Source organism: Adiantum capillus-veneris, chromosome 7, assembly GCF_014529385.1.
Source record: "Adiantum capillus-veneris isolate H3 chromosome 7, ASM1452938v2, whole genome shotgun sequence".
NCBI lineage: Eukaryota > Viridiplantae > Streptophyta > Polypodiopsida > Polypodiales > Pteridaceae > Adiantum > Adiantum capillus-veneris.
The window spans coordinates 40,380,418-40,452,506 of NC_140937.1; the positions used below are offsets into that span (position 1 = coordinate 40,380,418).

Consider the following 72,089-nt stretch of genomic DNA (forward strand, 5'->3'; position numbering starts at 1 on the left):
TATAGTGGTAGTGTTGTTGACTACGTAGCTGCTGGATTCAATTCAATCATGCTGATCCACATTTCATGTTGAAAAGTGGATGGTAAAACTGCTCTTCTAAGGGAGGGGAGGGGGTCTTGCTAAACTTTTTGTGGGTCCAGAGAAGTGCAGTTTCCTTTTGTGCCAATGGACACACTCCATGGTGGAGACACGCTCCTTTTTTTAAGTCTTTCGTCGACTCTCGTGATCACGATCATAATCGCGAATGGTTTATACACATTATCATTTATTTTTTTAAGTAAAATGAACAAAACAAGATAAAATAAAATGATACATTAAAAAAATAAAACAAAAGAATAAAATAATGTCTTCATAAAAAAGATACATTTAATAAGCATAGAGAAAATAAACAACTTAACAATTTAATGAAATGAATCTTTGTGAAGTCCTTAAATAAAAGGACTCTTCACATGAGAATATTAACAAGTGAAAGGGTCACGACAACTTTCAAAAACAATAAAAAGTGATAAAATTGTTTAAACTGGTATCAATGTTTGGGAAAGGATTGCATCAGCTTAGTCTTGAGCCGATTGAAAATTGTACTAGCTAGCTGCAAACCATGGTAAATAAAAGAAAAACGGATGAAATATGTGAGAAAGTCATCCAAACATTTTGCAAATCTCAAAATTTCTGCTAGTATTTCCGATTTTTTTCTTTATGAGAAGAAAACTCGATCGATCAACAACCGCTTAATAAAAGAGACTTTCTTGAATGTTAACACTAATTGGAATCAAGCTATAAAATGCAAGAAATGTAAAGCCATGTGAAGTTGTGAAATGAAAGGTGAAATAAAAGAACTAATTAATATATGTGTGTGTGTAAAATTTATTAGAATTATACAAGGTGAAGCTTCACTTTAGCATTCTAAAACAATAGAATGGAAAAAAAACATATGCACGTGTGTATGTGTGTGTAAAATTTACTAAAATGATGTAAGGTGAAATTTCACTTTAGCATTCTAAAACTTAGAATGCAAAAAGAGCAAAGAGACAAGATCTGAAATGAAAGGTAAGTCTCCATCATACACTCAAACCTATGAAGTCCCCCTATCCCAGCCCAACACTAAAGGTTTCTTTTAGAAAGCCAAAAAGTATTGAATGAATACTTTACATCATGGATCAAACTCCTATAAATGCTCTTTAACATTTTCTTCTCTAAAGGCCTTTCTAGCATGCAAAAAACAAAGTGAAGACTTCACGATGGTACATTTTTGGTATGTAGAAGACCATAGTGAGGTGGGTGGATTTTGGATGCAAATTGTAAACCGTGGATGTAAGTCGATCGGATGGAGGACACGTATACAATTGCTTGTTTTTTAATATTTTTTTAGGTTTTTGTGAAAGGTGATGACATTTGTGTATCTCTTTCTTTAAAGAGGACCATTGAAAAGGTCACACAAAGTCTTTTTCATCCTCTTCCACTTTTCTTTTTTCTTTTTTTTTGTAAAACAAGGTAAAGATTTACGGCGGCCTATAGAACAAAAAAAGAGAGAGAGAGAGAGAGAGAGAGAGAGAGAGAGCTACCTCGACTCCAACAAAGTGAGAGAGTGGGGGGACACTCCCATATGCACACATTAAAATTCAAAAACGTTCAAATACCACATGGAGAACATCCAACAATTCAATTCAATGGTAAAGGAATTGCACCGGAAATCTTCGTTTTTCCTTATGCCCTTATGTATGAGTGTTATATTAATTGACCTCATGAAAACATAAAGCATATAAAATATTCGTGAGAGTTTAGGGATTGATCTAATTCTTGTATAAATATATCAATAAAACAAATTACACAATAAAATGATGCATGCTATCAAATGAAATAAATACATCATATCTTTCAGATTAGAAATGAATATTAAAAATGTTTAAACATATTCCTTAGGTAATAATACATGCACTAAAGTAACAAGGTGACATTTACATATCAAAACAAAAAGTTGAAAAAAAAATCTTAATTGTTGTGAAATTTTTTTAAAGCTAATCCTTAATAATAATACATGCATTAAAGTAATAAGGTGACATTTGCATATTAAAACCAAAAGTCAAAAAAAAAATTAGTAGTGAACAAATTCTTTCATGTAAGGACAATTTATAAATTTTTAGTTAGAAATTGTATGTAAATGAAAAGAAAATTTACAAGGAAAATGTATGTTTTAAATCAAAAAGCTGACAAGCAAGTAATTAGATCCTTTAATGAAGAGACCTATTTATAAACTAAACAAAGATTAAAAAACGTCAAGTGAACATTAAATAAAGGGACCAAATTACAATGATGAAAAGAGACACTTACATTATAAAAGGAAAATATAACCTTTATAAAACTTATAAACTAAACAAAGATTTAAAAAACAAAAAAAGTCAAGTGAACATTAAATAAAGGGACCAAATTACAATGATGAAAGGATCCATTTACATTAAAAAATATATATATAACCTTTATTAAATAAAGAAGTCAATTGAGCATTAAAAGAAGGGACCAGGTTGAAATGATGGAAAGACCCATATACATTATAAAACAAGCTCACCTAACATGTGTCGCCAATCCGTGATTCTTAATCAACGGTCCATAAATTGCACCAATTATCCACCCACTCTCCTATGGCCTTCTGAAGGCCCAAAAAAATCGTATAAGAGCATAGGCTCCATTTCTTTAAAAATTTTATTTTATCTTAATTAATTTAGACTGCTTTAGAAAACCTTAAAGAACAAAGCATTAGTAGTACATTCATAGAATTTTGATCCTATGATGTGAAATAATATAATATTTTGATTTGTAAAAAAATCTTTTCATTTAAGACCTCTTAAAAGGACATGATGTGAAATACTGTAATATTTTGATTTGTAAAAGAGTCTTTTCATTTAAGGCCTCCTAAAAGAACATCTCATGAAAATATTTTTTATTTTTTATTCTTATTGAACCTACTTTTTCTTAAGAATTTGTTTGATTATTATCTATGCTTATTAGATCTACTTTTTAGTTTGTAATGGTTTGTTGTTTTTTTTTTCTCTTTATTTTATCTTAAAATGTCAATGTGATCTTTTCACCTCATTTAAGTAGATCCATCGTAACAGACAAAACATCTCTACTACTTTATAAAGTTTGGAAAAAATAAGTGTCATCTTAAATATGATTCAATTTTTTTCATTTTGAAGGCCATAAAAAAACTCCCCTTTTCTTTCAACATTTACACAAATTTTAACCTCACTTTTTGTTGACCATTTCACTTCTATGTAGATGTGTGTGCATTTGTATGAGGAAGTTGGGGACAAAGGGAAAGTGCATTTCCCATATCCATAGTCCGTTGTCGAAGGCAGTGATGAGGGCCATACCGATCGATAGGCTAGTTTGGAACCACTAGATTCTAACGCCTGTGTCACATTGGGACATGCAGACAACGTTTTATTCTCTTCCCAACCAATCAACAGATGTGCCGACGGACTTACCTGTCACACTAGGATGCTGTCCATGTTTCCCCAACTTAACTAGTCATCTAGCTTAGCGACGCACTTTTTCCAGAACTGTATCGACCTCCCATGCCCGCCCAACTTCAACCCCAACACTAATCATGTCGTTTGATTAGACGGATAGCAACTTTTCTAATTTCTCACACGCGCTCAATGTGACATCATTTGTGCTAGCTATTATAATTCGAACTCTTCTCATGCAAGGGCATGCTGATCATGGTCATCGAGTTCATGATGGACTTGCGGCCCAGTGGTGACAAATGCCTTGAAATGTCAAAAATTGAAGTTAATGTGATGATGGTGAAAGTTTTGCGTGTTTTCTATGACTCTCTTCCATGGCCTTCTTGGCCAAAAATGAAAGAAGCTTCGAAAATAGTATTTGATAAAACATCAGTTCTTTCTCTTCAGTTTTTAAAGGACACATGTCAAGCAACTAAAATTGAATGACCTTCACCCACCCACATGGATGCTAAGTTAATGTGATGATGGTGAAAGTTTTACGCGTTTTCTATGACTCTCTTCCATGGCCTTCTTGACCAAAAATGAAAGAAGCTTCGAAAATAGTATTTGATAAAACATCAATTCTTTCTCTTCAGTTTTTAAAGGACACATGTCAAGCAACTAAAATTGAATGACCTTCACCCACCCACATGGATGCTAAGGGCTTTAGCATGCCAATAAATGCATTCAAGAGTTGTACGCATTTCTCTCTTTTCCTCTAGCCTATGTTTTAACGTGCCAAATCTATTTAAAGTTAGTTTCCATGGTAGTTGAGCCTTCATTGATATGCAGTACTTAATCTTTAACAACTTTATGATTTGCTTCCAAGCAAAAGGGTCATTGATGCTAAGTAGGTTTCCAAGTTGAATCACAAGCTAGACTAGACTGTTGATGGCTAGAAAAGCTTGAGTTTTCTTGTTCTGTTGAGTTATGAAACTGCGTCCTTACGCACCCATGAATCCACCATAGCCCACCACTTAAAATCCCGTTGGCTTTAAAGCTAGAGTTCTTGCAAAGGACAATGACCATAAGAAGGTCTCTGATCGTATGGCCTAGTATCATTTGCTCTTTGATTGATTGAGAGATTGAAATAGCAAGAAACCAACGAATGGATCTAGTAAAGATTTCAATCAAAATCGAAGGTTTAATGTAGCAATACCATTAACTTCTTGAAGAGCTCAGTGGACAAGTCCATTGCCTACATTCCAAGGGGACCCTTGCCCAGTTCTTAGTCAGCAAGGAACCCACAACTTCACATCATCAATAATTGCCATGCATGAGCTTCAAAGAATGGAAAGCTGAAGCGATGACCTCCACTGTAGACCATGTGAAGGCAATACAGATTGGAAAAGTTAAAATAGGTTTGTTGAGAGGGTAGCACTTTAGCTGAGATGGCACCACTTTATAGGTGGAGAGAGTTACAGCTCTAACTGGAAAAGGTGGAAAGACACTGGGGGGCTTCTTCAGTAGAGAGAGGCCGGATCAATGCAAGGTTGAAGTACATAGCTTCTTCACATACTCTTTATAAACTAAGATGGGTAAAGAGCTTACAAATCTAGGCAAAGTTCATAGCTGACAAATCACTGATCTTCACCTTTGAGCTTACAAATCACTGATCTTCACCTTTGAGATTTCCTTTCTTTTCGGGGGGTTACTACACATGCAGCATTCAAAGGAATTTACCAAATCGCTCTCTCAAACATCTGTCTACACTAAATGCAAACATTTCGGGTTATTATAACACTTGTGTTAATTATGGATTCATGGACAATGGTAAAGAGATGACGACAAATAGCAAGGCATCGCTGTAAATGACACCAATACTCCATAACTTAGGTTGCTTGGGTTGGAAGTTTGAGATTAATGGAACAAGATTTCAAGCTGCGTCTTGATCAGGTGCTAATAAGAGTTATGAATCTTGGAAGAGAGATCATTGCAAGGGCAGAGAGATTGCTGCCTGTGTGGCCAAGACTTTGTAAGAGGTAAAGGCCGAGCAAGTCCTCAGCAAAGCAGAAGGCCAGCTGCAGCCCTTGTGATTGCATTCCAAACCCGCTACTTCAACATTCCAATGGATCGAAAAATCGAAATGAATTCTCATGTGGGCCTCAAATTCCACTTATTCTCTTTGGGCAACTGATTAATCTTCGGCCTCTGACACAGATATGCTAAGTTTTTCAGTGTTTCTCATCTATACTCTCAACATTAAATGGAAAGACAAAATGACATATATAAGCTAAGTAGAATTTGTATGTCAACTTATGCAGCATTCTCGACTTTGCAATATGGAGCTCCGATTCCAATTCAAAGATGAGATGCGCTTTGAAAAGTAATTACCTCATTTTCCAGAGACTCTTCATGGAGTTGTGGACTCGCACACGTCAAGATGGACTTGATTGGCTCTAGACTGGCGAACCGAGATGAGGAAGATCTTAATTCCTTCACAGCATCAGCACACCTAGCCTGAAGCAACATTTGTTCCCTGTCGGCGAAGTTGTCCAGCTCTCGCAATGTGTGTACAATATCGTTATCTACAAGAAGCCTTCTCCCTGATCGCTTTCCACTCTGTAAGCAAAGGTTTGGCACGTATTTAGGATCCAACTCTGCTTTTCACATATAGCTTATAGTCAACGAGCAACATTAATCATTCTTGAAGTAAGAGTGCGGGAAATGATAGCTTATCGTATACAGTATCCTACCCCTTTTAGCATGTGTTCTACAGACAGCACTGCACTGAATCCCCTTCTATGCTTGGTATTCCCCAGCATTTCAGAACTCCGTTCGATGCTAGTGACACTTGAGCAGCTGCTGCTTGCAGTCTCACAAACTCGAATCTGCAAAACAAGTTATATGAGACCATATCCATTGCATGTGCAAAAACATGGAATTCACAAGATCTCAAGCAAAACTAAGATTTGTTAACCGGCATTGGTCCTTGCTCTTGGCAAGCTGTTGGAATGTTTCGTCCTCTTCTGCTGTGTCTTAAATGCTCCAAGAATCCATTGGTCACTGGTGAGGGTTCCATTGACAAACAACTGCTACTGCTGTGTGAAGCTTCCCTATCATGAAACTGTTCAGTTCCTTAATAGCAGACCAAAATCATGTCAAAAAATCCATCAAGACATAGCAAAATTTATTGGAAGAAGAGTTTGAGAAGCATGGTAACATTAGCAGTTCAAATTACATGGGAAGAGACTTTCTCTGATGATGCCTCTTTTAGCGCCTTCATCTACAGCCAGTCAAACATAAGTTCTTTAGCAAGGGTGTACAACTTGGAACTCTACACTGAAGTAGACAATCAAAAAGCCACAATAGCTTTGCTTGGATGAGTCCATATTGAACCCCTTACCTGTGTAAGTTCTTCAGTCAAAGAGCTCAACTGCTCACTCAGGGAGGTGATTTGTGCTTGCAACGCCGGAAGTGCCACCCGTGAATATGCCAGCTCCTTCTCTTGCTTTAGACAAGCCTCTCGGAGATCGGCCACCTCTCTCAATGTTGCTGGAAATGCAGCCTTGAGTGTCTTGATCTCATCATCTTGCTTCACACAAAGCTCTTTCAGCATCAATCCTGCTGTTTGAAGCCTTTCAACCTGATACCCCCACCCCCAGAAACAAAGAGAAGCTCAATATCTACAGAAAGCTAGAGACAATCGAAAATAATGCTCTGGTTCAAATTATTTACACACTTCATGGGTTTGGGATTCTACACACTCTTAAAGAAGAAGCCAGTAAGAATGTTTAGGTTGATGTGAGAAACCATGGTAGCTCAAGTGTTCAGGAAAGGTTTGCCTCAGCTTAGCCTTGAGCCGGTTGAAAATCATGATTAGCTAGTTGCAAACCAAGGTAAAGGGAAGAAAAACCGGTTTAAGTACACAAGAAAAAATCCTACAAATTTAGAAAACTGTACTAGTGTTTCCGGTTTGCATCTTGGCAAGGAGGAAACCCAGGTCTAAGAAAGACACTCCTGAACATTGGGTAGCTCTTTAGAAAAGTTTTATTAAAAAAATTGTCACGGGTAGATGCGGTGTTGTAAGTCTCTGGGACTTGGCCACTATGCAGCCAATAGACAATGATTCAAATATAAATGCAGAAGCAGGGACCCAGAGAATCAATGTGTAAATGTGATTAGACAAGTCCTCAAACACACAGCTAGTAATTTAATCTTTGCAAGAAACCATTGCAACAATCAACCTTTCCATTCATGCATACATCAAAGATTATGCAGCCATGTGAAGAAATCTCTCTCTCTCTCTCTCTCTCTCTCTCTCTCTCTCTCTCTCTCTCTCTCTCTCTCTCGTGTGAGGCCATGGCCCATAAGAATCTGTATGCTAACTTAAAGCACTTGTAAATTTCCCTCATTTGAAATCTGCCGAAGGCCACAATAACTAGGAGTTTTAGTATCTGTTGCCTACACCATGAGTTGCAACGCCACATAAATCCGGTCCTCAACTGTTGTCATATTCTCTACACTCTCTCTCTCTTGTAAAAGTATTGTTCATGCTTAGTTAATTAAGTGTTATGATAGAGTTGCTACTACCAATTAAGTTCACCCTCTATGCTCTCAAAATTTCTCACTCTAATTCTCTTAGTTCCGCTATTCTCTAAGTTCATAGGCCATTCCCATTACAGGCACTATTGTCGGCTGTACTTTCTCTCTGTAATCATATTCGTTGTAATCTTAATCTGTAATCCCAATCATGGCATGTATTTCAGTTATACTTACTTCTCGTCCAGTCTTCTGAATCTAGTTTCTAGTAGGATTTTTCCTTATGCACGCAACATCCAGCAATTGAGACATGAAGAACAAGCACCCAGAGGGGCTTTGGGAGGCAAGACCTAGTAAAAGTTCTTTTTGTTTGATAAAGCAAACGACACAGCACCGATGAGTCCAGCTGCGTGACCCCATACATAATCGTTTTGACACCATGCTGTATGAATATACAGGTAATCCTGAAAGAACAAAGTGGTTGTACCTCATCGTCTTTGTGATTAAGAAGAGCCTCTAGTTGCTGCCATTCCAGCGTGGTCCGATTCTTGCAATCACTGGACAGAGCTTCCAAAGCGTGGCGCGTCTGCCTGTGTACTGTCTCGTTGCTTTCCAAGCGCAATGTTTGGTATAACCCTATCTCTGTGAGGTTTTCTATTGCAGAGCTGGAAGTCTTGCCTCCATCAATAGCATTTTGTAGGTGGCGAGGGGCAAGGGCAGAAGGAGGAGATCTCATAATTGTAGTCTTCTGGTCACCTTCCGTTGATTGAAGGCGCCTCTTGTTGACATGCATGCTCGGTAAAGACACAGGGGTCGCATGCAAGAGTCTCTTTGACAATCCAATGGCAGGAGCACGTTGCCTATGGGACGCAGCCACCATTGAAGCAAGAGAGTCCTTTCTGGATGCAGGTTGCATTACCGGTCTGCAGGACACAGAAAAAGCTGGCTTCAATGGCATCGAGAGTGAGTCCTTTCTTGATGCAGATTGCATAACAGGCCTGCACGACACAGAAAGAGAGGGCTTTAACGGCAGCAAACTGGTGGCTGCAGTTGTTTTCATTGTCTTGAGAGATGGGGTTCTGCTCTGGCAAGAGGTCTTTTTTTTGCATGTGAGAGGGGACGTGACCGCAGCATAGCTGTCACTTAGGCTTCGAACAAGCTTCTTCACAGAGCGGCCCCTAGTTTTCTTTGCCTCCAATTCGGGCTCCTTCTTGGTGCGCCTGCTACCATAGCCTGCAGGCGAATGCACATTCCTCAGCACGTGTCGGTTGGGCATCTGAACAAATGTGCGTTCAATTGCGGATTTGCAGTAAATTCATGAGGCTACTTATATTTTGATGCATACGGATGCAAAATCTGCACAGCAGAACGAGCGATGGAAGCAAGAAGCTGTGCATTCAGCTTGCAGGGAGTTGGGAAAGGAGAGCTATGGATGCAGGAAGTGAGCTCAAGCAGAAAAAGAGAAGGAGAATGGAGAGGATCCGCAAGAGCTGTGGCGAATGCAGGAGATGCAAGTGTGTGTGTGTGTGTGTGTGTGTGTGTGTGTGTGTGTGATGATGATGATGGAGAAGGTAGTAGCGGCTTCTGTACAGCCTTGTCTTGCCTTTTGTCTCGCTCACGCACCTCTCGAAAAGCTTTTGAATCTTCCGCGAGCAGCACTTGTACAACTTGAAAAGGGACCCGTAAAATTTTGCTGATTAGAAAAGCAATTTCAAATTAGGGGCAGGCGGGAAGGGGAAGGCCTTGCAATTACTTTATAATTTCTGTATCCAACAGAGAACATTTAAAGGTTTTGAATTTTTACAATTGCCTGCAACTTGTGCCTTCCAGGTTCTTTCAAAGCTGGAGAATTTAATCATAGCATACAAGAGGACGTACCCTTAGGGGAACCCTACAAGGCCACCCTCCACACTAAATCACACCGGCAGCTTCAAAAGGGCTCTATGGCTCGGGGGATCTGGCCCCGTGCACATTTGTGTTGTAAATTCGGAACGAAAAATAAACTCGGATTAGTCCACACCACGTGGCTTAAACCCACAACCTTCCCGTAGCAAATCATGTGCTCTAACCACTACGCCTCATGCTTTCATTGAAATATATAGAGGAATTGAGTGTGTCATATCGTAAAACTAGTACGATCAGCGGTCTCTCTCTCTCTCTCTCTCTCTCTCTCTCTCTCTCTCTCTCTCTCTCTCTCTCAAAGGCTCCCCCTTCCTCCATATTATGTTAGTTTAGAAGCATTGAGGTTTGTAGATTCAGGGCGTGTGAATTCGAGCCACCTCTGCACCGCCAAAATCCTACGGTTCATGATCGATGCACCTCGCCTTTTTCCCCCACCATTGATCCCATTTCAAGCTGCCCATGTGATATAGTGATCACGCATGCCCTCGCCATGATTTGGCATGAGAGGATATGGTCCGACTTACAAAACTTTCGCATGGAGGGCACAGCAAAGCTTCTCTACGCCCATCAGTTTTCTCTCATCCGACTCTCACTGACCTAAAAAACCTGCACACTCTTCTCTTCCTCTCAAAAAATCTATACTACTAGCTCGCGCGCCCCGCCTACCGGCGGGCCTCGCTCGCTCTTACCACCTCACTCTGTATGTGTTTGTGTGTGTGTGCATCTTTATACATTTCTCCATGACACACACACGATTTCTGTCTTTGGCCCCTTTAAACTACTCCTGGTAAATTTAACCCCTTTTGCAGAGAGAGAGAGAGAGAGAGAGAGAGAGAGAGAGAGAGAGATAGATAGATTACATAAAAGCACATGACTAAAGAGACATATTTTTATTTTTTTTTAAACAGTTTATATTATTGCCAAAAAGGCTTAGGAATATATCTGCATAGCACTCTAAGTCGTGCTATTTCAACAGGATCAAGATATTGCGTTGGAGCTCTACAAACTTCTCTTAAATCTATTTTTTGAACCCAGCTCAAGTAAATCTTGTAATGATGAATCAACCCAAGCTCTTGCTTTAAGAGCATGAGCCTAATGCTGGGAAAGAAATAGGGATCAAGCAACTTGATGTAAATCGTGTCCAACTCTTCATCTACATATGACCCCCAAACAGTGTAGTTTTTCTCAATCACTTCCCATGCCCATTGCCATCCCCGTTCAGTAGGTAACAAATTTTCTTCAAAGGTATCAACAATAAAATTTTTTACACTTGGAAAAATATTCACAATTTCGTGGGCCATTTAATTGGCTGCAAGAAAAGAAGACAACATTAGTACTCAAAGCTTAAAATGAGAGAGAGAGAGAGAGAGAGAGAGAGAGAGAGAGAGAGAGAGAGATGATCAACATGGCCACTTAAACATTTTAAAAAAGTATAAACGCAATACGAACACTTCAATTACTAATTGTCATGCCAAAAAGTGTCAAGAGGTTCATTAGGTCAAAGTCTTTACAACAACCTCAAATTTTTTGTTTACAACGACTCATATTCTACTCTATAATTGGACAGATGAGGATCACTCCAATATACCGCATTGATAAACTTCACAATTAGTTTCAAAATTTTAAACTCTTCATCCGAACTGTAAGATTTGTGATTGTGATATATCTTTAGCAACTGAATATCACAACCACAAACATTGATATAATAAATATCAACCATATGTAGTTCTTGTAGGACTCTCATCAATTTTATTTCGCTCAATATTTGTGACACTTTGCATAGTGTAATGCTTAACCGTCCACAATTTCCATACCACCCATCAGCATATGAATACACCCAATGATGCCACCAAAACCATGTACCATATCCTTGACAAATATACTCTTGCTTAACTTTCAAATATATATTCATCCTTATATGTATTGGGAGAATAGCCAATACATCATGACCCATGTTAACCTACATTAGCAATTCGCGAATCTCTCTCTCTCTCTCTCTCTCTCTCTCTCTCTCTCACACACACACACACACACACACACACACACACACATTAACCTATGTAGTAGATAAAAATCCACTTGATTAAGCCAACGGTAACTAAAAAAATATGGTACTTAGAATGCATAAACAATGGATCAAAGTGTTCGATCATCTAGAGAAGTTGATCCTACGACACACTCTACTTGGAACTCTCAAGATCCAAGGTCCGACACGTCGAACACTGCGACCGAGGCGTCGAGGTGATTTACCCAAAGAATAGATTCTAAACATCCATTCATTCACTTTATAGGGACCGTATGAAAAGTTGCAATTGAAAGGGTGTTGCATACCTAACTCTCGTACAGTGATTTGCATATCATCTATATCAAACTCTATGTGATAATAACCTACAATACTTCTAAAATATCGTGCTTCATATAATGCCAAGACAGTATGTCTGCAATAATATTGAAGCCTGCAACGAAAATAACAACCAACCATTCATACATAAAAAGTAACAATACATTTAACGTCATATGGATTCAAGTTCAAGCTATACGCACCGAAGGATCTCAAAATCCTCAACAATACGAACAATATCCTCAGCATGTGCAGGACCCCTCCACAATGGAGGATCTAGAAAAAAAATGTTACATGTGTAAACATACCAAATAAAGGCCAAAAAGTTCTCATTCATGGTAAAAGTAAGTAACAAAGATAAGATTTTACATTTACATACCTCTAACATAAGTAGGTACATCATTGAGGGTGTACGAAACCATGATGTGTCGTGCCATTCTTTATCTGCTCTAACAACACAGATTTGGAAGTTTAAGAGGAACAAATATGAAATAGAATAAAGAAGACTTTGACGATCATGTCGTAGAGAATCATGTCCTTCTTTCTTTTGTTTTAGTGAAGGATTTGAGAGAGAGAGAGAGAGAGAGAGAGAGAGAGGGGGGGAATGAAAGCAATTCAAAAGACTTTGAAATTTCACAACTTCACAAAGAGACAATACAAAATAGTTATTCAAAGTGTAGCCTTCGAGAGACCACATTAGGGATTCTATAAGTCCAAGGACCTATGTTGTATACATTTTGCAAGATACGGGGTGGTGTCTCAACTTGAGTAAATATCCTCAATCGATATGGTGTAGTGCGGTCTCCAGCAACCCCCACCTGTTGTGCATTGACTGGCCTCTCGTCACTCACAAACCAAATATTAACTTGAATTTGACGATGCTCGTGGTTTGAAGAAAAATCAACATGGTAATATCCAAGAACTTCCATGGACATATCTCTACCTAAGTATAGCATTTCATAAACACCTACGATGATAAAACCTCGATGGAAGTGATCTCTGCAAAGACATCCATGAATTATGTAGAGCAATAAAAGCTTAAAACTACAAATATACCATATATAAAAACTCTTACAATATAATATGAGTTTGATCAAATAAGATCACCAAAAACAAAGCAGAAACTCTTCCCCTCCATTGCGGTGGATCTTCAACAGATTAAGTCAATGTATAAGCCAATCTTCTCAAGAAAATAATAGGTCACGTTAATAAACTAATTTAAAAAAGAAGATAAATACCTCGAATGAATTCAGTGATGTGACCCACTACATAGGAAGCACTGCGTCGAGGGTCCATCTGTGGGAAATACTTTGATCTAAGAGATATGAATAAAATTTAACATCAAGTGTGTCTGACTTTAAGTGAGAACCACAATGTCAATTTGAACTTATTGTTATGAGCTCGCTAGTTGTAATACTTCCTTGAATACAATGTTTGGAGTGTAGTAACACTCCGCTTTAGTGTTTTCAATATTGACAACAATCCTTATAGAAGCTGCACTTCGTACACGTGACATTGCAACATACAACTGTCCATGAGAGAAGATCGATGACTCAAGATATAGACCAAGAATTCCAAGTGTTTGCCCTTGTGCTTTGTTGATAGTCATCCCAAAAGCAAGCCTGATTGGAAATTGACGACGCTTCATTTGAAATGGAAGCCCCTGATGGCTTCCAATAATAAAGTCAATCCTTGGAAGAAAAACTCTCTCTCCAATATTTGATCCTGTAACTATATCTACCTCAATTACCTTATGATGAAATTGCTTGCATATCAATCTAGTTCCGTTGCATAATCCACGTCTTTGATCCAAATTGCGCAGCAACATGATAGGAGCATTTTCTTTCAAGACTAAAGCATGAGGTGGAAAACCACCACCAAGAGTAAGGCTATTGAGATATTCAATTGTGTACAAATGTGTGTTTTCCTCTGACATACAAATTGAATCTGCACTCAAATACTCTTTGCAATCTCCATGCATTCTTTGCAATGCATAGTCATTAATTAAATCCACCTCTTTATTCCGTGGAGCAAGTATTGCTCGATCTCTGAAAAAAGTTGCATGATCTTGCAAATGACACAAATCTCCATATATAAAGCTTAGAAAATCTGCCAAACTATTTCCTGGAAGCATCATGTGACAAGGTATTTTGACTCTGTCTAAGTCTCCTCCATCATCCATAACCCCATTGCCAATACTAAGCACCCAACGGGAAAAACTTTGTTGAAGTGAATTTGAACCGCAATCAACTATACGCATATTTTTGGTAAGCCTCAGTATCTTCGTGTATTTCCATATGTGAGAATGACACAACGAAGAATTTACAATGTCTGTACGACTACCTTTTGGTACAACAGGTAGTATTTGTCGAAAGTCACCTCCAAGCAAAATGACTTTTCCACCAAACAAAGTATCTCGCTGCATAATGTCTCTTAAAGTTCTATCCACTGCTTCAAACGCATAGCGATGTGTCATGGGAGCTTCATCCCATATAAGTAAAACTGCGTTCCTTAGAAGTTCTGCAAGTTGACTATTTACCTTTATATTGCAAGTTGATTCAGAGTGAAGCTCCAAAGGTATCTTAAACCTAGAATGAGCAGTTCTTCCATTACTCAAAAGCAAAGCTGCAATACCCGAGGATGCACATGCAAGAGCAACTCTACAACTTCCTCGCACTCGTGAAAGAAGTGCATTATATAAGTAAGTTTTTCATGAGCCACCAGGACCATCTAGGAAAAATACCGTCCTTGAATGTGTGTCAACAGCTTGTGGCACTTGGTGATACGCATCTCGCTGATCCTCATTTAAGGAAGTTTCCATACAATCTGCTATACTACACTGTTCATCAACATTGAACATTGTTTCTTCAGCCATAGCACCATTTTCACTTAAGGATACCAATGTTGAGTCTATTGCAGGCAACATATAATCGTAAAGCCTCTTGCCATGTTGTTGCAAAAAGCATTCTATATGAAGCAAAGCTTGATTTTTTGCCACATCAAATCGCACACTTGCATCTGAAATACGCATCCTTAGGGCATAAACATAGTCCTCACAAAATTCAGTACAAAACTTGTCCCATAGAGCAGTCGGATGAAGTGGCTCACAAAAGACTAATATGATTGCAAACAGTTGTCTCAACTGCATTCCATTTTGAAAAAAAGTTGCCTCTTGGAGGCAAATTGACCATTCTCCATCATCTTGCAATAATCCTCTAGCTATACATGCCTCCTTGTATGTATCATAGATGTGACCATCATACATACGCAAGTCTTCAAAACACTTACATCCCTTGCAAATATTGAGAAGCATTCGTAGGTAATACACCTCACCAGCAGTAGGGACAATATTATACATTCTTCCAATAGAAACACCCTGTGTCGTAGAGACCATGCCTTTCGACTTTTATTCCATACCCAACCATTTGGAAAGTCAGTATATGTGAATCTATTTGCTTCAGGATAATTTTGATTTGCAATAAACCATTCTGTCAAGGTAGTTTTTCTATTTTGCTCATTATCTAGCGAATGTGATACATCATCACCATCTTGAAATGTAACCATATTCTGCAATGGAAGGTGTACTTGCAATCGTTGAATAGCTGGCCTTTCACTATGCATGTCGAAGCCAAATATTCTCCACATAGCCTCAGATGCAAAAACATAACGTGCATTGAGATAACTCTTGATCTCATCAGTAGCTCCTTCACCATCTTGAAGGACAACAGTGGCTCGATCATGTCCCTTGTAGACATACTTATAAAGATATTTCATGGCAGTGACAATAGAGCAAATCTCCACATTAATATGGGCTTGGTATCTTAGTGATAAGAGAGGGTTGTAAGGAACAACCCAACGATTATCTAAATTGTAATTTTTAGACGTAACAAACCTTCCATCATCTCTTCTCATATACACAGGATTTCCACTTTCGTTTACATTTGTAGACGTAGAAAATATTCGTGGAAACTTGAGTCTACACTTACCATCAACCATACATGGAGAACGTGGGTTCAAAGGACCACATGGCCCATGAACATTACAATGACTCACTACATCAAATAATTCTGGAAACACATTCTTGTCAGGGAGCTCTGCACAAACCAACTTGTCATAGTGTAATGTATCTGTGGGTTTATATTCGGATGCAAGTATCAACAATATATGTGCATGAGGAAGACCTCTTGTCTGAAACTCAATCACTGAAACATGTCCAATCACCTCCCCAAATACAGCTTTCTTGATAAGTAAATGCATCATATCTTGGAACTTTTGATAAAACACTCGTACAGTCAGATCAGGACGATCAACGAAACTTTGTCCAGGTAGTAATGCATCATCTATTTCCTTCCATCGTGGATTACATGTGAATGTGATGAAGAGATCCGGTTTTCCCCTACTACGAACAATTTCCATTTCATTTTGAAATAGTTGGCACATATATCTTGGACCTCCAACAAAAGATGAAGGCAAAACAATTCTACGGCCAACATTTTGACCTTCAGCCCTCTCTAAGCCATCTCTAGCCTCAACCATGTCAACCAATCCTTGGTACACTTCACCACGAAGTGTTTTTTTGTTATTTCGCATCCACAAAAGCCGTGACTCCTCTAGAGTACTATAAGCATCCACGACATACTGTTTTAATAGCCTACCTCCTCATAGAAGACACTCCACAGTATCATCTCTTACTTGTAAGCGAAAGACATAATATTGCTTTTGACTCAATTTTTTTCCATCGGTAGTCTATAAATAAAGATGCCACCCATCCTCTCCACTTGGAAATAATAAAACATACAATAAGGACATGTAAGCTCGATGCATGCTGGAGATTCTTTTCAAACCCCCTGTGTCGAAAATTTAGTACAATGTCGCGATAGCCAATATTTCTATCATCCCCTTGTCCTGGCATAATTGCAGCAACTTCAGAACCCCTTGGAGCAAGATATTGCCAACCATCACGACGATGCTCCGCAATAACCATCCTCATATTGGGTACCATAGCATTTTCAGACAAAGAAGCAGCAGATCGTAGAGCATTTTCATAAGGATTTACTCTATGCATCATCACTTGTAAACACTCTAGAATACTATGATCTAAATTTGAAACATGATGCAATCTGTTGCTCAACTCATGTTTGGTATCAAAAAAATATAATTGTGCAAAGCGTGGGACTTCATTTTGTCCTTCGACTGGCGCTAAATAACCAATGCTATGATAGACAGAGTCGTGAACCTTAAAAGTGTATACACCTCTCCCACCATAATTAATAGTCTCATCGATATGGGCACCAAGAGACACAAATGCCAATGCATTATTATATCCTCGAATGTTTTGTAAGAACTGTCTAGTTCTTGTTGTGGTTGAGCTCATCAAATCTTTCAATTCATTTGGTGGCTCATTCAAAGGAAGTAATTGGACTTTTCCATCAGAGCAGCAATATTTACCCACAAATGTTTGGATAGTCTTTCCTTCGTCCTTCCAGGCCTTTGCTCCACATTTGGAGCAAACATAATCTAAGCTTCCTAAATTGTGCAACACACACTTTTTGGATAGAACCGGTGCCATAGACTTGTGATGTAAAAGGAGAGACGTTGGATATTCAAAGAGGATGGACAAACAATGCTTTTCTACTTTAGAATAGTTTCCCTCTACTAAGTTCATTGTTGTCCTAACATTCATGGCTTCAGAGTTTCCTTCATGTACATCATGCATGCTTTGCCTTTCATTGCACTCCAATAAAGTTCCAATAGTACTTTGTAGTGAATGCCTTGTTCTCTCTCGCGCTATTTGGAGCCTTGCCTTTCGCAAATCATCACACAGTCGACTACGTCGTGCATGACCAGGTGATAATATACGTGGTCCAGATACCATCTATGAAATCAGGTGCAAATAGATCTTATATAAATACAATATACCTAATATAATTTGGATCTATCACTAAAAGAACATTCTTATGCATAATAAAAATCAATATAAATTGGGACATCTAACTATATCCTCTGACCTAAATACATTTGACACATTGATAGTGACTCAATTAAAAAGTACAGTTTGATGAAGATACAACATAACATTACATATTTCTACCATAAGTAGGACTAAATACATTTGACACAAAAACATTACATATTTCTACCATTAGTAGGATTAGTAGGAATAGGTCATCGAGAAACTTGACGCTGCTTTGGTCGAACTAATCTAGCCAAAGCACTTAATTCATTTGAGGTAGCTCGGATATATGAAATTCTTGAACCTTGAACCTTTGTCAAAGCACCGAGCTTGTTGACGATACTTCTCAATCCTGGCATGATTTGTCGAGATTATTGTCTTGCATTCGTCCTTTTCATTCACGTTGACTCCGCGAAGCCTCTTTTCGAAGATTCTCAATAGATGCCAATATCATCTTTTGAGAATCCTCAACTTTGGAAAGTTTCTCTCTCATGTATGCCTCACCCTCTAATCTTTGCAAGTTTAATGCTTTTGTCTCTTCTTGCAATTTCCATAGTATCCCACTTTCAATCTCCAATGCAGAGCTTAAAGTTTCAACCACATCAGAGACATTGGTCTGCATTGTCTTCATCCTATTGCAAGAGGCTTCGATCTCTAGCAAGGTTTCAATAATTTGCTTCTTCGAATTCCACTCGACATTTTGAGCTGCTCTCTTTGTCGCACGCACATTTCGAATACGAAGAGATGAAAGTATCTCCCGTTCATTAGCAGGTGCACTATTCCTCCTGACATTTCGAGCTGCTCTCTTTGCTGCACGCACATTGCGAATAGTAGGAAGAGATGACAATATCTCCTCTTCACCGGCTAATGCACTTACAGCTATCACAGACGATATCAAGCCGTTGGTTGCAATAGCCAATGGAATGGCACAACTAATCTCCATTTTACTGTACACAAAAAACTACAGTGGAATTAAAAAATACATCATCTTTATTAGATCTGTAAAATGAAAAAAACAACAAGGTGATGCATGATGACAAGTGGAAAAAAAACCAAATTACTCATGAATCACTTTTGTTCAGTAGATAAAAGTTTTGCTCAATACATGCTCAACCCCATATACATTTGGAATGGGAAAAGAGAATGGGAAAAAGTGCGTTTAGCACTAGCACGTTGCATGAAAATAGGCTCCTTATGATTATCTATCTATATCAGGTCCTACAATGCTCTTTAGCGCATTAATTTTGCTATAAACTTCAGATATAGAACAACAACCTAACTCAGAATCAAGGTAGAGGGCATCTAAATATCCCATCTTTACTCGAATCTGCAAAAGGCGTAGGTTGCGAAACCATTGACTGGGATCATTCTGGATTCTGACAAACACCTGGTGAAAGGGTGTCCCATCTTGAGTCATGCAAGTGCGGTCGTAGGTTCTCCAAGCTTCTTCTATAGTAACACCCAGAAAGAAACCTCGAACAATGCTTTGAAAGAAGTCAGCTTTGTTTTTCGGAGAGTAGTGAATCATTATGTGATCCATTACTATCTCCATCGCTTCCAATCCATGACCAAAACATTTAGCAGATACCCTAGGTGCCATAAAGTTCCTAAGAAAAAAAAAGAGAGACATTGTAAGTGTAGTTGCTTTAGGACTTCATCCACAAAACTTGACTTTACAATATGTCTCTTTAAATAAGTTTGTTTCTAGGTCTGTTTCCCATCCCTCTCTCTCCCTCTCCATCTCCCTCTCTCTCTCTCTCTCTCTCTCTATCTCTCACTTTCACTCTATATCTAAAATTGATAGGGTTCGGAAGCAATACTGGATCCTTCAATCATACGTGTTTTTCTCTCTATCCAACCCTTTTTGAAATCTATAATGGTTTCATGTGATCTTCTATCCATGCGGTCACCTTTTGGTGATCAAACTATGGATTATTTTGAACAGTAATGCATATGTAAATGCATTAGGAGAGAAGCCCTCAGTTTGCATCATATGGAAAATAGATCAGTCCTTGCCTCTTTGGGACATCATCTCCTCCCACAATTATCAAACTCGGCATGATGTATAGAACAATCAGGTGTTTTATCTTATTGTTAAGAAGAAGATGTTGATTGTCCAAATTCCCTCTTGAATTTCTTACAACAGGGTACTTATAACCTTGGGATCTTTTGAAACTATTCGTATGAGAGTGACAAACTGGTTATGTTAACTATCATTGGAATAGCATAGGTAGATTTGGAGACAAAGATACCATCTTGGTTCAGTATGAAGGCTCTCTTGGGATTGCCTTTTGAGTATCATGCCTTGATTTTCAAGACTACGCAACCCCCCCCCCCCCCCCCCCCCCCCCCCCCCCCCCCCCCCCCCCCCCCCCCCCCCCCCCCCCCCCCCCCCCCCCCCCCCCCCCCCCCCCCCCCCCCCCCCCCCCCCCCCCCCCCCCCCCCCCCCCCCCCCCCCCCCCCCCCCCCCCCCCCCCCCCCCCCCCCCCCCCCCCCCCCCCCCCCCCCCCCCCCCCCCCCCCCCCCCCCCCCCCCCCCCCCCCCCCCCCCCCCCCCCCCCCCCCCCCCCCCCCCCCCCCCCCCCCCCCCCCCCCCCCCCCCCCCCCCCCCCCCCCATGCACGTGTGTATGTGTGTAAGTATCCTTCAACTCAGTTCATTTTCCAACTCTTTGTCTCTTATGTGTGTTTGTTGTGTTTTCCCCCCCCCCCCCCCCCCCCCCCCCCCCCCCCCCCCCCCTCTCTCTCTCTCTCTCTCTCTCTCTCTCTCTCTCTCTCTCGGCTTAGTTCACGCCTACCAGTTTAGAATCCCATAGTACTTTTATCTTATCATTTTATCATTTGGTAATTTCATTTTGTTACTCTGACTTTGTGTCAGATTCAACACATTGTAACCCTCTAGTGCCATAGGTCATTTTGGCCTTTTTGAAGACATTAATATAACATTTCCTTTCATTTTATTTCTCTCTAGATCAAGCATAGGAGCTATGGAGATCCAGACGGCTATGTATCTATGGGGCTACATAGCAGAGAGTACAATAGAGGATTTGAGCCATACTCTCTCGATATCTAGAGTGCAAATGAGGATGGATTCTAGTAGTAGTACTACTAATGTTCTAGTCTTTTAGCACCCACACATGGTATCAAATTCACAGTTTTGTAACAGTTTGGACTCATAGTTGATTTTGGCCTTTTGAAGATGTTAATATAACCTAATTTACCTAGACTTAGGTCAAAACTTTTACAATTTTGTAACAAATTGGTCTCATAGATCATTTTGGTCTTTTGGAAACATTAGTAGAACATTTCATGCCATACTCTCTCGATCTCGATATCTAGAGTGCAAATGAGGATGGATTCTAGTAGTAGAAGTATTTTCTAGTCTTTTAGCACCCAGACATGGTATCAGATTCACAGTTTTGTAATAGTTAGGACTCATAGTTGATTTTAGCCTTTTGAAGACGTCAATATAACATCTCATTTCATTCGACTTCGTTCTCTCTCTCTCTCTCTCTCTCTCTCTCTCTCTCTCTTCACATTTTTTGTAACAGTTTGGTCTCATAGGTTATTTTGGCCTTTTGACCTAATTGTAAAGATTAGTAGAACATTTCATTTCATTTCTTTCTCTCTATCTTCACATTTTTTGTAACAATTTGGTCTCATAGTATAGATTTCTAGCTCTATTTCCCATCACACACACACACACACACACACACACACACACACACACTTTAACTCTGTATCTAAAATTTGTAGGGTTCAGAAGCAACACTGGACCTCTCTCTCTCTCTCTCTCTCTCTCTCTCTCTCTCTCTCTCTCTCAGGAGCTACGGAGATCACAACGGCCACGATTGAGGAGCGGGGCTACATAACATCAACAAAGAGTACAACAAAGGATTCAACCCAAACTCTCTCGATAGCTAGGGTGCAAAGGAGGATAGATTTAGCACCCAGACATGGTTTCAGATTCACAGCTTTGTAACAGTTTGGACTCGTAGGTGATTTTGGCCTTTTGAAGACGTTAATATACAATCTCATTTCATTTCATTTCGTTCTCTCTATCTCTATCTTCACAATTTTTGTGACAGTCTGGTCTCATAGGTCATTTTAGCCTTTTGAAGACGTTAATATCATTTCATTTCGTTTTCTCTATGTTTTATTTTATTCGAGCCATACTCTCTCAATAGCTAGAGTGCAAATGAGGATGGATTTAGCACCCAAACATGGTATGCTATTCACATTTTTGTAACAAATTGGACTCATAGGTTATTTTGGCCTTTGAAGATGTTAATATCATTTAGTATCTTTTTCTCTATGTTATATTTTTAATAACATTAATTTAACAAAACATCTCTCTCTCTCTCTCTCTCTCTCTCTCTCTCTCTCTCTCTCTCTTTTCATCTCTCTCTCTTTGTGTGAAAACAAAACAAATCAAATAAAAAGTTAACCAAAACATTCACAATTTTTGTAACAGTTTGGTCTCATAGGTCATTTTGGCCTTTGAAAGGCATTAAGATAACATTTCATTCCATTTCATTAACCTAGGTTTTTTTTTTAGTGGCCATTTCGGGTGAATTGTCATTTCTCTCTCTCTCTCTCTCTCTCTCTCTCTCTCTCTCTCTTTGCAAATAAACAAATGAAATAAAAATTAGCCAAAACATTTACCTGGTTGACTTGATTCGCACACACCTCGACTCCACTCGTCTTGGCTTGCTCACTTGCTGCCTACAATCGAAATATAGATTAAATAGTTGATTAAATGATGCATGCAATGGGAGAGAGAGAGAGAGAGAGAGAGAGCGCCAATAGTGAGCATGGAGGGAGTGCGCGACAGAGAGCGTGAGAGAGGACCATGCATGCAACCCGGGGGGGGGGGGGAGAGAGAGAGAGAGAGAGAGAGAGAGAGAGAGAGAGAGAGAGAGAGAGAGAGCATAGTTGCGCGATAGCCGTCTCTCTCAGCCGTGCAGCAACCCGTGCGAGAGCCACAGCACAGTGCAGCAGCCCCGTGCAACAGCTCGATCCCATGCTGCAGTAGCCCCGAGATTGAGCGCAGTAGCCGTCCGCGACTCTCTCTCTCTCTCAGCCGTGCAGCAGCCCGTGCGAGAGCCACAGCACAGCTCCGTAGGCCCGTGCAGCAGCTCGAATCCTTCCTGTAGTAGCCCCGTGAGGCAGCAAGCTCGTGACAGCATCAATAGTGACCCCGGCAAGGGCTGCGGAAAGCCGGCTAGGTGCCCAGCCACGATGCCTAGCACAGATGTGCATGCCCATGCTGTAGCAGCTGCGTCACCTTGGGGCCCTTGCAGCAGCATCACCTTGCGGCCCGTGCAGCTGCGTCACCTTGAGGTAGCACTAAACAGAGGGGGATAGGCAGAGAGCCAGGCAGGCGAGGGCTGCCCTGTGCAAGCAAGGAATGCAGCTTCGTCACCTTGGGGTAGCACTAAACAGAGTGGGATAGGCGGAGAGCCAGGCAGGCGAGGGTTGCCCTGTGCAAGCAAGGAATGTGGGTGATGCTTAGGCGAGGGCTGCCCTGTGCAAGCGAGGAAGCATGGGTGAGGCAAGAAGATGGGTGAGGAGGATACCTTCCTGCCTTGCAGACGCGAAGCAGACTCTTCTTTGACCTCTCTCTCTCTCTCTCTCTCTCTCTCTCTCTCTCTCTCTCTCTCTCTCATAGTAGTGGCTTGCCGAGAATGCACAAGGCAGTCTTCTTCTTCTTCTTCTTCTTCTTCTCTCTCTCTCTCTCTGCGCAGTCTGAGCTCATGAAGCCAGTCTGAGGGGTGGGTCCTACTGTTGCAAGCCTTTTGAATTTCGGCCGTCACCACGCAGAGCCCCCACCAAGCATATTCGCCGCTCAACTTCATTGCCTGGCAGAGCGTGGAGCTGCCGTTATTGTGAGCGTGTGCTCTTTTTTGCCAGGTCTTTTTTGTCTCAAGCCTTCAGGTGGCAGTTAACGACACGTGGAGTCTCAACCCCAGCGCCATAGAATGTTAGTAGATATATACTATATATAATGCAGCTTAAAATTTTCAAGGAAGGAGAGACCCTCCATGTGTCACTCACTGCTTCACTTCAAAGCAAACCTTACAAAAGAACTTTTTCAACCCTTCAATTTACTATATATAATGCAGCTTAAAATTTTCAAGAAGGAGAGACCCTCCATGTGTCACTCACTGCTTCACTTCAAAGCAAACCTTACAAAATAACTTTTTCAACCCTTCAATTTTTAAGGGAAAATTACCAAAATACCCCTCTAATTTTAGGAAATTCCCAAAATACCCTTGTATCTATTTTGATTGGATTGTTCAAGATTTTCTAATCTTCGTTCGTTTTTGACAATTGAGATCCGTTTTTGAGTGCTCACTATGTAATTTGTCACCAATTTCCATCGCAAAAAAGGCAATTATGTCTAAAAATAATGAAGCAATCCATCTCCAAAGTCTACGTAACCAACGCAAATTGTAGTTTTAGCATCTTGTACGATAGACAATCATTCTTCTTGTGAAGACCCACAAACAATTTTACTTTCGAGAAATTTACTTTCACAAGCAGGGGTATTTTGGGAATTTTCTCAAATTAGAGGGGTATTTTGGTAATTTTCCCAATTTTTAACCTTTCAAAGCATAAAAAAAAGTTTGATTGTATTTTTACAACGCCACTTTTACTTAATTGAAGGATGGCTCAACTTTTCTTTGGGAAAGCCAATAGCCATAAAAGTTTAAAATTTAAGAAATTGTTCGTATGTACACTAGCAAAATTTTGTCCGTTTACTTCAAGGTAAACTTCAAATCTAGCTAGGATTTTTCAATTAATACACTAAAGTACAATTTTAATCCAATATTGGTTTCGAATAACCCCAAAATGGAAGGACGTGAGTGTATGTGTGTGTGTGTGTATAAGAGAGAGGGGGGGGGGGGGGGGGGGGGGGGGAGGAGGGGGGCATCTCAAAGAGAGTGTCAAAAAAAATTTCTTGATTGAAATAATTTTAAAGTAAATCTATCTATATTTCTTTCAATTTTAAACCTTTCAAAGCATTAAAAAAGTTTTGATTGTACTTTCCAACTTTACTTTTCCTTATTTCAAGTATGCTTCAACTTTTCTTTTGGAAAGCCAATAGCCATAAAAATTTAAAATTTAAAAAATTGTTCGTATGTACACTAGCAAACTTTTCTCGGTTTACTTCAAGGTAAGAAATCTAGCTAGGATTTTTTCATTAATACACTAAAGTCCAATTTTAATCGAACATTTTGAATAACCCCAAAATGAAAGGACATGAGTGTGTTTCGTGTGTGTATATGTGTGTGTGTGTGTGAGAGAGAGAGAGCGAGGGGGGGGGGAAGGGGGGGGGGGGGGTTTCAAAGAGAGTGCCAAAAACAAATCTTGATTGAAATAATGTTAAAGTAAATCTATCTATACTATTCTGTATTGAGCTTGAGAAATTCTCAAGCGATGGAGACTCCCACGCGTCGTCAAATCACTTCACTCTTGAATGTGCATATGCAACCCAATTTTGTGTGCACGTACGTGTGTGTATGTGTGTGTTGTGTGTGTGTGTGTGTGAGAGAGAGAGAGAGGGAGAGAGAGAGAGAGAGAGGGAGAGAGAGAGAGGGAGAGAGAGAGAACACCTCTACGCATCGTGTGTTGGGAGAGGAGTGAAGTCGCGGAGCGGAGCGTGGGTCGACTCTCTCTCACACACACACACAGTGAGCTTACACAGTACAGTACGCAGAGAACTGTTAGAAGGGTTATCTCCCAATTCCTTAGTATTCACAAAAGAATAAGTTAGTATATACAAAGAGTTAGAGGTAAGTGAGTTAGGCGGGCGGCTGGCCATATCCGCATAAGAGGCCACTTGGGCTTTAATCCCAACAACCTCCCACTTAAAGTCCAATGTGGCACTTTAAGTAACTGTAAATCTATGAACATAAATGTACAAAGATTTACATGGCTGCCATCTATCCAATGCCCAATAACTCACGACAATGCACAAAGCCCTCTCCTGGAAGTCCCTTTGTGAGTAGATCAGCAGGATTGTCCTTGGTGTGGATCTTCAGCAGTTGTATCTGCTTGTCTTCAAGTACTTCCCTAATGAAGTGATACTTCACATCAATATGCTTAGTCTTCGAATGGAACACTGGATTCTTTGCCAATTGTATAGCACTTTGACTATCACAATATAACTCTGGCATATCTACTTTGATTCCCAAGTCTGCAACCAATCTACCAAGCCAAATAGCTTCTTTGCATGCCTCATTTGCTGCAACATACTCAGCTTCTGTAGTAGACTGCGTAACACAATCTTGTAATCGAGATCGCCATGATATGGCACCTCCAGCCAATGTAAAGACATAGCCTGATGTAGATCTCCTCTTATCCAAGTCTCCTGCATAATCTGAGTCAGTGTATCCTCTGACACTCAAATCCTGACTACCATAGCATATGCGCATACTCTTTGTATGTTTTAAGTATCTCATGATACCTTTCACTGCCTCCCAATGTTTCTTGCCAGGATTTGACATATATCTGCTAACCACTCCCACTGCAAATGCAATATCCGGACGTGTAGCAATCATTGCATACATCAAACTACCCACTGCAGACGCATATGGAATCTTATCCATTTCAGTCTTTTCTTCCTCAGACACAGAACAATCTTGTTTGCTAAGTTTCACATATGGTGGCAATGGAACACTCAATGCCTTTCCCTTCTCCATATTGAAACGTTGCAAAACCTTGTCAATATACTCTGTTTGAGATAACCAAATCAACTTCTTTGATCTGTCTCTCTCAATGCGCATACCAAGTATATGACTTGCCTCACCCATGTCTTTCATGTCAAACGATTTTGCCATCTTTGACTTCAAAGCTGAAATTTCTTCCAAGTGTTTGCCAGCAATCAACATGTCATCCACATACAAAATAAGGATCAGCCAACTGCCATCCTTAGCCTTCTTTGTATATAGACAGTGATCGAACTCACTACGTTTGTAGCCTTGAGAAAGCATAAACTGGTGGAACTTATGGTACCATGCCCTCGGTGATTGTTTTAAGCCATAAAGACTCTTTAACAACTGGCATACCAAATGTTCCATGCCTTTCTCAACAAACCCTTCTGGCTGCTGCATGTAAATTTCCACATCTAAATCACCATGCAAGAACGATGTCTTGACATCCATTTGGTGCAACACCAAATCCAATATAGCAACCAATGCAAGAAAGCATCTCAATGTAGTCATCTTGACCACTGGAGAGAAGACTTCATCAAAGTCAATGCCTTGTTCTTGCTTAAAGCCCTTGGCAACAAGCCTTGCTTTGTACTTTGGCTGACTATCAAGAGCGGTGATCTTATACCTGTAAACCCATTTACAAGGTAGAGCCTTTTTGCCCTGTGGTAATTTAACCAACTTCCATGTCTGGTTTTTATGCAGAGCTGTCATCTCTGACTGCATGGCCAACTGCCATTTTTTCGAGTCAACCACTTGTAATGCTTCCTTGTAACAAGATGGTTCTCCGCAATTTGTGAGCATGACATAATTTAGAGATGGCACATAACGATCAGGTGGTTTGGAGACACGCTCAGAACGTCTCACCACAATTGATTCTGCCTCTCTAGCCACTATAGGTTGTTCCTGAGCCTGACCATGCTGTCTTGATGTGCTAGCACTAGGTCCATCTTCCCTGAAGACAACTCTTCTGATCTCCTCTGTCTTTTCTGGCTTAGCGTGAAACTTGGCTTCATTGAAATGCACATCATTGCTACGAATAAGCTTTTTGGACTCAGGATCCCAAAGCCGGTAACCCATCTCGCCCGATTCTCCGTAGCCAAGAAATATACACTTCTTGCTCTTTGGTTCTAACTTATTTCTGAACTCCTTAGGAATATGGCTATAAGCTTCACAACCAAAGACTCTGAGATGCTTATACGAAGGTGCCTTGCCTATCCATAGCATCTCGGCCACTGCACTCTTATCCAGAACCCTACTAGGAGACCTGTTGATCAAATGGACTGCTGTAGCCACTGCTTCCGCCCAAAATCCATCAGGCAACTCAGCATTTGACAACATGCTTCTGACCTTCTCTTGTATGGTCCTATTCATACGTTCTGCAACCCCATTCTGTGAAGGATTATATGGTGCAGTAAGTTCCCGCTTAATCCCTTTTGCTTCACAAAAGTCTTGAAAAGCTTTGGAAACGTACTCTCCACCATTGTCAGTTCTCAAGCACTTCAGCTTCTGACCACTCTGATTCTCCACCAGCTGCAAGAATGTCTTAAAGACCTTGAGCACCTCATCCTTGTGCTTCAAGAAGTAAACCCATACTTTGCGAGAATAGTCATCTATGAATGTACAAAAGTACGCTGCTCCCCCTAGTGACAAACTAGGCATTGGTCCGCATAGATCACTGTGTACAAGAGCTAACCGTTCGTCCCTACGATTCCTCTTTGATCTGTGCGGTTCCTGTGTTTGCTTACCATAAACACAATGCTCACAAAACTCGAAATCTTGAAATGAAAAGCCAGGCAAATAACCATAATGAGAAAGTATTTCCATTCCTCTTTTTGACATATGTCCCAACCTACGATGCCACAGTGACACACTTGGCTGCTCAATCACATTAATTACATGGTTTTTAACCTCTGAAACATGTAAAGTGTACAGAGTTCCTGACTTGCTGCCATGTGCTACAGTCATCGAACCTTTGGAGATCTTCCAAGCGCTGTTCCCAAAAACTGTCACATAACCCGCATCATCCAACTTCCCTGTACTAATCAAGCTCTTTCGGATTGCTGGAACATGTCTGACATTCTTGAGCCATAAAGAAGAGCCATTCTGAAACTTCAACTGCACATCTCCCACTCCAAGTATGTCACAAACCTGCTCATTGCCAAGTCTGACATAATCTTTAGTAGCCACATATGATGTAAACCACTCTTTGTGCGGAGAAACATGTAAAGATGCCCCTGAGTCGATAATCCAATCACTCATAGCATGTCCATCCTCTGCAGTCAAGAAAACAGAATCAAGATTGCTTGTAAGGAAGATGTCACCAGCTGCTATACCAGAATTACTGTCTGAACCAGATCCTGTGACATTCACCTCTTCAATCTTCACTGAACTCTTCTTTTCATCTTGCTCAGAACTCTTTGTTTTGCCTTTTTCTTGTTTCCACTTCGTACAGTCTCGCTTCATGTGACCCTTCTTGCCACAATGGTAGCATTCTATGTCATCCTTTGACTTCGAATCACGAGACTTACTTTGGTTTTGTGCCTTCTTACCCTTCTTCTCTTTAAACTGTTGTCTCCCTCGAACGACCAAAGCACTATTGCCTTTGCCTTTGTCAATGTTCTTCCTGTTCACTTCCTCTGTGAGCAAGCTGCCTTCTACATTGGCACTCGTAAGACCTTCTGGCGCGACAGAATTACTTAACGCTGTACGAAAAGTATCCCAACTGTCTGGCAAAGTGATTAAGAGAAACATAGCCTTCACTGAATCTGGAAAGACTATCTCCTGTGCTGTTAACTGGCTGAAAATTGAGTGAAATTCATTCAGATGATTTGACATGGCTGTCCCTTCCTTCATCTTCAGATCCACCAATTTCTTGAGCCAGTAAATCTGAGAAGTAGCACTTTGTTTCTCGTACATATCACATAGCTTTTGCCATACGCCATACGCTGTAGTCTCTTCTGCTACGTTGAAGTAAACATTTTCTGCCAGTGTCAGCATGATTGTGGAACAAGCTAACTCATCAAGCTCTTCCCACTCATCTTCAACCATAAATTCTGGTCTCTCCCCTTTGAGCTTCAGTGGCTTCACTTGTTTTTTCTGCACCAAAACCTGCCAAATCTGCTTCTTCCAGAATGGAAAGTTTGTGCCATCCAGCTTTTTTATGTTGTAAAGAGTCTCACTTTGAGAAGATGCCATATCTGCCAAACTGTTTACTCCTGAGAAAAATCCGGCAGAGTTTCCCCTGTAAACTGGCCTCTGTACACAGTAAACAAGCTGTAATCAACAAGCTGAACACCTCTCCTCAGGAACTGTCAGTATTTTGAAAATTTTTGACAGAGTCTCCCCTGTAAACTGAGCTCTGGGAACCAAAAGATAGCTCAAAAAACAATCATAAATAGCTGACCAGTGACAAATCCTGTAAGCATACATTGTCTCCTCTCTGGGCGATGACAGAACCTGTATCTGTCTCAAGACTGAACCCTGAACAATGCCTCAACGGCCTGACACATAAGATGCAATCCAGTGTCTACACAAAGTCATACATCCTAAGGGATAAAAGTCACCGAAGAGGATGCGTGTAGAGGGGAACTCCAGCAACCTAATCCACCTCACACTGGGTAACCCAGCCCCCAGTGCTTGGCTTCAAAAAACCTCACACACGACCCTCTCAGATGGCTCAGCAAACTGCCCAGAACTAGCATACATCCTATAATAGACCAATCACTGTCCTATGACTGCTGCGGCGGTCTGTCTGCTAGCGTGACTCACAACTAGCAGACCCACAATCACAGTACATCAATCTGCAATACATGCCAGTGGTGTCAAGCCGTCGTATGGCCACACCTCCCCTGGAACCTGGCAAGCACAAGAAGTAGCAATGCAGACTGCAATATATATATCTGATGATATATATGTGTACCTGGTCTATAGATGATGCTCTGAAGACGAATAAGTGATGTATGTCGATGTCGATATTGATGTCGACCACCTCCTGCTTGCCAATCTACACAAGACGGATTTCTTTGCGGCTGAAATCTATCTTCTGCTGTAGTGCTCAGAACGAAATTCTGAGGGCATAAACAGCTTCGAAAGGGGGGTCAAACCCCAGGTCGCCTGATGAAAACGCTCCCGGAACGCCGAGTGTGAATTTTCGAACTCCGGATCCAGAATCTGCCAGAAAAGTGCGCGCGCGCGATTGCGCAAATCCGCACTGAAGCAAGGCTCTGATACCAATTGAAGTCGCGGAGCGGAGCGTGGGTCGACTCTCTCTCACACACACACACACAGTGAGCTTACACAGTACAGTACGCAGAGAACTGTTAGAAGGGTTATCTCCCAATTCCTTAGTATTCACAAAAGAATAAGTTAGTATATACAAAGAGTTAGAGGTAAGTGAGTTAGGCGGGCGGCTGGCCATATCCGCATAAGAGGCCACTTGGGCTTTAATCCCAACAAGGAGCCTGTAGCATTTCACGGTGGCATTGAGCGTGTAGTAGATGCTCACGATTACGTGGCCTATCAAAGACCAAAATGGCATAATCTCCTGCTCAATGTTTAGCTAGAAACAATAGCCCAGATATATGGTGTATCTGTGAGGGCCAATACTTCTCTGCTTCTCTCTTAAATCTCCATGCACGACTCCCCCCGCTCTGCCCCTGTGTGTGTGTGTGTGTGTGTGTGTGTGTGTGTGTGTGTTGAGTAGGTTTTGTGAGGATGCTCAAGTCGCTCTACTCCGCTCCTTTCCTTCAAGGTAATTGTGTCAAGCCCTAATGTTGATGATCAATATGAGTTATGAGCCTAGAGATTGCATTTCAAACTATCTTCCATATGGCTATGAAGGTATGCTTCTGCTCTCTCTCTCTCTCTCTCTCTCTCTCTCTCTCTCTCTCTCTCACACACACACACACACACACACACACACACACACACACACACACACGCACGCACACACGTGCATGCACGCACCCGCACACAAAAGTTCTCATCTAGCACAAGAGAGAGAGAGAGCATGTGTGTTGCCATCTTTTATAAAGTGATGTGCAATCGACAAATTTGTTGCAAGATAATGTCTGCATGTTTTATTTTGTAACCTTCTAATATATTGTATATAGCATGTCATCATTTTTGTTTTCTTCATGCAAGAAGCTAAGAGTTTCCTTACATATGCTTACAATCATATTGGAGAACAATACTCCATTTTTATGTTGTGTTCAATTTTTAAAGGTCATCTATATGAGGTTTATCGCTTGAAGAATTGGTTTTCCTTTAAATGTTGAGCAAGGCCACAATGAACTTTTACAAATGTACTTTAGATATTCAAGTTTGTATGATGGTCCTTTCACATATAGAGTTTTTTGTTACCCTTACCAATACGAAAGCAATTGTTAGATTTTCTTATTCAAGTTTCCTGAACCTTTTCATGAAGGCTATCCCTTTATCTCTATCTCATCTTTTGGTGTGGTTCGTGTGCTGTCAATGTTTTTCCCCTTTGAAATGTTGTATTTAATGTTGTTTTATAACTTGAAGTTGTTATTGTTCCCAAATTGCACCTTGCACTCACACAAGATCTACAACCACAATTTTGGCTCTTTTTTCATGAAAAAAGCAAGCACTTCAAGTGTCAATCATGACTTTATATCAATTCACAAGTTTCGTATGCATACATGGGGCACTTGCACACATGTACACATAAGGTATTACTATAGCCTTGACGAGTAAAGCATAGGACAAAGTCTAATCTATATAGGTAGTTGGAAAACAACATCTTGCTTGGCAGAGCTTTGGTTGTTGTGTCTTCCAAGTGTGGTGTATTCTTGAAGCACAACGAGTTCTCAATGACAATCTTGATTGACCTTGACATTGCTTTAGTTGATATTTATGTCAGGTGTGGGACACATGAAACAAGTTGTAGGTCGTTGTCATCACAAACATGAAATTTCATGTTTGTGATGAGCGTCATGTCCGGGATGTTAGGTCTTGGACTACTCTTATTCCATGATCCACCAACATGGGCAGGCCAAAAACTTTGGGTTATTTTAATCGAATATGTAGTTAGGGCCCCTCACTTCATGCAGTCATCTACACTTGTATTTTGAAGGCACAAGACATAATGCAAGAAGATAAAATGGGTGAGCACATTCACAATGAGATGAGTAGTCAAGGGCTATGGAAAGTAGCATCATCGTGCTTGGCGGAGCTTTGTTTTTCAAGTTTTTGTACGGTTGAAAGCACGAGATTTTGACACTACACTACCATTTTGAAATGTTGCCTCTTGGATTGGATTCGTTGTTGTAGCATATGCTCTTGGATTGCTCTTATGCCCAGTGAGGGAAACATGAGGGAAAGGTGAAAAATATTTGGGCTATATTAGGGAAGACAACATGAAGGCTTCTCTCGAGACGATAACCTATGAAGGCTTTGGGATGCTTTTAGACGAGTTGAAGAAAGGGATTCTTTGCAATGTTGCAACTTAATGGAATTTGCCACTCTGCAAGAAGTTGACATGAGAGATAAATTTATAATGTGATGGTAATTGGGGCTCCTAGAAGAAAACATCATGTTTTGGCAATTATTTGGCCAATATGTACGTCAATTGTGGTGATCTTTAAAAAGCCATTGATGAGGTCTTATTATGCAAAATGTTGTCTCTTGGATTGCATTGTTTGTTGCAATATATGATCTTGGTTGCCCTTATTCCAAGCAAGGGAAAGACGAGAGAATGGTGAGGAAGCTATGGGCTCTTTCTAAGGGAGGCAAAGATAGGGCTTCTCAATTAGCTTTGGGATGCTTTCAAAGGAGGAAAAGGAAGGCCTTCTTTCCGGATCTCATTCCAAATTTTGCCTCTATGATTGCATCGTTTGTTGTGCTATATGCTCTTGGACTATGCTTATGCCCAATGAGGGAAACACTACAAAAAGGTAATGAAGCTCTTTGCTATTTTTAGGGAAGGCAAAGCAAGGGCTTCTCTTAATACGCAATCAACTGCAAACAATGATACGGAAGCTGTGTGATGCTTTCAAAGGAGGTGAAGGGCAGTATTGGCAAGACGGTTTTAAAAGTGTTTCATTCTTTTGAAAGTACAATAAGGCTTTAACTTCCTTACAATTTGAGTATGAGCTAGCATCTATTGAACTACATTGAATGCAAGATATGCCCACTACAAGGGCAAGATGAGGATGGTTTGGTCATAAGCAAATGCAAGAAGATATGCAACGTCCAAATGCATTCACCTTTGCTTGTGTTTTGAAGAATCATTCAAATGTGTTTGGAATAGTACACGCTATGTAGAGCTATAAATCTTCATAGCTTAAACACCAAGTTTATCATGTCTATACATACTATCTATAGACCCTGAAAAAATTATCATCCTAGGAGCTCCAAGTTGTATCTCATGTCCATATCGCTACCAAACAACATTTAACAATATAAAGTTCCATGGGACAATGTCACTGCTTAAAAAGTTAGCAATTACTTTTATACTTCAACAACAAAAGAAAAATAAGTTGAGCACATGGATGAATCTTCATTGGCTTTTTGAGACGCCACCTCCTACGTCCTACACAAGATCACTATTTATTGATAGTGGAATGGAGAACCTTATTAGAGCATTGGATAGGTCAATTTATTTTGATAATGAAGCATTCAAGATATAATTGGCACTACCTTGTGGACGCATAGAGAATGTTTGCACATGTTTTCACCTCGAAGGGGGGAGGGGAAGAGGAGGGTTACCAAAATTGGGACTTGCTTTTTCTTGGCCGCAGTAACACGCGGGTCTCATACTAGTTACTTATAAAAAGCCAACTTTCTCATTTTCGGTACAATTAGCTTCACAAAGGCAACGTTTGAACAACAAGCCAAAAGTTGCTCACATAAGGAAAACGTTGTCCACACCCTCGTGTAAAGCCTACCTTAAGCATTACAGATCACAAGCTATTTTCAACTAGGCTAAACTTAGGTTGCCCCTTCTTAGGCGATGGTCACACGAATCTTAGTTACACCTGACCAACTCTGACACAAGCAACTTTTCATCGGCTTAGTTGTTTAACTATGCCAACAAAGGCATAGTTACACCAACTATGTCGGTTAGCTGACGGTCAACTACGTGTTCTCTCTCTTGCTACGCTAGCTCTCTCTCTCTCTCTCTCTCTCTCTCTCTCTCTCTCTCTCTCTCTCTCTACTCGTTGTTGTCTGTCACACTCTGAGCGTTCGTACCTGCCACCATGGTCAAGCTTACGGATAACTAAGCCTCACATGAGCACATCCTTAACCCTCACTTTCTCCCTAGTTCATTGCACACATTCGATTGTCGATATTTTTTCGCTATTGCAACGTCTAGCCCCAAGAATAGATCTCCTCTCAACCACCTTGTGACATTTGGAGACGTTGCTAACAAGGCCATTGCCACTTTGTCTTACATGTCCCTACTTGATGGCAACACCTTTCTCTGAGACAATCTTCTTGTGTGCTGCCTTTTTCAAGTTGCAGCACCTCTTTTGCTACCCCTGTTCCCACCATTTCGTCTATTAAGGCTGGGTTCACATCAGACCGGTGGAAGACATGGCACTTTATGAGCTCTTCCGAGTGGAAAAGCTCCAAAATGTCCACTTCCGCCGCCCATGTGTTCACATTGATGGTGGAAGAAAATGTGAGACTAATTTTCTTCCATCGTGGAGAAAACCATACACCGAGCGAATAAAACCGAGCGTAGCATTTTTTCGAGCGAAAGTAGGGAGAACTATAACACAAAAAATCTCTACCATAATGCCAAGTGCAGCCAGTCCAACAAAACGGTCAATCCATAGAAGGTGATCGTTGCAACAATATAAACGCCAAATGATTAAGTAACACAAGCTATCAAAACAATGTAAGTATAATAGGCGCTCATCCTACAATGGCAATTGCAAGGAATCCAATCCATAGGAACTGCAAATTGTCTTAGCTCAAGAAGTCGATGCTATGCTGGCACTCTGGCCCCACACAATCCCTGGAACAACTCTACTTTTGTCAGTGCTGCCTGATGCACAAACTCATGAGCTGCAGAATCCAAACCAAGGACTCAAAAATACACAAAGTACATGTGTTTGCACGGCACGTACGTGAGACGCCTGTGCTGTCTCTTTTTTGGAAATCCTCACAAGTACATCGAGGAAAGTCTACAATGGTCACCGCATAAGTAACCCCCTTTTGAACTGAGCTTGGAGTGCTAACATGAAAAACATGCGATGCATTTGGTACCAAGATAACCTCTCTCACTAGATGTGCTTCCATGCTTTGGCCCAATGTTGTCCTGTCATTGAAGTCTTTGGTTAATTTTGTCCTCCACCTTACATGCTTTCCATCTCTAAATCTAGCACGGAAAGAGCTCGGTTGTGTTCCACATTGCCCACCAATATGGAGGTTCTGTTGTGCTGTCATTTTATCTCCTTGAAGCACAAATCCATTTTTTTGCAGCATCTCAACCTCCCATAAAAGCAGACACGTTCCCTCTTCCACAACCCACATCCCCGGAGCTAGGCCAAGAGGTCCAATAATCATCCCATCAATATTCCATGCATGAGTGGTACTATCATTGCAAAACCATACAAACCCCTCAATAATTCCTTCTGGTTTGGCACCCACAGCGGGATATTTTCTCCTTCCCCAAAAGCAAGGGGCAGGAACACCATTTTGCACATTATCTAAATTGTTGTTTATGAACCTACCACAACATACTTTCTCTCCGGGGAGAACACCAAAACACGTCATTTTTCTAAGAGACTCAGTGCGCCTAATGGCCCAAACAGTCCGAGGCACCTTTTTCTCTGGCCAAAGACTAGGAGTAGCAGAAGCATTTTGCTGGTTATGTGGTACATTGTAAATTGTAGTAGTGACAGTAACAAACTCTGGCCTATGAGAGTCTTCTTCAAGAGTTTCATCGGCATCAAGAAAGATTGAGCGTGATTTTTGCACACTCTTTTCCCTTACTGGAGCTCTATTCATCTCTGGACTTGGTATTTGCATTTCTAAAATTGCTGACTGAGCTACATCAAGAAGTTTTCTATTCGATGTTGATGCTGAATGATTGCTCATAAATCTGGCTGCCAAGTCTGCCATCATTGGTCCTGTGGATGAATGCATGCCCTTCAAGTAGGCATTGTAGCGCATACTTTGAAGAACTGCTAGTGACATATCTGCACAAGTGACTTCATATAGACCAATGTTATTCTTATAACCAATTGAAGCATGCATACTTGCATGTTTTGCCTCAGAAAGATTTGTTCTAGGGACAAAAGCACCTACCTCATCTTGAGCAACAAATCTGTCTCCCCAATGTGGCACTCTAACATCCCACCATGACAACCATGTTTCCAATGCTGGAATCTCATCCAAAATAGCATGGCCCATTTTCCAAAACTGTTTGAGTTCATCCTTGCATACTTGTGCAACATGTTCTGAAGGTGCATGTAACCATTTTGGACACAATATTTTATGCTCCTTTTGATAAGAGGAACGTATACACTTGACAGTGTGCTTAACCATGCTTTGCTCCCAATGAAAAACACACGATCTCTCTTTCTCAGGCATCTTTTTTTTGGCTCCACCAAAATAGATAGTACGAACTGCAATCCAATTTGCATTTGCCTCATCTGCCATAAAACCTCGAAATTCAGGCTTATCAAAACCATGATCAACCACAACCTTATTAAGCATTTTCCAAAACTCTATCTGTGCATGCTTGTTTTCCACAATAAATTCACATATTGCCAATGTTAATAGCTCTCTTACATATGGTTCATAAACATGTGCCGACATAGTAGGCCAGCCCTCCACACGATGAACATGATCGAAATGCACCCACATATCTTGCAAATTTCCACTAGGGCGCATACGGTTCACCAAATCAACACCACTCCCTAGTCCCATAGTAGACATTTTAAATATATGAGGTTGTTGTCCAGGTCCAAGCTGACCTGGAAAAAGAACACTGTGGAGGAAGGGATATCTTGATTTTGACTTTAAAGTCAAAATAGACTCCAAGCCAAGAGGTGTAATTCCTTTTGCCCATTTAGCTGACTCTAAGGTTCGTTGAACACACCGCTTGTTTGACAATGGGGTTACCGAATCTAGAAAACAAGAGAACTCTCCATCTGTCATTGGTGAGTCACCACCAACTACTTGAGAAACACGCTTGTCCATAATTAGGTCTTCTATAGTTTTTCTTTCAAGCTTTTTGGCAGTTGTTAGAGTATCAAAGGAAACTCGATGCATTAAGGCATCAGATATTGACTGGTCTGCAACTCTGCTCTTCCCCTCTGCAACAGGGTGTTTATGAAAACCTAAATGCAATACACATCTAGTAACTCCAGTCTTTTCAGATGGAATACAATAATATATAACTGCAGGGCATGTGTCAATGCACTCTCGAATTTGACGGCAATGAAAGCACATAAGCTTTCCATAACCAACATCCAAGTGGCCTTTACTAGGAGCACGTGCTAATTTTCCTTGCCATTGAGACTCATTAAATTGTCTCCTTCCCTGATAGTATGGACATTCTATATTGGAGCATCTTAAATGCCCTCCACACTGACTAAAACGAACAGTCCCATTGAATATATCATTACTGCAAGTAACATATTCTGTCCAAACATGCCCATCAAATCTATGTTCCATCCCATACATAGCACAATTGTCATTTTGAGGAGGAAGTTCATAGGCAACATACCCATCATAATAAGTAGGCATTTCCAAAACCTTAGTGACACTTGTAGCAGAGGAGAGTGCAATATATAGATTGGTTTGCAAAGGAAGAGAACGAATAACATCAAGCACACTTCTGATGCATGCAGTGCCATCTTCAACATTGATTGGAGAATCTTTTGAGCTAGCATTTGATGTTGATGGTTGTTCGTTGCTAAGTACCTTGTAAAACTGTGAATATTCGTGATCCAAATTGTAAAACAACTCATTTGAATCATTACGTGCAGGTTCAATTCTAACCTGCTCACCCTGTAGTGTAAGTGGACGCAAAGAAAAATTTTTGTTCTCCAACTCAAAATGTTCTGTTAAAGCTTCAACAGTGATAGTGCAATACCTACTTTCAAACATTAGCACAAGCTTCTGCTTATGCTCGGGACCGAAGATAGTGATATGACGAGCCATTGCATGGATTGAACAACAGTCAACCTGGAGAGTAAGAGAGTGCGATTGTTGGAGACAACAATCTCTTGGAAAAGACAAAATGTCTATATTAAATCACCTATGCCACGCACGTCTTGATATTAAGTGTGAAAAGGCCAAAACTCAGGGCAAAAAAACGTTGTTTTTTTGTTTTTCTATTCCACTCTGCACGAGGAGATATGTCGGCTTCAACATTAGATAAATACACCCTATACTAAACGTTTACTGATTTGCCTACACATGTATACTCAACTTGTACTGAGTTGTCTCGAAGTTTAAACCTATTGAAAGCATTAACGTATTTCTATTGCAATGTAAATGTCCCTCGATATATTCTCATTATGCAGAATTTTTTTTATTGCATTATTTTACTTTATTTTGGAGCACAATTTTTCTTTTTTCTCTTAGTCACAACCGGCCGAGACACATTTTGCCCGACAACATCTCATAAGCTTGAGATTATTTGAAATTTGCATTTTATTGTTTTAATCTGGACTTAGAGTAGTGTTCGGGAAAAGTGTGCCTTAGCTTAGCCTTGAGCCGGTTCCAAAATCAAAGTAGCCAGTTGAAGGGAGGACAAGAAGGAGAAAATTCTGCTTAAAATACATGAAAAATAGTGTAATTTTGCAAAATTAATGGCTAGTATTATAAAATTTCCGGTTCAGAATTGTCTTGGAGGGATTTTTGTATGTGAACACTGACTTGTGAGTTTGGGATTTTCTAAAAGCCTGTGGTCTGCTCTGCTCTGCTCTGCTTTGCTCGTGGTCGCCGTCTGCAAGAAGCCTTGCGCCCTGCGAGCCGTACACAGAAGTCGATGGCGCCCAAACGTCGCCCCCCCCACAAGGTAGAAGCACTGGGACACTGCCCTAACTGATACCGCATCGGCGCGGGACTGTTTAGGGTAGAGTCCCGTTTTTTTTTCAAGTTTATTCTGCGCTTAACAGAGCTGGTCGTCAGCACGAGGGAGTAGGCCTTGGTGGGATTTTGAGAGCTCTATAGAGAGATTTTGAGGCTTTTCAGAGAGCTGGCTGTCAGCAATATACAGAGTCCCGTTTTTTTTTCAATCTGCGCTTAACAGAGCTGGTCGTCAGCACGAGGGAGTAGGCCTTGGTGGGCTTTTGAGAGCTCTATAGAGAGCTTTTGAGGCTTTTCAGAGAGCTCTATAGAGAGCTGGCCGTCAACACGAGGGCTTTTGAGCGCTTTTGTGATGGGCTTTTGAGAGCTTGAACGAGTCCAGGCACTCAGCAGAACAGGGCTTGTGAGCAAGACCATCAAGCAAGGGAGTGCAACAGGGAGTCGAAAGACACTTGGAGACAATTGGTCCAAAATAGTGAGTAGAAAATCGAGCTGGGTTGTATCAGGAGAACAACTGAGAGGGGGAAATCAAGCAACAAGAAGGGAATCGTTGTGTGAACTCTACAGAGTCACAAGCAAGGCAAATTTGCAATTCGGTAGTAAAGCAAATCAAGCAAATTGAGCCGACATCACAGCACACACACACAAATTGGCAAATTGGGCAAGAGATAGAGCAACAGAGCAGCAGGCTTGCAAGCGACAAAGCAGCCTCAACTCACGAGCAAACCAAGCAGAGCTTGCTGTTGCACACACACACAGTCGATTCGACAACAAACAGCAGAAAACGTTAAAGTTGATCACTGCACTCAGCATGTCGGGCTCGAGCATTGGACTCATCTCCACAAACTTGCACATAACCTCCACAAAAATTACTTACTTGAAATGTTTTGGGACACTGCCCTAACTGATACCGCGTCGACGCGGGACTGTTTAGGGTAGAGTCCAGGTTTTAGGTTCTGGGAAAGGTTGACTGGGGAGCATTGCCGAGAGGGGCAGAGTCTCCAAAGGTTGCGAAGGTGTTTTGATCCACTGGCTGTGGTCCTTAGCACACTGCCTTGCTGATCCTTGTAGCGCCCATTAGTGAGGGGAGCCCTAACAGCATGGTTTCACATTGTTTGTTGATCCGCATAGGCTCTACTTTGTGGGTTTTTGTCTACCGGGATCATGGCATGACCAGTCCCACGTCGACGCGGAATGTTCTAGGACTGTGTCCGGTTAGGTTGGTATCACAACAATGGAATATTTTTATGTCAAGCATGCAATACTTTTCTTCAACGGGATAGTGGCATAACTAGTCCCGCGTCGACGCGGGATAGTTTAGAGCAATGTCTCAAAGTATAGAGTTTGCATAAGTTAGTATGACCTCTAGTTATCAAACATGAAATTTTAAATGAAATGTACAAATGTCTTTATTATTAGGTCTGTTTAATAGAAAGTTTATTAGTGTTATTTTTGAAGGTATTGTTTTCTTTTAATGTAGCCCCTCCACTGCTAGGGGAGGTTCAAGAAGACACGGCAGGAGTGCATCAGTTTCAAAACCTGTTTGTAGTGATCAAGTTAGCTCGGTGGCCGAGACGGAGTTGCCAGATGAGAGCGATAGTCATGATATTGGTTTGGGTTCTTTACATGAAGTGGACCAAGAGATATCTAATGTTGAAGCTGCTATGCAAATAGTGCCATTTAGAATGAGACCTGAAATACGTCCAAGTGTTGCAGATGAGGATGATAGCACATTGCACTTGGATTGAGGAGAGGACATTCTAAGTAAAACAAGAGTTTTTAGTTGCTTTGAATGTCCTCCCATACCTCTTTGCAGGCTTATACCTCATGCTAAAGTTCGTGGTTTAAGGCCAGATGTAAGTGGCTTGAGGTCTGCATTTGCCAGAGAAGGCTACATCAAAGAGAAGGGTGCATTTATAGTTTCATTGTCTACATGTCAAATGGAAGAAACTCTAGTCACAGGTATACTTTCTTACTTTTACCTTTCTTCATTTCTTTTGATGATCATAAGTAAACGTATGTCTTTTTTTTGTAAGATGCTATTATTGATGGATGGGATCCAATATGGAAACAAGTCAATATAGAGTTTGAAGAAGAGGTAGTTGCACATCCACAATTTGAATCCCTTGCCCAAAAAATGTTCTGTGTGGGAAGGGAATCATCGGACAGTTGCTTGGCGAGAAGCCATTAATGAAATGTGCTCTACTAACAAAGAGAGGCATTGTAGAGTTTTATGTACAATAATTGATACTACAAAGGTGTCAGAGATTGCATTGTTGACTAGTCTTCAAAGAATGAACTTGTAAGTAAAATGCTAAATTAAGTGCATTGTTTGATGTATTTATATTATTTTGGCACTTCTTTAAAAACAAATTATTCATTTCTGTAGCATGAACACACATGCTTTGGTTACCTCTCACTTGAGAGATGAACTTGTCAATTGCTCAAATATTTGTGCGGCCGATCATGAAGATTATCTCCGTGCACTACCAGAGGCAGATCAGAAATTGATTGACACTCTCCGAAAAAGAGGAACAAAAGGGGAAGAGCCTTGGCATCCTCTTACACGGAGATATCTTGCTCGTTTGTTATTTGATGTAAGTGTACTACATTCTTGAATTTAAGTATAATTGCTTTGTGATTTTAATGTTTTTATTGAATACTTATTGAAAGGTTCAAATGTCAAAGGAGCTCCAAAGTAAGATAGAGAGCAAGAAAGATACTCTATCGCCACAAGATCTGAAACAAGAAGAGAAACAAATAATTGGAGACTTGTACATCAAATATGGGGATTGTGTTGGAAAGGTATGGTTCTTTTGACTAGGTTGCATTGTTTGTTTTTAAGTGCTTTTTTTAATGAAAGTTATGTGACAGATTTTGAATATTGTTGATCCTCGACATGGTAAAGAGTGGTTTGATAAAGTAATGAGTTTGAAATGGGGCCAAGAGAGTTGGGCGACATTAGAGAAGCTTAATTTAATTGCTCTTCACGATGCAAAAATGAAAAATAAGATCTTATGGTTATCATTGCTGGAGTCTAGCAAGATTACACGAGCGGCTTACGGATTGACTCGAGGTGACCATAGATTCCGTAGGTAGGTAACACGAGTTTGGGTTTCTATCTTTAGTTGTTTCTTTTATAATTTCTCTTTTTATAAATTATATCACTTGATTGTTATAGTTGGTTGAAAAGAGAGGGTGCTATACAAAGAGTGCTTGATGGTGCTGAGATACTTTTGCTTGACTATGTGGGTGTGCCGGATGGAATCACAATTCCTCCAGCAGCTACATTGGAGCTCTACTATGGAGAGATGCTAATAGAGGCTCGTAAATTCATGTTTCCATTAGAGGTGTCTTTGGAGGGCAGAAATAGTGATGATGAGCTGCAAGCTCTTAAGAAGATTGACTACTATCGAATGGCTTCACAAAGACTGCTATATAGGTAGTGGTCATCAAAATGTAACTTTGTTTGTATTTTGTGAGTTTCATTGTGATAATATAAAAGTTTGCTATATATTTTTTGTTAGATACTTCTATCATTAGTTGGAGAAACAACACATTCTAGTCATTCCTTTGCTTGCTCGATCTTGGGTCCGTGTTGATAGTGAGGATAGCATGTATCCTCCCACTATGCATAATCGATCACAATGGGAGCTAGATCACTGTCCTTGGTGGATAAACATGGATCAAAATTATGTGTTGGGTCGTGAGAGAGAGATCTACAATGCACAGAGGTTGCAACAGAAATGATAGGTGTGAGAATAAAAGAAAAGGTTAACTAATCTTATGACATGTGTGAGCATGTACTTTTATTGATCTTTTTGCTATGGCTCACTAATATCTTCACTTTGTTGTGTTCCTTGATAGCTTCTCTACCAAAACATAAGGGGAAGCAACACGAGGTAGAGGAGGATCTTGACATGAGAGGTGTGTCCATAAATAATATAGTTTGCTTAACTCACAAAGGATTGTTGATCTTGTTATTGTTTTTTTATTGCACTATGTTATGAAAATGCACCCATGGTTTGTGATCTCATTGTTTATAACTGACAGATGCTATTGGCACACAGAGCTTGCATCATTCGGTGCAATTTGTTTTCCCTAGAGAGCAGTCTGTTCTACAGGTACCGAGAGATCATAGATGTTTAGCTATATCAGGGGATTATATTACCATTGCACGTGAGTTTCATTCTGGTGTGCAGTCATTGATATGGATGCCCCTACACGAGCATATGGTCAGAGTCCGGTCTATAGATGCTGGTGGATACAGGAGAGATGGTAGGCTCGTTCCATGGGCTGCTGATTTTGTGTTTCTTGACTTGCCTTTTGGAGGTGTCCTACATTCTACACCCTCACAACCTCCATGGGATACTTGCACTGAGGAGCATGTGAGAGCCGCCATTCATTTGACGCACAGTACATTGGCAGATTCTGGATGGCTTTTTGTTTTGGGATCTATTGCAGGTATCAACAAATGAAAATAAAGCAACAATAAGGTTTTTTTGCACTATTCAAAGTTCATTTATTTGCTTTGATGTGTTCATTTTTTGCTTAATTGAAGTGCCTTGCCAGTGTACATTGAGGCTGAGGCTAAAAGGATGGTGCGAGATCCACGATACAATGTTCAAACCTCCGACAAGCCAAATAAAAGACATGCCTTCATCGATGATGAGTGCGATTCATGCTAAAGTATCATGTTTTGTACTTGATGAAACCAAATGTTATAATTAATTTGTTGTTCAAAAATGATATCAGTGTTCACTAAATTATTGCTGATGACTTGAGAATGGCAAAAAATAATTCCTTCTCTTGTGATATCATGATGAGTGATTCATGCAAAAGTATCATGTTTTGTATTTAATTTGACCAAAGTTTTACTCGTTGCGGTCTCTCTCTCTCTCTCTCTCTCTCTCTCTCTCTCTCTCTCTCTCTCTCTCTCTCTCTCTCTCTCTCTCGCGTGCGTGTCTGGATATCGCTCGAATTTTTTGTTCGCTCGGTAAAGTTTTCTCGGTGCTTGGTAAAACTCATCCATCGTATGTTGTGAACACCGGGAGGTGGCGAAAGAAAGAGTAGGAGGCAAGTGTGGACAAAGGGGTGGGAGGGTTACATTAACGTGATTGGTGGCACATGGCACTTTTTGCCAAGGTGGAGGGTGGAAGAAAGAACTTCCGAGGGGGTTGGGACCAGGGCTAGAAAATTACAGTTTTCCTAACCGATCAAAATAAGGGGAAACTTGAAATTCTCCCGGTTTTTAGGTCAAAATTTGACGCTTTTGTCGGTAATTACACTAAGACTTGTGTAAACTTGCAGGTTTTCTTAAAGGCAAGTTCAAAATCTAACCGAGATTTTATAATTTCAACCGGTTAAAATACACTACACCCAGGGTTTTTTTAACACTGGTTGGGACAAATTTCCTTTTTCTCTTCCATGATGCGGCACTCTCTATCTCACTTTTCTGCCACCCTATGTGAACAACAAGGTCCACATGGCACTTTCTTATTGGTTTGCAAGCTTTTCCAATTTCTTCCATCGCCCTAAGGCACAAGGCTTGTGTGGAATTAGTCCCTAGTGAAGCAAACAACTCAATCTTGAGTTGCTAATGTAAGGTAAAAAGCAACCAAGGAATTAACCAAGATGTGAACAAAGCCTTTTTTTTAAGGCTTTAAGGAAGAAGCGTGAGGAAATACAAGCCTAGGAAGAAGCAGCAAATAGCTTTGACGTGTGACACTTACATCGAGAAAGGAGCAGGGATAGTACAATCTTGAGAAGACTACTCAAAGTAGGACCCCCTCCAATAGGGTCCCCTTGCTCCTATATAACATAAAGGTGATTACTCTATGGCCAAAAACGGCTAGAAAAGGGATGTTTGTTAATCACTTGATTAAGGAATAGGCTCATAGAATCTGGACCTGTATACAAGAATACGGTAGTCTTGTATTTTCTAACTAGCGCGTTTCTTAGCTAGTTTTGACTAAAAGTGTCTAGATGGCCTCAAATTAGGCCGAAATTGTTAAATCAAAGGATGTTTTGGTCATTTTTAAGGATAGTATAAACATTTCGGCACAGAGTACGAGGAGGGTATTTATTATATTTTTGAGAACACAAAATCATTCAAGCCTTGGATGTCATTGTCCTTGAAGGTACGAAATCTTCTACTAAGGGCATTGTGAACTAAACCATTAATAAATGAAACATGAACTAGAGATGTAATCTTCTATTAAGGGCATTGTGAATTATACCATTGATGAAGAAACATGAACTAGAGATGTAAACACCCCCCCCCCCCCCCCGAAAAACCCACACAAAAAACAAAACAAATTTTTTCAAACGTTTAGTTTTCTTGTCATGATTTTCCTCCTTTTATCTTGGTTCCTAAGTTCAATAGCTTCTTCTTGTCTCCCTTTTGATTGCATAACTTTTTGTGTTCTTTTAAACAAGAGAGGAGATAGACTTTGGAAGCCTCCTAGCGGGATTGAGAATGGGAAACTTGTCGGACCATGTAAGTGCACAGTAGGGGATTTTTCAAAATGCTTGATATGCATATAGCGTGAGGTGGACTTCCAAGTAAACTTATAAGTAGGAGGTGTGATATAAGTATCACTAGAAGGGGGAGAAGGAAAGCAAGAAGAAAAGATAGAGATATATTAGAAGGAGAGGAACATATATTCTCTCTATGGAGTCTATAGTGAAAAATATCTCCATTGACATATGTACATAGAGAGTATGATGAATAAGTGAGAATATACAAACCTTGTTAGCACAATATTTGTGATTCCCATATGATATCAATTACAAGTTAGTATTTTATATCACATTACTTGATTCCTTTTCATTTAAATCACCTTTATACACACTCACATGTTGTCATTAAGGATTAACAACTAAGTATTTCTTCAATTTTGTTTCACTTATCATGTTAGGGTTATTTGAGGCTTAGTATTGAAGAGAATTCCTTCCTCATCCCATCAATCTATGTTGACATATATTAATGCTAAAAACATACGATAGAAAGTTTTACTACCCAATAGATTTAGCCATTGTGTGCATTCAAAGATCTATACAAAATTTCATAAGTAATATAGAGGTACAATTTTTTTCCCACATAGCTCTTTTAAGTGTAAAAAGGAGGGGTCATGATCACCATATACTAGTCATAAATAGGGGTTTTTCTAAGATTCTTTGCTTGCAGGTGGCATGTCCTTTTCTACAAGGAGTGGATCCCCTAGGAAACCTATGTCTTGTGATGTAGATTATTGGGTTACCATGCTTCCATTTTGTAAAGGTGCACACACAGTGAATAGCAACAAACGAGACGAAGTCAAAGACTACTCAAAAGTTCATAGCTTTGCATTCAAATTGATAGACAGTGGTTGGCTAGCCAAAGTACTACATGTTTCTTGGGCAAGGATATGGTGTTGTATTTAGATCAATATCATCTATATCTATTCTATAATTGAATGTATCCAATGAACAATAATATTTTTTCAATCATCCAATTATCTCATCCACTCCACAACTATGGCTTCAATCCATAGTTGTGGAGTGGCAACTTGTAGAAAGCTCGAGTAGCACAATCAAAACAATTCATAAAGGAATTGCAAATGTTGTGTGTGCATACAAGCCACCTTCATTTTACAAAACAATTGGTTTGCTTGTATATTTTGTAGAATATAAGGTTCCAACCAAAGAGGTGTATATGGATAGCTATAGGATTTGTTATCAAAGGAGTTAATTATAACTGATAATCTTTATGTAACCCCTATTTATCCATCATAAAAACACTTTTATTTTACAATTGTTAACCATTGAAGATTTCATAGCATTCAGTAGGGGAAGTTTGAGGTCTCTAATTTGCCCTATAAGAAATGGTAGAGAACCCAAAATTGGGGGGGAAACTTTATATTTTTATTGGGTGCACGGGATGTCACTTTTTGGGGCCCGACATGAAACGTCGTTTTCAAATCTCTTGCGAATGTTTCCCTTTTCCAAAAGTTCTCCCTCCCAATGCATCGTTTTCGTGTTTGGTCCAAATTTCAAATTTCCCTCTGCTTATTCTACCCTTTCTCTGCACCATATCCAACTGATCATCTTTCCCACATCATCTCCATGAATCCTGCTAAAAGATATATCTATGATCTCCATGTTGAGTTGGAAGATGAATATTCCCCTTTCCATAAAAGAAATAGGCTTTGTGAAATTCCTCCTTCTGCCATAGAAGCATTGAGATTAGAACAAAAGAAGCACATTGATCTATGGAAAAATCTATAGATTGTATCCCATAGACACTATCACCAAATGAACCCCACCATTTTTCAATTGTTCTTCATTGACGAGATTTGTAGGAGCTGGTATAAAAGGGCTATTAGGCTTACACAAACCTTGCAGCACATAGGGACATTCTTAAGTTGGAAACCCATTTGCTACTATAGTTGAAGGATTCTCTTGATCATCAGCTTCAAGAAAGCAAGGAGAAGGTAAATAACCTCCATCATTGTTGAATACAGTGAGAAGAAACAGGATAGAGCTTGGGCTTAGACAAAGACAAAGGAAGTTGGAGAATATGAAGAGTCTCAAGTGAGGAGGTGGAGGCTGCAGCAGAAGAATCAAAGTAGTGAGATCAATTTGCTTTTTTTTAAATCAAATTGATATCTATTTCGCAAGTTGGTATCTTTGGGTGCTATAGTCTTTCTTTCTGTTTACCTCGAGTCTTTAGTTCAATCAAACTCTTCACAAGGAAACATGAGAGGTGCATCACAATCATTTTGTGAAGTGATTCCACATGTTGTTGCAGGAAACCTATTAGATGAAAGAATATTTAGTATTGCTAGGTAGAAATGCATCAATGGATTTTTGCAAAGCTCTAGTTTGGACAAAGATGAAGTTCAAGGCACTTTGAACAAAGTTGGAATCAGTAGGGCAGATTATCGAATATTGTTCAAGCTCATCAATCGAAACTTGAAGTAGTCAAGAGTGAAGGGGTCCTTGCTTCCAAATCCATATGTTGCTCAACATGCCAAGCTCATAATTAATACTAAGGTCATGGAGATGCTTAGAGAGCATTTTCACATCAATGACATATATCCTAGTAAGAAAAAAGACCTCATGTTTAGCCCTTTTAATAATATGTCCTTTGACTTGAGAACTTAGCAGAGGGCAATGATAAAATTCTATGATCTTCAACATAGTAAGGTGAATGGGCAAGCTATTTTTGTCATCAAATTAGATGAGAGTGAAATTGTGAAGGGTAGAAAGCTTGAAAGAGTATCAATAACCCTCATGAATAGAGCTCTTCATAGCACAGAGGGGGAAAAAAACCCTAAAAAATTTAGTGTATAGTTAGAGAAGAACATTTGGTGGCTGGGTGCTTTTGAGGTTGATAGTAAAGATTTCAATGTGTTGAGTTGTGTATTCCACCACACTAGTATCCCTGCAATAATCAAAGCTCAACAGACAAGGGAGGAGCTAGACGTTCAGGGCTTTAGTAGGTACAAGGTGGTATGGCACATGGGGGGGCGGGGGGACCTAAAGACACTAAAGTGTATGTACAAATGTGCTAAGGGGTGCTAATGCCAAAGCTCCTATATCTACTGCATGGGTGTAACAAAGGAGCTGAATCCTACTAGTTAGAACAAATCCCCGATAGACACTCTAAACATCCAAACTTTTAAGTTGTTTTAGATATTCCCCTTCAAATGTCCACCTCTACACACTGCATGCACTTTTCTTACTGTGATAAAAGTCATGAGGGAAAGAATTGTTAAGTATGGAGTCTCATTTATCCCTTGTAATTTTTAGTATTAAAAACACACATTTGTAAGGTCCCCATTATGAGGAGAAGCCATCGTGCATGAAGAAAAATCACTCGTCAAAAACCAAAAATTTCACGACCACAAAATATTTCTTTTCGTTGAAATATTATGGTCAGACAACGGTCGAAAAGTGGTCGAAAACGGCCGATCAGTTGGTTGATTGGCCGGTGGTCGGTAGTCAATGGCTGGTAGGCAAAAGTCTTTGGCCGGTGGCCAATTTCAAATCAAACTTGTCTTCTCAAGGGCGGCCACACATGGGCACATTGGAGAGTCCAACTTGGACTTGTCTACACCAAGGCGGCTACACGTGGCTGCCTCTCATGAGAGAGGGCATCCCTTTTCGCCTATAAAAGGAGGCCTTTTCTACACAAAAAAATGAATTGAAGAGGTGAAGCATTGTGATGCATAGTTGATGAAACAAGGTGGACGTGAGGCGGTGAGAGTGAAGCAAGGCGGGAGCTCCAAAAGGGTATAATCCCTTTGTAATCTACTTTTGTTTCGAATTACTAAAGCCAATGAGTGGCTGCTTTCCCGTGGATGTAGCCCAAATTGGATGAACCACGTATATCATGTGCTCTCTCTCTCTCTCTCTCTCTCTCTCTCTCTCTCTCTCTCCTTCTCCTCTATGATCTCTCATGTGTCAAAAATTATCTCTCTCCATTAAGTAAACTACTCAAATATCTACTTAGCTACGTTATATTCCCTAACAATTGGTATTAGAGCAAGGTTTTCCCGTAGCTAAAGTATCTCAAGGAAAGGATTCCTTGAATTGAGTGGGATTAATGGTGGAGGAAGGGAAGCTCAAGATCAAGAAGTTCAACGGTAAGAACTACCAACACTAGAAGATGTAGATTGAAGACCATCTCTACCAGAAGGACCTCTATTTGCCACTAGACAGTCTTGCAAAGAAGATCGCAACAATGGCAGGTGAAGAATGGATTGTCCTTGGTCGAAAGGCATTAGGAACAATCCGTCTATGCTTGGCGTCAATGGTGGCCTTCAACGTTTCGGAGATGAAGACCACGGAGGACTTGATGAAGTCACTTGACAGCCTCTACAAGGTACCATCGGCATCCAATAAGGTATTTCTTATCAAGCGCTTGTTCAATCTAAAGATGGCAGAGAATGGTTCAGTTGCAAAACAATTAAAGGACTTTAATACCAACATTAGTCAACTTCAATCAGTGAAAGTCAATTTCAATGACAAAGTGCAAGCTCTACTTATACTATTGTCTCTACCGAATAGTTGGGACAACCTTGTGATGGCTGCAAGTAACTCTATCTCTGGCACAAATACTCTTATGTTTGATGATGTTGTGGGTGTTCTACTAAGCAATGAAATGCGAAGGAGAAGCACATGTGAATCATCAAGTACTGCACTATCAGTGGAAACAAGAGGAAGGCCTAAAGAGAGGTTCAAAAACCAAAAGGGTGATTGTGATTGCTCAAGGCAGAGCAAGTCATGCACAAAGTCAATTCTTGAATGTTGGAACTACGGCAAGAAGGGCCATGTCAAGAAGAATTGTTAATCTAAGAAGAAGAAGGAGTTGGAGTTTCAAAACAAAAAGCCTGTCACCCTCAACGGCATTGGATGGGGGAGTTTCAGAGGAGGCATGGATAAGTAAACTGGTGACTTTATTCATTTCTCAAAGTGTTTGGGTGCAAGGCTTTCATGCACATAGATAGAAGCCTAGGGTCAAAGCTAGATGCAAAGTCCAAAATGTGTTTCTTCATCGGCTATGGAGAAGGTGGCTTTGGGTATCGCCTATTGAATCCTGAAGATGGTAAAATCTTAGGAGTAGGGATGTAATTTTTAACGAACAAAACATGTACAAATATTACTTGGAAAGAAAACAAATAAAAGAAACAGGTGATGAGTACATGGAGCTTGAGGATGGTGAAGACTCAAGGAGTGCAAACGATGACAATGTACAACAACGTCAATCAAATGAGGAGCCTCAACCTATTCCCCAAAGATCTACAATCCCCAAAGATCTACAATCCCCAAAGATCTACAAGAGCAATTAGACCTCTAGAAAGGTTCATTCCTTCCTTCAACCATCTCTTGGTCTCAAATTCTAGAGAGCCAAAATGTTATGAAGAAGTTATGCATCACGAATCCAAAGGAGAATGGATGAAGAGCATGCAAGTGGAGATTGACTCATTACATTGCAACCAAACATGGGAGTTGGTTGAGTTGCCTAAAGGTAAGTAGGCACTGCAGAACAAATGGGTGTATAAGTTGAAGGAAGAAGAAGGTGGGAAGAAAAGGTACAAGTCCAGGATTATGGTAAAAGGGTTTTCTAAAAGAAAGGTATTGACTTCGATGATATATTTTCTCTTGTTGTAAAATGAACTCAATTAGCCTTGTGGCTGCTCATGATTTAAATGTTGAGCAAATGGATGTAAATACAACATTCCCTCATAGTGACTTAGAGGAAAAAAATTTACATGGTTCAAGCAAAGGGATATGAAGTAAAAGGTAAGGAAAAAAAGGTTTGCAGATTAAAGAAGAGCTTGTATGGTTTGAAGCAAGCATCAAGACAGTGGTACTTGAAGTTTGATCGATGGATGTTGGATCATGGACTCACAAGATGCAACTCAGATCACTGCTTCTACAAAAAGAATTTGAGAGATGGGAAGTTCATCATCCTAATGTTGTATGTTGATGACATGCTAATTACAAGTGCTAACATGCAGGACATCAAAGACCTAAAAGAGGAGTTGTCTAAATATTTTTCGATGAAAGATTTAGGTGTTGCAAAGAGGTTACTTGGTATGAAGATATCAAGGGACACGACGAAGAAGACAATAAAGCTATCTCAAGAGGATCACATCAAGAAGATACTAGAAAGGTTTGCAATGCAAATGCAAAATCGGTTTCTACACCTTTGGCTGGTGGCTTTAAACTAACGAAGGATATGTGTCCAAAGACACAAGAGGAGATAGCCTATATGTCTAAAGTTCCATATGATTCAGCGGTAGGTTCTCTAATGTATGCTATGGTCTGGACAAGGCCAAATATTGCACATGCAGTGGGAGCTGTTAGTAGGTTCATGGACAACCTAGGTAAAGAGAATTGGCAAGCTATGAAGTGAATACTTAGGTATCTAAAAGGGACAACAACAAATGCTTTGCATTTTGGAGGAACTGATATTTTCTTACAAGGGTATGATGATGTAGATATGGCAGGTGACAAAGATACTCGAAGGAGCCCTACTGGCTATGTCTTCACAATTGGAGGCACAACAGTAAGTTGGGCTTCAAAGCTGTAGAAAGTGGTTTCACTTTCTACCACGGAAGCAGAGTATGTAGCAATGACAGAGGCAAGAAAAGAAATTATGTGGCTTTACATATTCTTAGAAGAGCTTGGATTCAAACAAGACATTTGTGTCTTGTACAGTGATAGCCAAAGCGCTATCCATCTTGCAAAGAATTCAGCCTTTCACTCAAGGGCAAAGCACATTCAGGTGAGATATCACTTCATATGTACTCTTTTGGAAGGTGCATACAAGTGAAAATTTTGCAGATATATTTACAAAGGTAGTTAACAAGGAGAAGGTTAGCTTTTGCTCATCTTCAATCGGCATTCAAGGATAAGAAGCTAGTATGGAAAGTAGGCACAAGTTTGGCATAGAGATCAGTCTCTAAGTGGGAGATTGTTAAGTATGGAGCTTGATTTACCCCTTGTAATTTTTAGTATTAAAAATGCACATTTGTAAGGCCCCCGTTATGAGGAGAAGCCATCGTGCGTGAAGAAAAATCACTCACCGGAAACCAAAATTTTCGCGGCCACGGATTATCCCTTTTTGTCAAAAAATTATAACTAGATGACGGCCGAAAAGTAGTCAAAGGACGGCCTGTCGGTTGGCCGGTTGTCGGAAGTCAATGGCGGTGGCCGAATTCAATGGCCGATGGACAATTTCAAATTGGACTTGTCTTCTCAAGGGCGGCCACACACGAGCGCTTTGGAGATTCCAACTCGGACTTGTTTACACAAGGGCGGCTACACATTGATGCCTCTCATGAGAGAGGGCAACCCTTTTGGCCTATAAAAGGAGGCCTTTTCTACACAAAAAAACGAATTGAAGAGGTGAAGCATTGTGATGCATTGTGAAGTTGATGCAACAAGGTGGACGTGAGGTGGTGAGAGTGAAGTGAAGTGGGAGCCCCAAAATGGTATAATCCCTTTGTAATCTACTTCTTGTTTTGAAGTACTAAAGCCAATGAGTGGCTGCTTTCTCATGGACGTAGCCCACATTGGGTGAACCACATGTATCGTGTGTGCTCTCTCTCTCTCTCTCTCTACTCTATGATCTCTCTTGTGCGAAAAATTATCTCTCTCCATTAAGTAAACTACTCAAATATCTACTTAGCTACGTCATATTGCCTAACAAGAATGACCTCTCCAACTTTAAGAAAGAGTTGAACAGATTCAAGAAAGCTATGACAAGTGCTTGGAGCTCAAAGCACTTCACACACTACATAGTAATAATTATGAATTTTGATTTTGCTAATTTGTTTCAATACTTGCACAAGTTGCTAATGAAATAATGTTTTTTTAATGCAACACATTATCTACAATCACACTCCTTGGTTTGTAAAGAAACATGGAATCTTGTCACTCTGATTTACTCAAGGTATGGAGAAGTCCCACTATCATGCAAGAACCAAGTTTTTTAAACACACTAGACATGGTGGAGGAGCTCAAAAAGCTAATAGCTTGCTTGACGTATTCCAATGGTTTTACAGACAAGTGTGGCACATACCAAGATCACAAGAGACTAAAACATTATTAGACAGTAATGATATTGCTACAACTATACAAAGGAGTATACAAAAAAGGAAAGATGCATACAATATATTATCTGCAAGTGAAAGATTTTTATAACGGCTTTCTACTAGAGAGAGGCAAGGAAGCAAGTGGGGGATAATACAAGGATCACTTCTGGCGGTTTGATCAAGCTTTTCATTTTTTTCCCTCCACTTCAAGTACTCCTGCTTCTTGTAACCCTACAATTGCTTGCCTATGCCGCCAGAAGAGGCAAGGACATAACTGGCCATAGTGCCAAAGTATGCACTTCTTGAGCCCATAAATCCTCAAGCAAGTCCAAAAACTCTAATGGCTTCTTACTTCTCAAGAAGTATGATTTTGTCCACTCCATGGATGTGAACCTACCACCCTTGACAAAGCCACTAATGCAAGTATGGGGAGAGTGGGTGATTGGGAAATCTTCTTGTTGTAGATATCTATTGTCTCCTTGTTGAGCTTCCCAATGTAATGGCCCAAGCTATGATCCCTCTTTAGATCTAAAGGCCTGGAGCCCTTCCCGCTCCCTAAAAACTTGTTAGGATCTACAATATCAATTTGTGCAAAAAAAAACCCCTCAAATCAGTGAAAAGAAATGAAGTTTCACTGGCCTAAATAATGTGCTTCTATTTTACCATTTTACCTTAGTATTTTCATCACCTTTAAAGAGGTCTTCTTTCCAAAGGTCAATGGAAAAGATTGTTTATTCTCTTTTCTCTTTCTTGAAATTTAGTTTCCCACATGTCCAATCTTCAATCTTTTCTAAATTTGTCGAAACTTCTCATCTATGGGAAGCCCTTGCTCTTCATAGCTTTGAACAACTTTTAATACATGCTCTCTAGCATGGGATTGATCAATAAACTTTACAAATTTTGTATCAGGAAATAAAAATGGGCATGCTATTTTGTAGTCCACAAAGCCTTTATCATGCTCTATCCACTCTGCCAAAATAGCAAAGCAGTAGTCCTCTCTTAGATCAAAGAGATTTTATATCATATAGCAACAAATACTTCTTATTTTTTATCTTATAGGTGGGCATGGTTTCCATGCACAACAAGGGATCAAGCTCTTTCTCTAGAATATGGATGGGCTCCTCCACCTTGGTGATGTTCCTTGCCTTGAAATCTGCAATATCCAAGATCTCTTTGCTTTGAAACCTCTCCATTTTCTCTAAAAAATCTTCAGGTGTTTCCTCCACATCTTGGACATTCCCAGCTGCTTTTGTGATTTGCAAAGATTTGAACTTCCTTCCTCTATTTGAATAAGAGTCAAAAAGAGAAAAAATGCAACGTCTTCAGTCACATAAGCTTACAACCATGCTTTCCATGCCACTCACAAGGGTTGATGGAACTTCTTCTAATCATCTTGCAGTGATGCCAACTTCTTGGATCTTGTGCTTGGTGTTCAATTGTCTGCTTTAAAAATATCACTAAAGTGTACAAAATGTCAACCTTGTGCTCCCTAGTAAGGTCAACAGAAACCTCTTGATAGTCAAGAATTTCATTGCTAAAGCCTTCCAGAAAACTCTCTAGATCAAAGGGAACATTAAAAATTTCTTTTACACAAGAAAACTTAGACAATTGCTTGACTTGGTATAGTAGGTCCATCAACTTGTCCTTACTTGTCTCCTCAACCTCTTCATTCTTGTCATGAGGGAAGCAAAAATGGTGCATGACTGGTCCAAAAACTACGTTTACTTACATTTCTAAGACTCCATCATTCAAGTTGACCTTGGAAGCGGTTGAGTGCATCCTTTAGCGAACATGTTTATAATTGATAATCGATCAGAAACCACAATTCAATTAGCTCCATTGAAGCATTGCTACACATGTAAAAAAGACATGGATATTGGGGAAGAATCTCTTTATATGGATACCTACCTAAAATAACTGAGTCGAACAACGTTGATTGGATACACCTCGCAACAACCATAGACACTTGGGGAAATAGAGGAACAACTTGGGTAACAACCGAGGAAGAAAAAATATGTTGAGTGCAATGCATATACCTTTTGAGGATACAAAGAGTGAAGACTTGAATGATAGCCAAGCTACTAGTGCCTCGAAAGATTGTGACCAATGTGACTCAGAGACTGAATCACTGATAGAAATTAATTTTGAGCTTGAAAGGGAATTTGACTCACATATTAGCTTGTCAAGAAAAAAAAAACCCTCGAGGCCAAGTAACACATCCTATAATGATGTATCCTCGAGTGAAGAAGACACAAATAAGGATGAATCCAATGATTCTATGCCATAAGCAACCCAAAATAAAAAACTAGACAAGAGGAGTAAGATATGTAAGAGGTGATGATATCAAGCAAATTTACATGCTAGGATAAAAGAAAAGAAATCCACTGCAAAATGGCTCGGTTATGTGGGGCTTGTGATGCTCATCAAAAGTTGGTAGACAATTGGGGTGAATATCTCTAGATTGTCATGTGGTGCAGTCCACAACCCTTGACCTTGCACAATTAAAGATTACAAAGAAGCCAAAAATGAGTCATACTCTAAGAAGACGTCAAAATTGAGAGTTAGCTCAACAAAAAAAGGAAGCAAAAATTCAAGCAAAGACCTTAGCACAAGAAGAGCCCGTAGTCTTACATCCTGTGCCTGAACATTTTAAATCTTATACCACAGGGGAGCAAAAAGTTGTGTATGCCAAAGCCCAACAAAGGCCTACCGATGGAAGTAGTGGAGTCTACGATGATCCGGTGGTAGTTAAGGAGATAGAATTAGCAGAACTATGTGAGGAGTCTAAACTAGTTTTTATTGCTCAAGACCTTACTGAGATTGAAGAGGTTGTACTTAAAGATCTTCTCAAAGAATTCAAGGATATATTTTCTTGGACATATCATGATATGAAGGGCATTCCACCTTCTATGGTGCAACATACAATTCTCATGATTACCATTGCTAAACTAGTCTAGCAATGACCCTACCCAATGAATCCTAAGTATGCAAAGATTTTTCAAGAAGAGATTGAAAAACTTATCCAATATGGTTTCATATACCCTATTGACGACTTGGAATGGGTTTCTTTGATAGTCATTGTGCCAAAAAAGAATTGGAAACTCAAATAAGAGCCTTATACATGAATGTTCTAGATGTAGCCTCATTTACTACTCTTATCAATTGTGCTGGACTAGAGGAAACTCTTTCCTTGAGCCTCTCTAGTGAAGGAACCTTTCCAATATGTTTACCTTGAGAGGAAGAAATTGCCTTCGTGCTTTGTAGTATTGCATTTGCAATATCTGAAGTACATGCATCATACAATGAAATTTTTCTTTTGAACCCTTCCCTTGCAAGTCAGCTACTGTCATAAAATATAATATCTAACCAATCCAAGTGATTTTCTCATATTAAACTGATCATTTAATGTGGAAGAATAAATGAGAACAAGGGTTAGGATATAGGTCGTCCCCCTATTTCCCCAAGTGTCTATGGTTGCTGTTAGGTGGACCCAATCCACATTGTCCGACTCAGTCATCCCAGGTAGTACATACATATAAGGAGAATCTTCCCCAACATCAGTGTTCACTTTACACGTGTAATAATACTGCAATGGGGCCGAGTGAACTGCCGTGTCAGATCTATGATCAATTATAAACCTGTTTCCTAGGGGATGTGTTGGACCAGTTACAAGATCCACTCGAATGACAGAATCTTGGAACTGCAAGTAGACATGGTTTTTAGACCAGTCATGCACCATTTTTGCTTCCCTCATAAAAGGACGTCCTAAGATCATCTCCGATGCCATAGTGTGTTTGGAGAAATCCATAACAATGAAGGTAATTCTTCTTTTATGTCCAAAGACCTTGATCTTGAGATTTTCTAGCATCCCAATAGGTTTAACAATAGACCCATTGGCCATCTTCACTACTATGGTTGTGGTCACAAGGTGAGGTCTTCCCATAGTTTCCTAACAATTTTTAGTCACAATGCTAACGCCAACGCCACCATCAAGGATTCCCTTCATAGTTAATCCCTTAGTAGTGATTGGTATGGTCGCATTGGATTCATCACCCTCAAAGTATTGTCCCAACTTGTTAACATGTATTTCTATAACAAGGTTCTCATCTAGATTGGGTTGTGGATCTAAGTGTTCCTCCTCTATTCACATCTCCCCAGCTCCATCCATTTGTGCAAATTGTGGTAGCCCAAACTTCAGTTCTCCATTGAGGAAGGCTCGAAGAGCTGAGACTAGCTCAGGGTCTTTATATAGTTTGGACATGATGGTGGTTCAAACTTCTGAAGACATAAAATCCATCAATTTGGCAATGTTTAACGGCACCTTTTGGGCTTCAGTCCCTTGACATGGGGAAGATGGGATCTCCATTTCTTCGATAGGACCAGGTAGTCCCTCTGTAAACATTCTTTCCATCACGAAGTGAGTATGCCCACTTTCCCATGACTTTAAGTAACTTTCTTCTTGGATGACACTAGGTATGGCTAAGGGTCTATGGACTTGGTGCGGTTGTTGTTGCATAGGGAACGATCTGCCTAGGTGCTGGTTCTAGATCCCTTTGGGTGTCTTCTACCAAACTCCTCAATTGCTTGACTCGCTCGATCTGCTCTGTAGGGTTTGGATAAGTTCCTATCTTCTTCTTGGATCCAGGCCATTGTAGCTCATGAAGATCTTCCTTGTTGGTTTCTATCCTAATGGTCGTTTTGGTCTCCATAGTTTCACCTAAATCAGAATCCTCTTCAGTGTCGTTCATATATACGGGGTCGTCACCAATCCCTATGTTGGTCTTTGAATTGGGGTCTGACTTCACTGCTTTTTGTGATCTCTTCCTTCGTGTTTTCTTCTTTTCCTGAGATTGGGCAACTGACACCGTGTCTCTTTCCTCAAGAATATAATTTTGTTTTTGGAGCATCGATCGTGTGAGTACGTTTACTGGTACCACATGTGTACTTTGTGATGGCTCCTTGGTAACCTCAATCAAGTTTAATGGCATGATCTTTGGTGCATTTGGATTATTTAGACATTGGGCAATCAAATGATCTATGCCACATTGATTACACATGAGTATCGGCATTGTAGACGTGCTCGCTTGATTGGTTTGCATTAGTGTGGCGTTCTTTTGTAGCCTAATAGGACACTCGGCCACACGATGTGGACCTCCACACTCATAGCATTGAAAAGGTAGTCTCTTAGCAGTGTAATTGATATTTTGGCCCCTTGCAGCAAGAGCAGCTACTTGATAGACAGGTTTGACTTGTCCCCAATAGTCCTCCATGTAGTATTGTGGACTTTCTTCAAGCACATCCATCCCATAGGCAATATTAGAGTCTATATCTTCCTCACAGCCTTCCAAACAAGCAATAGATGACTCACAACCCACTTGATTCACATAAGTGATTCTCGGATGTGGTGGTTGCGGTCCTAGCACTGGAGGTGGTCAGGGTGTTGTTTGAACAACAATTTGGGTCCTAGGGACCATGTGTTGTGAGGTGGGGCCGACATCAATGCAGGCACTCAAGGTGTGTCTGTCCATGCTAAGGTTGGTCTATTGGCCATCGCGCGCTTAAATACTTTGCAATCCTTAGCTTGATGACCATATCTCCCACAGGCATTGCAGTTCCCATTGAATTTTACTCTAAAAGTAGGGCATTCACTGGTACTATGCGGTCCATAGCATACTGAGTACCATTGTTGCTCCCTTCTTGGATACATATGATTGTTTTGTGGAGCACGATTGTCTCTAAGACTCTCTTGAATAGCCTTGGTGAGATCTGCTAAAGTCATCTCAGATATCTTTGGCTCCTTAGCAATAGGCTCAGGGTCATTGGCTGATGCCCCGATGCTTGCAAGCTAATAGATTTAGGCTCAACAGACACTCTTTCTCCTTGAATCATTAAATTATCCTCCAATTGGATTGCATTGGTGGTGACTGCTTCCCAAGTGGTGATACTTCTAATGACTAGGCCATTGTAGATATCCTCATGTCGTAATCCCCTAAATTTATCAAGCAATTGATTATTATTGAAGCACTCATTTGGATCACAACAAGAATTCAAATGCTTCAAGTGACTAATAAAGTCTCTCATTGACTCTCCTTCCTCTCATTGGGCTTTCTGGAGCTGAGAGACTACACCCCAAAGCACTCCCTCTCGTATGTATTCTTTTAAGAACAATCTCCTAAGAGTAGGGTAAATTGTTTTTTCTTCCACCCTTAGGGTTCTATACCAATCCCCTGCCTTCCCACTTAAGGTTAGGCTTAAAGCATTACTCTTATGCAGGTCATTGTGTTCTCCTAGAGAATCGCATATTTGTTCAAACACTTTGATAGATTTCTCACATCCCCGTCTCCACTAAATTTTTGTGTGAGCTTGGCTATTTGTACTGCCTTACTTCTAGGCTCTCTATCAGGCGTGTTACGCATATTTTCAGCAATAGATCGATCGATAGCTTGAGCAAACGTTACCAAGTCACCTAAGTGAGCAGGCACCGTGGGTGAAGGCGCTCCAGAGACTACATGTGGAGTAGGTATTGGCATTGGGCTTGGCACATAGGAAGCCCTTGGATTCCATGTTTGGTACGGTGTTGTGCCATGTGGTGGTCCAAAGTTCATATGTGTGGCCCTAGGCATAGCAGACATCAGATGTGACATGCTAATGCTAGCCAGTATGGTCCCATAGAAATAAGAGCTTGGGTGTTGTGGTTGTGGAGCATAGGTAGTTGAAACAATGGGAGAGGTAGGAACTACATGAGTAAGAGGATCCATGGGTGTATATGATTGGTACACACTTGTAGTATTGTTGCAGGCATTGAGCTACCATGTAGCGGTGCTTTACCAACAAATGAGGTCCATGGCATGTTTCTCGGCATGCCCATCATTGGGGTAGGCATGGTAGCCGTGGTGTCATCAAGGGAAAGATGACATAGACTTGGAAAGGTAAAGCTATCACTTGTGGGCTCAGATTGCACTGAGACCCCTGGCAAAACAACATATGCGGGATCCATCAGACTTACCAAGGGAGTCTCCATTTGCGATAAGGTTGGTTGTTTAGCCTTTCCTGTATCCAAGAATCTCATGCGACCCGTTGAAGGCACGTTGATCCCCTTGTTCTGTCTCTCTAACTCAATGACCCTTTGGATGACCTCACAAACTCTTTGTTGTTGATCCTCCACACTAGTAGCACCCGTTGTGGATTGTAAGACATCTAACCAACCCACATGATAGGTGTGACCTGTGTATAGGTCAGTTAGAGTTTTGTAGTTCGTACTCCCAGTTCTCATTTAGGAACGCTCCAAGTAAGCTTGAGGTGCTAGGGGTGTCCTTTGAACTAGATGCAATGTGGCTCTCTATGGGTTGACCCTTAGTGGTTGCTAATTCCGGAGCACTTGATTGTTCTCCTAGCAAAGATATTGACATAGGAGATTTCACTTTTTACTCTCTTCGTTGCTCCGCCTTGCGTAAGCTCTCGATTTCCTTTTCCCTCGCTGCAAGGATATACCGCTCAACCTCTTGCACTTCGGCAAGGCTTCTACCATCAGGTAATATAACCTCGGAGGGAAATAGCTCTAAAGAGTCAGGGGGTGCAGTGAATGGAGTATTCATGTGCACACTCTCTAAAGGCATAGGATCTACGTTGGTCATGAATGGCGAATTTACTTCCCCACCCCTCTCATTTACATCATTAGCTCCATGTTCGAAGCCAGTGGCTCTACTAAAAGTTTCCTTCAAGCGGCTAAGTACGCTCGGCCGGACCGTGGATCCCTAGCATGCATGTCTTGGCTTGAGCTATCGGGATTAGGCATTGGGAAACCCTTCATGATGTCATAGTCAGAGGAAGAGTCACTAGCCGCTATGTTTGGGTCTTGGTTTGTACTACCTTGGGTCCCCGCCGAGGGCCCGGAACCTAAGGTAGGTGGATAATGAGAACTCGCGTAAGTCAAAATTCTCTCTAGTTCCTTCGTCTCTAGCACACGACTAGAGCGCGATGCATGTGCCTTTGGCACCCTACAAGCATCGACGAATAACCTCGAAGGTTAACCGCTTACTTTTTTAGGCGTCCGTTTTCACTCGTTTTTTGATGTTTTTTAATAATCGGTTTTTGGATTAAAGTGTGTGATAGCTCAAAACAAACGTATCACGCAGAGGGTCGCGGTGTGCTTTACAGCACAACGTTCGGTCACATGAAGCTCCGTTGGTCCTAAAAAAAGTCGATTTTTAGCTACGTGTGAGGCTAAAATACGTAATTTTAAATGGCAATTGAGGCCTGAGCCTGAGCGTGAGCTTGGGCTTGGGCTTTGGGCCTGAGGGATATTCTCGATCCCGGCCCTACCTTTATTTATTTATTTTTATATATATATATTTTTTGGGATAAGGTCGCCGCGGCCGCGATGTGCGCGCGAGCACACACACACCTAACCTACCTACTTACCACTAATACAGCTACTGTTACACACTAACACACTACTACAACAACTCACTAGCTAACATAACTACTTACTGTACTTTACACAGAACTAACATTATGGATCTACAACCTTAATACTAACATCTTATCACAAAGAAAACAAAGTACCTTTCAAAACCTTGTTAACAAAGAAAACACGGTACCTTTCAATTCTTTAGTAACAAAATAATACACAGCAGCAAAACAAACTCCTTCTTCTCAACACACACACCTTCCTTCTCTACCTTTCCTACAATTGAAATTGCACCACAAAGAAGCACAGAGTGCCATTCAAGCTTAGTGTATGGCATTTCCCGACAGCGGCGCCAAAAATGTGTGCGTCTGTCGCACGTGTCAATGCAAGGAACTTGCCGATACACTGTGTGCGAGCCACAAATGGCTCCAAGCATGCAACTAGACTAAAGTAATAAGCTCAAAGATGACGATGGTGTGTCACTCACCGCTCTACGCTTGCTGTCGTGGAGGATTCCTCGCCGCGAAGAAGAGGGAGATGCCGCTATGCCGCACTCAATCGCCTCGCCGTCGTCGTGCCACCATCGCAATGCTCGATCACACACACACACACACACACACACACACACACACACACTCTCTCTCTCTGTCTCTCTCTCTCTCTCACGCATACACATACACAGAAGGAGATGAAGAAGAAGAAGATGGAGATGGAGCAAGAGCACTCTTCAATTGCACAAATGAGAGAATGAGTGAATTTGAGGTTTAGTTGACTTTTATATGAGCTCGCCCCATTCACACTTGGGCGTCATGCTTAGCCAACTAATCCCTTGAATGTTCTAGTTAGAGTGCGCCTCTCATCGGCGATCACTCTTACCCTTTTCCTATTGGACCGACAAGCCCGGTACCTGACTTTACCAAATAAATAATACAACGTCCATCTTAGGTGATAGGAATGTGCGTGAGGGTTAACAGGCACCGAGTTTATATCAGGCTACCAACATAAAAGAAGGGTGCCACTTTTTATGTTGATCATTGGGACACATCAAAATTTTTAAAAAACTTCGTTAAAGTTAAGATGATTGGATGTAGTACGTTCTCTTCTAATTTGGCATACAAATTGAGGTAGGATGGATTCTGTAAGCCCAAGTGGGCATGTGTAATTTGGTTTTGCTAGATAACATAGCCAAGTTTGATACCCTTAACTGTCAATGGAATTTTATGTTGTTGAGAGATGTCTAAAGCCTTTGATTTGGTTACTTTATGTCTTCATGGTACTTAAAAAGCTAGAGGAATTGGAGCTTGACAAATCTGGCAGAGTAATTCTAATATTGAAAAAGATTGATGAGATGGTATAGGGATTAAGGCACTTGGATCAGAAGGGGTGTTGCCTTCTTATCAAAATAATATGTATGCTATTATCTATTTAAGGTCTAATAAATAATGGGGATATATAGAAACCATAGTTATAAATAAATTTTGTTAAAAATCTTTCGGATAATAAAACTTTTTTACAAAAAATCTGGAATACATGAACACTTTGGACAATGGTTTTAAGTTAAAATAGTTGTAAGTTGGACATGGATAACAATTGATATAGTCCATTGACACTTGTAAAACACATCCAAGGCTAACAAATTTGTTGTTTTGTTTGGATGGATGCAAGTGAGGACTCTATCATTTCTTGGATTTTTTTTGGCTTAAAGCGAATGTATGTTCGTGATTACACTTGCTCCTACTACTTGGGAAGTACTTCTTAATTGGGTCACTATCATTGTATACTAGAATGAGGCTTCATTCTCATAAGCCATGTACAAAGATAATTCTAAGACTGAGTTGTTTTTGTACTAATTATTGCCTTTTCTCTAAATCCAGTTGTCTTTTGAATGTTAAAGTTCATTTATGTCTTATTATTTAAGTAAAAACAACTTCACACATGTCATATGCATAAGGTTTTTTCATGCTTTTGGGAAAAACCAGGACGTTGGCTTTAGAAACTAGCTTGAATCTTAGTCCTAAGTTGCACCCATTGCCTATAAATCCTTGATTGGTTGGTTGGTGTTAGGTGGTCCTTCATAGGCTAATGTTCAAGATACCTGCTCACGGCTGTTATAGTCTATGACTTTGCCGGTTTAAGGATTGCAGTCCACCCTACATGACTGATTATATATATATATATATATATATATATATATATATATATATATATATATATATATATATATATATATATATATATTCATATGCTTTGAGGATCACAAACATTTTAAGTTGACAGCATGAGGGTAAACCACGACCCGAAGAAACATACACGGATTTTAGAACAAACTAGGTTTTACCTAAAGGATCATTCTCCAAAAAAAACCCTAGCTATTAAAACTAGACCTTTTCTGGCTAGACGGGCCAAATGTTGTGTTACATACTACCATAAGTAATCCATGACTTACTAACAATTTTGTCTATTGCAGACCCTTGCTCTCTCGTAAGGCCTGGAACTATCTTCTGAGCCCCTCTCTATGGCAACCTCTCTTGTCCTTAAATGTATTGGCAGTTTGGATGCTTCTCAATTAATATATGATTTGACTCTTACCTCAGATAAAAATCTATCTATCTTACACTCGCTGTCTTTTAATGATTGGGTCAAGATTCTGGCTACCTTGGACAAGGACTCCAAAGATGGGGTTAATATGATTTCCATTTACATAGCCCAATTGCCTATACTTTCTGTACATTATCAGCAAGAGCTAGCTTTATTTTCTTCTTCTGGGGCTGAATTATCTGGCTTTTTGAAAAAATTATGTGGCCTCAATCCATCTTTTATCAGTACCCTTGCTTCTCCAACTTTCCCTCAAACCGGTGGTATATTTTGCAGAGATAGTGCGGCACTTGAAGCTATCAAGGAATTTCAAAACAATCTTTGCTCCCTTAGTGAATCTAACCTCTTAAAAATGGTACCCAAAGTATCCAAGGTTTTTCCTTTCCTACCAGTTAGAAAAATTGAAATTGAATCTTTTGGTGTGGACCATCAGCTCTGGGTGTTACCTAACAAAGCCTATCTGGAGCCAATTCTTAGTGAAACCTAGGTATATCTGGCAAATGTTCCTGCCTCCACAATTGAGGATTGTAGACTTAGGATTCGGAAAGGTGGATAGTTCTTAGAAAAAGGAGAACTCATTAAAGACCCCTTCAACCTTAACCTTATTGAACACTCCAAATGCTCTTCCAATACATGTCTATACATTCAAACAAAAGGGGACATGGAGTTTGCTAAAAGTAATCCTGATTTCTACAAAGAATCCATTTGGAATGTTTTTTGACCATATGTTAAATGTGCTTAAATTTCTTGACCTAAAGCATCGTGCAAATCCAACATTATGTGGTTTGACCATGTTATCTAGTTTATCCTCAACCATTTGGACCAACTCTTTCCCGAAAAGCAGGTGGACTTTCATCTATCCCTTATCTATTCTTGGTTAGGTGGCCAAGCTAAACAATTAGTAATTTCTCAAATTGCTTTCAACATTTTTCGTGGGCTTATGCTAGATATCCTCAAAGAACTAAAATCTGATGAACTAGGGACATATTTGACTACTTATGCAAACTACAAAGGTGTTAAAGATTATCACCAATTTCCTCAAGCCATGTATTGAGGATGATGACTCCCTCTCGCTGAAAAGACCTAACTCTCTTGCCACCCCCAATTCATTCACTCATTTCTAACACCTAGCTCTTCCTCTAATTTTAATAGAGGAAAATCTTGTAGCTTCACTAGGGGAAGAGGAAGAAACACCCCTATCTGGCACCGTCTTGACTTATGATCACTTACGACTGTGCAGGTTGCTATTGGCCCATGTGGAAGGATGCATCTCACAAAAAAGACGTATTGCAAAGATTATATTTACGAACATTGTCTTTTTCAAGATGTACTTTTGGATTGGCTACACCAAAAGACACTTTTTTGTGAGTGTTTTGACTTACTGTTTGGAAACCATGAAATACTTGATAATGTACTTATTGGTTGGAAGTATCAACAACCTATTAAGAATTTGGTCTACAGTAATGATTTTTATGACAAAACACCGTTTGTGATTGTGCTTGTGTTGGTAAATTTATCCCATATTGTAAAGATTTTGATACTCATGGCTTGCATGTCTGCACTTGTAATCTTGATCTAATTAAAAATACCAAATTCCAAAAAATCCTTGCTAAAGGACTTCATCACATACCCATTTTTCCTAAAAGCCCATATCTTGCTTTATCAGCGTTACTTAGCTGTTTAATTGACCTTATTAGTACTCTTTGATTGGAGAAGACAATCCTACTGGACTTAGCTAAATTGGTTGAACAATGTTTCTTTCAAAAAATCTCACTCATACCATATAAATGGTTGTCTACTGAAAGCTCTTGGATCACACCACAACTGGCTACTGAATTTCAAAAACTTTCACAGGACTGGTTTATAGTAGGGCTAGATAAAAGCTCCAATTGTCCCACTAAAAACTTGGCTTGGAAAGCAGCTCACTCTCCAGTTTTTGGGAAGGAATTCACACCACTTAACGTCTCTCTATGTGAGGTCACTAATATTATTTCAAAAAATCTAAATAAAATGGGGTATTTTCTTCAAGATACCAAACTTCTAGTACTTTTTTCCACCTATAAACTACATAAGCATAAATCTAGATATCCATCTGATGCCTTGAATGGCAATTTTTCTAGCATTACCAAAGATATCACCCTCTGCCTTGACCTTTACTTTCAAAATTTGAATTTGTGCTTCGTAACAAAAAAATTGCTCTAACTTTCTCCAAATACACTATAACCCTTTTTTATTAGTAAAAAAATACATAGAGGTTACTCTTAACCTCCCTAAACAATTTTCCATCTCTTCTGAACAAATATTACTCAATGCTATGAGAATATACCCTTGGAAGGAGAATTAGGATTGAAAAATCTTCTATTTGGATGATTAAGCTTGCCTTTAAACATGCTAGGAAGAATGGTTTCTTCTACATTTCTCCCTCGAAAAAACTAGATGGATTAAAAAACCAATTCTCTCATCTCTTACACTTCAATGAAGAAAAAATATTTAATAACATATCTTGGGTCCTTGATAACTGCATTATTCTCTTCAAAGGACATTGCTTTAATCAAATCTTGGGCATTCCCATGGGTTTTTCGTGCTCACCTCTTATGTGTAATTTATACTTAGCCTTCTTTGAATACAAATGGTTTCCCAAAATCATGGGTGACAAAAGTAACTATCATAAACTTTCACTATTTAAACATACGTATAGATATATGGATGACATTAGCCTCAACAATAGAATATTCTCAGAAGGAATTAATCATATCTATCCTAATTGCCTAAAAATAGAACCAACCTATAGACAAGGGTTGTGGGACAGGTGTCTAACCTCACTCCTATCTTATTGCAGATGTAGCAAGAACCACGAATAAATTGTCAATCCATCGGACAAAGCTGACTCGACTAGTGCATAGAGGCTACAAGAGGTTGTCAATCTCCTGGAAAACAACAAACAACTCGTATCTAACTCAAGCTACACTCAAGTGACTGAAATCACTAAAAGCCAATCGCTCATCGACAAACAAATCACATCCGTTACAACATCAAACGACATCCAAACATAACAAAACTTCCAGGACATGTTTATAAGACCTAAGTAGACATGGTTATGGTCTCAAATCCCACTTTAGGTCAAGTGCAAAAATCACGATTATTAATAGCGGTGGGTTTTTGACCTAGTCATTTTCGACCCAGAATGCATTCAAATGCTTAGCAATGATGCTCCGATACCCCACCTATACTTAGTTTTTGATTTTGAAGTGAAAATTTTTACTTATGATGAAATTAGGTCGCGGTCGGCGACGCCAAAAGCTACAAAGTACCGTGAAATGCTTACGTCAATGCGTAGAGCTCTTACTTGCGGTTGCAATGCAACAGACGCGATTGCAATGTGACAACTGGGGAGGGAGTAGAAAGCACGAGAAGGAGAGAAGTGAGCGCTGTTAGCTCACGCTGTGTATTTCATTATCCAAAAACGTAATAATAAATTACACAAATTGGCGTTTATACCTTAGCCAAGGTTTTTGGTGGTCAAAACTAATAATCGGGGAGCTCTAACTAAAGACAGGTTGATACAATTTGGAAGCTTGTAGCCCCGACTCATCAATTACAAAGCTTATCCGAAAAATAGGAGTTACAATATTCCTGATTCATCAAAATAATAAATACTTTTACAAAGAGAGCTCCAAAAATTGGTATCCGAGTTAGCTTGCTGCTAACATTCCCCCCCTCCTCGCCTGTGTCGTCCCTTGACACAGCTTTATGGGTTGAAATAATCTTTGGGTTGACGGCTAGCGAGGCGGTCTTTAAGTGAATGTAAAGATATCTCATATCTGATCTTTATTTCTTTGTTTGGAACCTCTAAAAATTGCATGGTGACTCTATTCTTGAGGTCGATGGATGAGTAGCCTACGAATCTGGAAGTTAGGTTGCTGATCACTCGCCCAAAAATCTTTGTTTTCCAAGTGAAAACCCTGTGTAGAACGCTTCCATATTATGAGATGGCAAGAACATGTAGCGGGCATAGAAGCCATAAAGAACTCCTTCGGAAGGTTGGCCGCTTAGGTCGTAGCATAGACCCTTATTGCCCTTGAGGAACGATATCCACGGTGTTCCTGCCTGCCTTGGCATGTGAAAGGTTTCAATGCACGTGAGCAGCATTTGGGTAAATTTTGTAGAGCATAGCACATGAGAGATCAGGGAGACTTTTGAAGAATGCCATGGTGCCCGTTAGGGTTCTCACCATGTATTCCTCTATCGGCGTTCCCTTTTTAGGAGCTAGCAATCTTGGATAATTCAGCCATGTAGGCCGCTTCTTTGTCATTGCCTCATGTGCTTGCCACGTCCTTACTCTTGGTACAGGACAAAAAGTCCGGTCTTTCTTAAGTGTTGTAGGTGCTCTTGTGAACAGAATCAAGTATCTCGGATTCTTGTTCAGCCAGCTCTTTCTCCACTTGCGGTGGACTTCATCTGTGCCTTCTGCTTGCGTGTCTTTTGTATAATCTTTCCTTAACCTATAGTAGCTCTATGTTGATAAAGGGATATAACAATGATTGTTGATGCCATTGTGCATTGATTTGGTTGGGAGTGAGTTGAGTAACATTGACTGAATGGAGAACTCACAACTCCCAATTCATCACTGCTTTTCACTGCTCATCTATTTCTTGAGCGACCTGCTCCCTACGTGCATCTTCTTCAGCCTTTGACAATTGGACCATTGGCATCTGTGATTGGTAACTGAAAGTCTTCTTTTCCTCCTGGCCTTTCTACCGACTGTGTTTCCATCTCAGCAAAAGAGACCAAGGGAATTTCAATGTGGGGTTGTTCTTAAGTACCTGCTTCCTCTTGTGTCTCTTGCTATCCGTCTTGTAGTAGCTGATTATTCAGGCTTTGTGGATGCCTCGGCCGTTTCCTGCTGGGTGGTGGTAGACGGGGTGGCCTCTGTTTCTTGTGCCTTAGGTTTCTCAAAATTGGCAATCTCTTGTGGTTCAGGACTTGCTGCCCTTTTTGGTTCTGGCTCTTTTGCTTTGGCTTGCTCGGAAGTAGTTGTCGCCTGTTGTTCAGATCCTGCTGTTTCTTGCTGTTCAGGATCCTTTTCCTTGGTTTTCTCTCCCTCAGTGGGTCTAAGTGTTGGTGAAGGTGGAAGGCTTGGCATGGGGCGGTCTTGTTGTTCCGTAGTAGGTGATGATGGTCTGGGAGACATCTCTTCTTGATCGTGTTGGGCTTCACTTTGTTGGGTCGCTTTAGATTGTCTCTGTTGTTCCGCTGCATCTTCCTTTGCTTTTCTTTTAGCCTCTTGAGCTTCTTTTAGTTTTAACGCTTCTGCTTCCTGGTACATGCATTCAAGTGAATCCTTGGGATCTTCTGGTTGTCTCCTGGCAGGATGCTTGGTTCGGGGAGCCTTTTATATCTCTTGGAGCCCACCGTACTGGGTCCTCACCTGCAGCTTGGCGGCTTCTTTCGTAGGTCTCTTTTTCCCTTTCAAACCTCACCTTCTTTTGTTGAGTTTCTTCTTGATGTGCATCCACTGCCTTCTTCTTCATCTCCTCTCTTATGGCTCTCTTCTCTTCATTATCTGAGCTTTCGTTGCTAATGTTCTTCATGAGAGCTTTCTGCAGACTCCTCATCAGATTTGTAAACTCTTTTTGTCGACCTTGTGGTTCTTGGAGATGGTTATGCTGACACTATCCACGTGTTTGATCTGGGACAAGTGGAAAATTGTCTGCCACATCGATAACATGGTATGCTATTCTTGTGAGTACCTCAGGTGCTCCCAAATAGGTTATCTTGTCCTCTTTCTTAGTACCCTTCAGCGTGGATAACACATACTGTGCGTGAGCAATGGGTTGCCTGTTTGTCGACTTCAACGCTTGTGTGAAGGTAGTCGCAACTGCATGATTGGGTGTTGTGTACCTTGGCGGTCTCTTAGCTAGAAAGTGAAAGTGTTGGTGATATAACCGTGCTGGTTCTTCCACTTGCTTCTGGATGAGATCAGCAAAGGTAGCCGCAGCGGTCTCCTTGGTGAAGGTACCTGCTGTCTTTCTGTCTCTAGCCCTCATTGTCATCCCTTCTATCAGCAACTTGAGAGCCTCTACCACAATCTCTTTCGTTATCACCATTTCTACTTTCTGCCCTTGCTGGTCAGTAATCTGGGTTGTTCCATCTTCTTTTATTGTAGACAAAAGCTCATAGGCTTTCTGAAAATCTACTCCACATGGATCTTGGTCGTAGAATTCTCTGAGTCCAAGTCTTTTGTTAGCTTCTTTTGTTTCAGACTTAGCCGCGACATTGTAGACCTCTTTTGGCAATAGCTGTAGTTCTACCTGATGTCCTTCTTCACTTTTAAATCTGCCTGTAAAAACTGTGGTGTTGTTTTCTTCAAGTTGTTCCTTGGATAGATATGTTTCTTTGGCCGTCTTTATTGAACCGGGGTCCAATTGGTAGGGTGGCAGCTCTTGCAGCTTCTCTTTTTGAGTGACCCTCTTCTTGACCTTCTCTGCAGCTTGCATTGCTCCTGTTAAGTAAATAGAGTACCAAAGTTAGAAAATTTGGCAGGTTCCGCCTTGAAATGTCCTTCGGTCTGAATTGTT

General features: G+C 40.4%; 2 protein-coding genes across 2 annotated transcripts; both read right to left on the reverse strand.

Moving 5' to 3' along the window:
• Positions 1-5,285: 5,285 nt before the first annotated feature.
• LOC147453725 (structural maintenance of chromosomes protein) lies at positions 5,286-9,605 on the reverse strand. Its single transcript, XM_086515829.1, has 7 exons — positions 8,473-9,605; positions 6,850-7,089; positions 6,685-6,729; positions 6,424-6,570; positions 6,200-6,334; positions 5,838-6,065; positions 5,286-5,654 (listed from the first exon to the last, which is right to left on the reverse strand). The coding sequence occupies exons 1-7, from the start codon at positions 9,259-9,261 to the stop codon at positions 5,598-5,600; spliced, it is 1,641 nt and encodes a 546-aa protein (XP_086371955.1). The 5' UTR covers positions 9,262-9,605; the 3' UTR covers positions 5,286-5,597.
• Positions 9,606-12,080: 2,475 nt separating this feature from the next.
• LOC147453726 (uncharacterized) lies at positions 12,081-17,797 on the reverse strand. Its single transcript, XM_086516963.1, has 8 exons — positions 17,027-17,797; positions 15,646-16,866; positions 14,950-15,067; positions 14,572-14,853; positions 14,167-14,352; positions 12,432-12,504; positions 12,219-12,343; positions 12,081-12,151 (listed from the first exon to the last, which is right to left on the reverse strand). The coding sequence occupies exons 1-8, from the start codon at positions 17,795-17,797 to the stop codon at positions 12,081-12,083; spliced, it is 2,847 nt and encodes a 948-aa protein (XP_086373089.1).
• Between the last annotated feature and the right edge of the window lie 54,292 nt (positions 17,798-72,089).

Excerpts from the sequence above, each read along its gene's own strand:
- LOC147453726 (XM_086516963.1), bottom strand. The coding sequence starts at position 17,797 with ATGGCACCGGTTCTATCCAAAAAGTGTGTGTTGCACAATTTAGGAAGC. Across the intron at positions 14,353-14,571 it reads ACTACCTGTTGTACCAAAAG|GAAATAGTTTGGCAGATTTT; the intron begins GTAGTCGTACAG and ends TGATGCTTCCAG. Across the intron at positions 12,505-14,166 it reads TTTGAGTGCAGATTCAATTT|ATCCTCCATTGTGGAGGGGT; the intron begins GTATGTCAGAGG and ends TTTTTTTTCTAG.
- LOC147453725 (XM_086515829.1), bottom strand. The coding sequence starts at position 9,261 with ATGCCCAACCGACACGTGCTGAGGAATGTGCATTCGCCTGCAGGCTAT. Across the intron at positions 6,730-6,849 it reads TGACTGAAGAACTTACACAG|ATGAAGGCGCTAAAAGAGGC; the intron begins GTAAGGGGTTCA and ends GACTGGCTGTAG. Across the intron at positions 5,655-5,837 it reads AAGAGTCTCTGGAAAATGAG|AGGCCGAAGATTAATCAGTT; the intron begins GTAATTACTTTT and ends TATCTGTGTCAG.